The following is a 71,476-nucleotide window of genomic DNA, read 5'->3' as shown; positions in this document are numbered from 1 at the left end:
GGAAATGGCTTTTTGTTTGACGGATGGACTCATCTACGAACTCATTTGTCATACACCGTTACGAATGATGCCTGTAGCACTGTTCGCTGTGACCACCCATAGCCCCATAGTGACACCCAGTGGTGAATGTATACAAATGCAGTTATACTGCAATCTTGTACAGGAGAGCAATGTCAATATGAGTGTCTCTTGGGAGCAACAGGGTACAGAATGTACAGAATAGGTTGTTAGCGACTGTGGCGAGTCGTAATCTGCTGCTGAATGCAGTTTATTTAGACAGATGGTTCTTTTCCCCCTGTTTAGTTTGTACAGCAACTCATTTAAAAGCTGAGCCTTTCTGTCTGACTGCGTGCACAGACCAGGGAAGCCCAAATCCAGTCCTGGTGTGCTGGAGTCCTGCTTATTTCAATATCGCCCGACCACTGTGGTCTCTGATTGGCTGGAGCATCCACACATGTATTTCACAGTTAAAAATAAGAATCTAATTTGAGAAGAGAGCAAAGAAAAAGCAGTATGACCCTGGCTTATATCCATCTGGAAGATGTAGGTGTGATTGAAGTCACTTTATAGTTTTATGATGTTTTGCTTTGTTTGTTTGTATTTTTTTTGTCATTCCTAGCCGCACAGTTTTAGAGTCATTATATCTGATTATGGAAGAAAACATAGTATTAGATATTTAAAGATTCATCAAAACAAATCAAAACCATTATAATATAAATAGCTTAAGCATGTTTTTTATGTTTGCTGTTTTGCTTCAGTTATGCATAAATAATGAATGTTTTAAAAATGAATAATTCTCGTCCTTTGAATCGTATATGTTGGACTCTGGGAATTAAAGTTGGGAAATACAACACACCATGTCTTAGTGACGATTCAGATGACCTTCATTTTAGGTTTGAGAGAAGTGGAATTTTACTGTAGCTGCTGTGCTGAACAGAACGAATCATTTTTAGAGTATTCTTAAGTTTGCTGTATATGGAAATAATGGTTTGACTGGTAATTGAACAAGAGTTCAGTGGTTGATATTCTCAGAATACTGGTTTAACCTTAAGTGCCCTGCTGATTTAGGATTTTCGTTTTTGCCTCTAGATGGCAGTATAGATTTGTCTCCATCAGAATCAGAAACATTTCTTCACTGAATAACATCCTTATAAGGCAACTGCATATATATTGTAAATTACACAAAAGACTCTTTAACACCTGCTTAACTTGTAAATATCACTTGTTTTTAAAGGTACATAAAAATGTTACATTTACCACAACTCTGGATTTCTGCTTTGTTGTAACACTGATGTTTCAACAGCCAAATTTTATTTTATTGGATTATAATACAGTTTGATCAATCTCATTAAAAGAGAGATTGTCCAGGGTAGAGGTCATGGAATAGTTCCCCCCACTCAGGTGAACTGAGCTCACTAGCGTTCCACGATCAGTCAGAGACAATACAGGCTTTGAAATATGGACCATAATCTTGCTGAAGGTAAGCAGGTGATGGAGTGTAACCTTAAAGCTATGCCAGAATGGGCAAATTTCCCTACATTCCTGCATCCCCACTATCAGTCTGCGCTGATGATACCTGACAGGATCCAGCTAAATCCTGTAGGTGCCATTAGCATGAAGCAAGGGTGGTGTTTTTCCACCCATTAGATGTCTAGTGGTAATGGCCGTGTGCCCAGTGATGCTTCCCCTTGTTTTCAGCTTAACAGAACAGAACCTCATGTGGTCATCTGCTGCAATAGCCCATCTGTGAACAGGACCAATGAATTGGACATTCTGATGTTGTGCATGGCGCTGTTGTACTGGACCATTTTTGCCTGCTTGTGGTCTGCCCGTGAGCTTGGACAATTCGTGCCACTCTCTTTCAACCTCTCTCTGTAACAAGTTGTTTTCCCCCACAGGAGTGAGCTTTTGACACTACTGTAAAGCCCAGGGCTGTGGCCGGGTCCGAGTCACTGGAACGGACATGCCAGGTATCGATAACACCGGACAACGAAGATTTTGCTTCCTGAACACTTTTTGGTGTATTTTATGGATTTTGGGCTGCTGATCACAAAAATCACCTTAAAATTTTCCTATCACTTACCGCTTTGTAGATATAACCTATATATATATATATATATATATATATATATATATATATATATATATATATATATATATATATATTTTTTTTTTTTTTTTTTTTTTCCCATCATATTTTAAGTCTACTAGTATATTGCCCACAAAGCAATCTGTTTTGGTCAGCCCAAGCATGCCTGGGCATGCACTCAGTGTAGGTGCTATGCAAATGCTGTCTTAGGCATGGCTGGGCATGCTTTGTCAGGTTAGGTGGTGGCAGACAGGCAATAAAAGCTGCTCAAGATTTACAGATGCTGTTTGGATGCATGCGGATGCACATGTTCTTCAGGCAATAGCATAGTGAGTATACTTCACAATAGGATTTATTGTCTCCAGGAACATTAAATACAGCAGAAATTTCTCATCAATGTTGCAACAGCTGCAGTAAATTCTGTTAAGTCTGTGGCGAGTATACGCTTAATTCTCAAAGATGCACCATGACTGCACTTATTAAGAAAGCCTATGAGCTCTACTTCAGATGTAAAATTGGTGACCAAGACAAACCCTGGGCTCCTCACATTTGCTGTGCAACATTTGCGGTCAACCTGAGAGCTTGGCCCAGAGGTACCCAGAAGTCAATGCCATCTGCGGTCCCAGGGCTTCACGGCGGCTCAGTGGTTAGCGCTGTTGCCTCACCACAAGAAGGCCTTGGTTTTGAATCCTGGCGGTTCTGGGTCCTCTCTGTGTGGAGTTTGTATGTTCTCCCCGTGTTTGCGTGGGTTTCCTCTGGGTGCTCCGGTTTCCTCCCACCATCAAAGACATGTATGCTAGGATTAGTGCTCCTGTCAGTGACCTTGACCGTGGTACTGGCAAAAAGCCCTGTGGCTGCCCACTACTCCTAGTGTGTGTGTGTGCTGCTCTTTAGGATGGGTTAAATGCAGAGGCTGCGTTTCACTGCTCTAGTGTGTGTGACTAATAAAATGCTTCAGTGATATGGTGAGAACAGAAGGATGACGTGACGGACTATTACATCCATCTGACCAATGTATCTGGCTTCTCTACTAAAAATCTATTGCATCAGTCATGAGAGCAGTGCCACATGATGACAGTTTGCCAGTACTGAAGCCATCAGAGACATGGAGCCTAGATGAGGCAGATGAAGATGCCACAACGCATGAACCAGATGTGGAAAAACGACACTGATTCAGATGTTGAACCCTTTATGCCTGGCTATCCTCATCTGATAACACAGCTAGAATTAAATGGTCAGGGACTTAGATTTGTCAAAGGCTAAAGCATCATTATGCGATTAAACATGTTAAATTCAATAAAAGTTTTTTTTTATTTCATGTTTCTCCAAATTCCTACGTGATACAGCAGATCTGAAATTATTTTTGTGTTCAGCTTGACATTGTCTATTATAATCTAAATTTTTTTTTTTTTTTTTTCAGGAAGCAAAACTTTTGAAAAAAAATTTGTTGTCCAGCGTAATCAGACCGCGTCGGTTTAAAGTTATTTGGGTCACTTGCTTTGCCCTTCCTAATATTCATTCAAACAGTAACTGGATTCCTCGCTGCATGTCTGCCTGCCTTGTGTAGCAAGCCATAGCCATTTTATAGAAGTGATCCATTAAAATGGGTCATGTACCTATTAAATCGTCAGCCATACCACCTGTAGCAAATCTTGCCAGTTAGCTGATTCAGTGGTAATAGACAGCAATCTCAGGCTCCTCTTCGTGCAGTATTGAGTTCTCCTTCATGATTACCATGTTATTGGCTTTTGCTTTGCTGTGTATTGTGTTCCTGTGTATGATTCTGACCTGATTAACTGGTATTCTACTCACCCTAGTGTTTTTGAATAGCAGTTTCTGTGAACTCTTGCCTGCTTGTTGACTGTTTTGTGGGACTTGTTTGCTCTAATAAACTATGTTCTCTGCAAACTGATCCTCGACTCCATCATCACACTGGCTATAACAGTGCAGTTGTTAGAACACTGAACATTTCTTAGGCTTTTGCTCAAACAATTGGGATAAATTAATAATTTTTTCTATTTTGTACAAAAGTTAGAGTGCCTGTTTAAATCCGACAAAGAATTATAGCTTTTTATCACATAAGGGAACTACGGTTTGGGGATTTTCTGTGATTAAGTGTAAACATCTGATACAAAGACAGTTAATAAATGTGATTTGTGTGAATGTGAAAAGAGAAGCTGAGATCGTTGTATCCAAACACAAAACGGTTTCCGAGCCAGCGATACTGTTCGAATTCCAAGAATAATTGTATATCTAGCCAAATTTTTTTATTCCATTTCCCCCGAAACATGCAACACTTGGCGTCCTTCCTTCTCTTAAAAAAAAGAACGTTACCTAAAATCCTCCAAAGCACAAGGACAGACAGATGTTACCCGTGTGTTGTTATGAAGACAGATCGGGTCCTTGGAATAAGACGTCAGTAAGGGATTAACGGGGGAGTACGTGTAGGGGAGTGTCGTGATCAAAACCGAGATATTCCCAAAGTGTTTTGTTATAAAATGCTGTAATTAGGAAGACGTGTTTTGTACATTTAACATATGGCTGACGTTTACTTCAGGGCACAGCAACATCTGCTGACGGTGAGAAGACGCTGCCAGGTGAGGTGAATATTTGCGTAATTCCAAATGATGGAAGAAATCCTTTTCAGGATTTTCTTCTCCTTCTGTAATTCTGTTGTGATGCTTAACTTTTACAGATGTGGGGCCTTTTTTTAAGGCCCTGTAACTGAGACCTAACTCTTTAAATGCAGTAGTACGCACTGTTGAACAAGAACAGTCTCACCGGCTACAGAGACAGATTCTGCTGTTATTTAACAGGCAGCTAGCTTGGTGTGTGGGTTTGTTCTAAGCCTGTTCTTGTACTTCAAGCAGCATGTATGTTTGTGTGTGTGTGTGTGTGTGTGTGTGTATTTGTGTGTATGTGTATGTGTGTGAATGTCTGTAAATTTTAAGCAGGAGGATAAAGATGCTTCTGTCAGACTGATGGATTTCTCAGGTTCTCTCCCTCACCTCCCTCTCTCTCTCTCTCTCTCTCTCTCTCTCACTGCGTGTTTGTGTGTGTGTGTGGTGGGATTACCAGATAGCGGTATATGGTAATCATGAGGCACTCCTTCCCACTGGTAAACTCTGACAGACAGTTATTTTACACAGCCCTGTTTCTATGCACAGAATCATATGCACAGAATCATAATTCCCCTAGTGCATTATGCACAACGTATCAAAACAAATACTTCACAGAATGGTTTTACTGATTACAAATGTGAGCTCTTTCTCCTGAGAGTCTTGTGGAACATCCTGTAAAACCAAATGCATTCACCTCTGAACAAATAACATAACCAAACTGCAGGCTGTATTTTTTTTTTGGAGGGAATTAGAAGGCAGTACAGAACACTAGTGTAGAGTGCTCTTCATTTTAGATATTATTTCAAAAGAGTAATAAAAACGGTGCAATTCTTGGAGGTGTCTAACCACTGCTGCATTTCCTTGTGGTATGAGCTGGTTTAGGACAACATAGAGACAGACCTGGGATGAAGCAGATGCAGTATAGGAGATGTTAGTGCTTAAAGTTCATCCTATCATGAATTATTTAATGTGTGAATTTATGAGTTTAATAGCTTCCCACAAACCATGGAGGATCCCCTGAGAGGATTTTTGATGGACAGTTACACCTTATAAATGTGGTCTCCTATCTCATGGTTTTCTAACTTTGGTCAAAAATAGTTGTTGATGCACATTGCCAACTGGAGATGAAATGTCCAATGTTTTATATATAAAATATAAGGGGAGATGTGTCTAGAACTTTGGTGTCTGCCATCTCAGAAGTACACTTTTGGCGGTAGAACCCATATAAATCTAAGATCTTGTAGCAGTAGTTTTAATGCAGTAAAAAGTGGTAAAAAATTTTATTGTGAAGTCTTATTGAGCCTCATATTTTTGGTCAGGCACTCATACGTATGATGATCTCAATCCAAAAGCCAAAATATTAATGTAAAAAGCAGAGTGGACGTTTCCCATACAAACTGCCTTCATGGACTGCAGGTACTCTCTTCACGAATCTGCTGCTTTTCTCTTTCTTCGGATTGAAGTCCAGAGCGCTGCCAGTGAACGGGGTATAAGAGGGAGAAAAAAAAAAAAAATCCAGCCCTAAGTGAAATATCAGTTTCCCACTTTTCCACCTCGCCAAGCCTGATAATATTCGGCCAGTTTGAGAGGAAAAGAAACATGGAATGAGGCTGGCCTAGAAGGTTTCAGACGGTGATGTCATGTGTTTGTGAAAACAGTCAGGAAACAAAAGACTGATTGCAACACCCACATCTTGCTATGAGTTCAGTTGGAGATGGTTTCTTGTGACCGCAGTGTGTTTGCCTTCCTGTAGGCTTCTGTTTTATACCCTGTTTTATCTGTTTTATCTTCTCTTTCACACCACTGTATGAAATCCAAACCATCAGGACAGTGGAAGATCTGGCTTCCATCAGCACATGAGTCAATCCGCTGTTATTTTTCAATGGAACGATGGAAGTGAAGGTGTGAGTCATCGGAGCCATGTTGTGTTGCTTAACAGATTTCAGCTGTAGCACGAGTGTGTGACAATGAGAATGTGACTAAGAAAGACAGTGTTGTTAAGTCCATGTCTTTCGCTGTTGCTTGGTCATATTGTGGTTGCATGGTGTAAAGACCTCAGCGGCAGCAGCGGTTTGAAAAGGCAGGAATGGCAAAGGAAGAGTTTGGTCAGGTGGAGCCAAGAGAAATCGAATCAACCCTACCAAAGACAATGATTGGGACAGATCCCGCGTGGAGATTGAAATATAGCAATTTTTTCACACCCACCGTTATGTGATAAAATCCACATCGTACGACAGAGCCACTGAAACTGTTTTAAAGAGAATATTCGGACGAACTACCACAAAACCGTGACAACCTCAACCGACGACAACATATTTTGGATCAATTAAAAGTCTTAATATAGTCCTACTCAATTGTAACCATTTCAAGACATTAAAATATAATGCAAATACTGCAGTTACACTGTGAGGAAGTCATTAAAACCAAGGGCTGACCACTACACCGTTTCCTTTCAATAAACAAGAGTTATTCAAAGCTCCCTCCATGGCTTATGGTAGGATTGTTTACGTGTGGAATAGTCACCATTTCCTGAGCACTTCACAAACATAGCAACCTTAAAGCATCCACTTTACTGAAATAGAATGGACTGGACTGATATGGGATATGCTGCAATACTTGAGGGTCATAAAGCAACGCAAATGAACGTTGGAGAGATGAAGGGATGGAGGATGGATGTCACGTCACCATTCTGTTGACAGTCCTGTGATTACCCAGTATGGTGCTGTGTTGATTTTATGATATTAGCTTACGGCAAACGTCATTCCCATCTAACAGTCCTTATTATAAATTTATAACATTGGCAGACTCTTCACTGGAAATATTCACTACCCTTATGCTTTTTTTTTTTTTTGCTCCTTACATAGTTGTAGCAACTGAACCCAGTCTAAATACAGAGAGATGATTTGATTGTTTTTGTTGAATTTGAAAATGATTTGATATGCTTTTTCCTATCAGCCATTAAAAAAAAAACAATTTTCACAGGACATTTTGCTTGTTTGTATTCTATGTTCAGTACAAACTTTGGTGTTGTTTTCAAAGAAACACAGTTTTCTTTTCACTGACGTAGTAGAACCAAACACATCACATTCTGGCAGCGGGTAAACAACGAAATCTTTCCACCATCTTTTGAAGAAAGCCCTCTCTAAAAAAAACTTCCCTCTGAAAGTTTAATCTCGTCACGCTTCACTTACCACTAGCCTTTTGATTCAAAAGCCCAATTTCTTAAACTTTTTCGGCCTAAAAAAAACCTTGAACATTTCTTTTAGGTTTTGTGCAGAGATAGCAATTTTGTTAGCAATTGATCAGCGCGTTAGTAATGTATCGGTCATGTTAATGATGGCCAGTAACACAGGCATACAGATTCATCATCGGCTAATGATAGATATTGCAGACACCACCAATACATTAAGGTTGAAGTATAACGGGAACAGACAAAGAAATTTGATCAAGTGATTCATTGGCTAAGAGTTCATTCAGAGATGATGTAGAGATGTAAGTTGGTCATCTGAATTTTTGATTAATGAGCCAGAGATCCGGGGGAAACATCTCTGTCCCAGCTCTTGTTCCTCTGCTTTCTCGGAACAAATGTGCATAGAACAAAAAACTGGATTATCCACGCTCACATTTTGCCCTTTACGTGACTGAATCGGTAATGATCCATGAAAAACAATTGTCATATTTCAAGAGAAACACTATTTTCACCAAAAGGATGTCTATGGCCCAATTTCACGGGGATTTTGTTCTGGATGAGAACAATTCCTGTGCAGTACACAAGTCACAAACAAACATTTGCATTTATTCATTTACCAGATGGTGATATCCGGAGTAACTTATAAAAAAAAAGGAATATAGTATGGCTGGTGAATAAATCAGGAATATATACAGGTTCTTACAAATCTCCCAGGGATTGTGGATTTATTTGGATACCGAACTTTTAAGAGGTATTTGTTTACACATGAAAAAGTCTCTCTGGTTCTTCTCATTCCACCTTCCATGACCTTCAAATGGATGTGTCTGAGGCCCACATTGAGAGAGAGAGAGAGAGAGAGAGAGGGAGAGAGAGACAGACAGACAGGCAGAAAGAGAGAGAGGGAGAGGGAGAGAGAGAGAAGGTGAGAGTGAAAGATGGAAGGGATTGTCTTACTGTTGTGTCATTTGTCTTACAGGTCACCCACATGGTTTCAATCTGGCAGCCTGTACCGCATGTCTCCATGTTTTATGGCCCCTGGCCTGGCCAGGCTTGAACCACACAGGATGTGTTCTCCGCTAAGCCTGGGGTTAAACAAATGAGAATGCGTGTAAAAGCAGAACAAGGCATGTAAAGGGTATGCGTGAATGCAAGTAGAAACGAATCTACTCTTTGAACTATACCTGCAACGTGTCATTTTTTTTTCAGGCAACAGTCTTATCCACTTGTATGAATATATAGACAAAATGTCAAGTGCCTTTATGGAAACGAAAAACAAGGGCAGGTGTGTTAGATATTTGTCTTAAATGAACCCCCTGTTTCCTTTCCCGTCTCTCAGGCAAAGAACCTGATCACTCTTTCAGCTCCAACAGAGCTATTCACTTCTCAGAGTAATACTTCAGTGCAGTCTTCTTTCAGCAAGACCTCAAGCCATTGACACTGGACTCCTAAGTGTTTTCATGCTGGGAAGATTTGCATGATGAAGAAGGAGAATGGCGTTTCTTTTTAATATCCTGTATTTAATATTAAAAAAAAAACCCAAAAAAACGTTTTCCTGGTTTCTTGGTCTGTTTTTGACTTTGGTGTGCCTTTTTGAATGCTCTCTCTTCACATGGCATTGTAATTCACCAAATCTTGTAAAAAGTGCTGTGTGACCTCTTTTAACTTTAATTCATGTAACATTGCTTACACACATTTAGAACATTTCCTCACTTGAAAATACCGCACTATTCTGTGCCACAGAAATTTTGAATCACATCTTGGACAGATGTTAAAGAGCACTAGGGTTTAACCAAATGGTAGATGATGAGAGAGTGCCCTTTTGATCAACGTCTTCCCTCAGATGTCAAAAATGCATGGCTGCCTTCAGTAAACAGTGTCTCTCAACTCCATTGACTGCAACACTTTCCTTGTGAGTGACAATCTTACTTTGTTTGTAAGACTGTGTCAGCCTTAAGTAAAACATTGCTTTTACATTTAAAACTAAAAGAGAAACCATTGTAATGTGGCCAGCACATGTTAAAAAAAGGTTAGAGTAAATATCTCTAAATGACTACATGGTTTGTGTTTGGACTTAAGAATCACTGTAAATTCGTCAAAGTACAGACTTGAAGCAGCCTCAGTCTCTTTGCCCCTGGGATCCAACAATGGCTTTTCAATAATCATTTCCAGTAACCACAATGGAAACAACTCAGAACCCAATGAGAACACCAGCTCTATCTCGATGAAATATGATCAAAAGCTATTTCCAGTTAACGTGTTTGATATCAACCTATCGTGACCTATAGATAGAGAAATTCCTCATTGATCCTCTTGAAGGTAGAGTTAGATGTATTGCAAAAACCTTTTGCCAGTTCCAGGAATGTCAACATCTTCCTGGATGTTGCAGAGGGGGAAGGAGAGAAGAGAGGTCCTCTGTCCGTTTCCTGTGATGTTGGCCCCTAATGGCATTACCAGAAGTTTGCTCTGCATACTTTCACTGGTGGAGTCATTAATTCAAGGCTCCCCATGAGCTCCCAGTACATGAATACTAACCACCAGAGTCTCCTGTCTACTGCAACTTGCCACTCAAGCCTTCCAGGCTATAAGGACACTTTAACTGCTTGGAGTGGACTTTTAGAGAGTAAGACTTCAGTGGTGTTGAGTGTGAATTGACAAAAGCCATAGAGCTGTCTCATTTATTTTAATTTTCAAACTCACCGTGCCATCAGACACAACGTCTTTTGACAAATATGCAATCACAAATTGACCCCTGTGATCTGTTTTAGAGCAAAACCTAAATCAACATGGGGTATGATTTAATCAAAAAACAACCATAAATCCTTTTTGCTGTCTGAGATCCAGAGATGAGGTAGATATGTTCTGTGTCCTTAGCCCTGTCAGGTTGCTAGGAAACGGACAAACCCTGTGTGTTGTTTACTTGTATCTGTTTGCCAACCCCCCCCAACCCACCCCCCCAACCTTCCAGCTGCTTGTTTTGTGAGAAATAGCTGACTTTGAAGATCAACTCACTATCATAAAGTTGCCTCTTCCAAGTACGCCTGTAAAGTATACAGTTGGGAAAATAACACTTTTACAGAAAGTCCGACTGTTCAGACTAGAGTTGATATGAGGTACTCTGTGGTGTGTACTTGTAGTGTGTATAGAACAGGAGAACCATGTCTTCCTGAAAGTGTGAGGTGAATTCAGACAAGCCTCATCACAAAACACTCTATAGGATGTCCTGTTCCATGGTGCTGCAATTAAGACAACCTTCAAACTTATACTGTGTCTACACATCTGATACACCTAATATTGCAATCAAATCACTTTGTGATATAAATAACAAAATCATTTTGCCAAAATTTTTACAATTATTTTACATCTAAGCATAGCTGCTGTTTTGCACCTGTCTGATGTTTGCATGTCAAATTTTAAACAAATTTTCTGTATATAGATTCTCTAATTGACATAATCTTAGCCATTGCTTTGTACCTGAAAGCGCTAAATTAATAGTCTCTCACTATTTCCCTGTCATTATGGGCTACTGTTAAAAGAACCACTGAATGAGCAATGTTCTGTGTTGAAAGAGGTTTCTGGGCTCCAGGCTCTGAACACACTTAGCTACATCCTCATTTAACTTCATCTTAATGATCTCACACCAAACCAAATTACTGTGATGCAGGAAATTCTACAATCAGAGCTCTGGTACACACATGAGGTAAGATTTTATTTATGGTGTTGGCTTTTCCATTGGAGCAAACATTGCTTCAGGGTTCTGCCCTGGAAAACTTGGACGGTGGGAAACCAGCAAGGCAAAGATCTTTTATGTTGAGGATCATGGAATCACAGATTTATGGAACTAGGCCCAGTGTCACCTAACATTGACCTCAAGACTCTTCCCCTGTCCAGGTCTGAAAGTTGGTCACAGAAGGAAATTCTCTGTCTTGGGTCATGTCTTGTGGCTTGGTAGCCAGGCCCCACGGTTAAATCTCCTGCCAAGCCAGCCGAGTGGCGCTTTTCCCTGCCCTGCTGTCTTCCCTGTAATTTACACAGTGTAATGAGTTAATGAAGGTCATTTTGGAGAGATATCAGACACTCGGCACGGTCCAGGAATGTTTAGAGTCATGGTGACAAAGTGTATATTAAGCGGTCGCTAAAACATCTTGAAGCACTTGTTGTCAATCTTTATGTAACCATGGTGACTGAGCTGCCAATGACAATATGAAATTCTGAACGGCCTAAGATGACCCCTCCAGATGACCATAGATCTATTTAAAGCAGTACGTTCTGAGAGAATTGTGAGCTCATCATAAAGTGGTCTGACAAAATTCTAATATTGGAGAAGTCTGTTTCATCAGAAAGATGTGAAGAATGCTTAAAGTCAGACTGAGAATAGACTGATTTCTTATCAGAGGCTGTGATAATTATTGATCACTTGCATCTCTCCAGTGGGTTATACACTTCAAGTGAATTTGGATTATCAAGGACCTACAGAAATACTAGAGAAATACTGGAACCAGACTATGAGGCATGTGAAAACTGGACTTAGTATAAACATTGGGTTCATCAGTTCATTGTCAGAGACTGAGCTGTTGTTGGTTTGTATGCATTTGCCATAATTGTGTTTCATAAGATAAACAAGTGGGCCCATGTCTCTATAGTGGAATTTTTCCAGTCTAACACAAGGGTACAAGAGAGAGACTAGTTCTGACGGCATAACGCTAGGTGTTGCTTCCAGAAAAATTTCTTTCTTTGAATCTTTGGCAGCAGTTTGGCAGTCTTTGGCAGTAACTACTTACTGACCAGCCAAGCAACGCACTACATTTTCAGAAGGGATTAATATCTATCATTCGCTTTTCTCATAACTGGAGACTTTTATTATCATATTTACAATAAAGGCCAAATGGTTTCCGAACCATTTTGATCATAATGTCGTTTCAGTTATATCGCTTACATCACACACTGGCAAAGCTGTGCTTTTTGACAGCTGGTGGCTTACCTGAAAAAGGATTTCACATTGCAAGCTTTTAACAGTAACCTGAGAAAATACTTGTCGCCATAGAGCAGCTTTAATATCCAACACCATGTCAAACAGACTATCAAATCCACTGTAACTATGAACCATAACTATATCACCATCAACATTCCAGTCCTTTCAAGAGTGCAGGTGACAGGTTTGATTAATAAAACAGTTGTGCAGTAGTGCAAAGCACATTTCCTTTTAATGTTGAGAAGCAGTTTGTTACAACCAGAGAGAAAATGAACTGGAGATTTGCTGCTGCTTCAAGACCATTTGTAATACATTATACCCATGCATTATCTTCTGTTGAGAATGTAAGCTAAACACTTCAAACTTGTTGATGACCCTCAACTCACGTAAAATAATCTTAATGGCAACTTTACACTCACTTCAAACCTACAACTCTTAAGAAAAACACTGGAAAAGTAGTCTTTAAACAAACCTTTACCTGATTAAATAAATAATAAAAAAAAAAACATTCAGACTTCCAGTTGAATCATAGCTCAGAGTCTGCAGTAATGAAAGCAATTAATAATTGGCACCGAAGCCTTTGAGCCATATATATATATCTTGGATCTTTGTGCTGTGTTTGATACAACAGAGTACACAGCACAGACATCTTATTCAAGTTGATTTTGATGTTGCTCCAGATTGATTTTATACATGTATAACAGGGATAAAGGTTTTATTGGTTGAGGCAGCTTTGGATATTACATGTGAAACCCTCCAGGGGTCAATTCTAGGTCCACTTCTATTGTCAGTATGTCAGTGTATGTGCTCCCCAGTGGGTAAATTCACCTGAGCGTGGTGTCAGTTTTCATAGATATGCAGACCTCTCTGCCGTGTCTGATGATGCTGACAACTATAATACAAATCTTGAGTAACTGTTTGGACAGACATAATGGGTTGGATAAGCAGCCAACAGGATGAAGATGAGACTTCAGAGAGGAAAGAATGTTGAAGATCAATTAGCCATATTTCTAAAAGAATGTCTGTAGAAGAAACACAAGTATTGTTAAAGATCATTACTGAATCCCTAAATGCCCTGTAGGTGGTTTCAACTGCCAATTTGCACAAAGCAATATTGTAAATATAAGAGCTGACAGATCTTCACTCCTAATTGACCTGATTACTGTAACTGACTTTTCAAGGAGTGGTCTAAGGAAGCTGTTTTCATAATGTACATTATTCATAATGCTATAGTCAGAATTTTACAGAACACAGATGTTCTCACACTGCTTGTTTACCTTCTCTTTTTCTGAGACTGATTTTGAAATACCTAGTAAATTTTCGATCGCTTTTATGGTTTAACATACGAACACTTTTTTCCTGAGTGATTAGCCCTCTGCGTTCTATATCTGAGTGAACACTTAGCTTGCTCTGTTCCAGCTTACCCCCCGCCCCCTAGACGCAGACACACACACACACACACACACACACACACACACACACACACACACACACACACTGAAAATAGAGAGGAGTCTTGCTGTTTTTAAGCACCAAACATATGGACTTTCTCCTTGACACATCAATAGTGCAGCTCACGAAGAATTTTCCAGAGCACACAAAAAAGTCTGCATGCAAACCTTTGAAAACAACATAAATATGTTCATTATGTGTGTGTGAGTTTAATGAAGATGAAAGATTGTTATATAAATATTTGACTTATTGAATGCCCTCTTCGCCCCTTTCATTATATGCATGTTTGCACTGAAATATCTATGTGTCCTCTTTAAGAGAGCCAATAGTTTATTTTCCTCTTATGGTTTCAATTTTAATGTTTCCTTTCTTTTTTCCCAAAATTTACATGCTGTATTTTACCTTTGCCATATAGTTAAGAACTTCAAATACAGAAAATGCATGGAAAGTATGAACATAACAGTTGTTATTATTTTTAGTGTTGGCCTCTTTGTTGATATGAAAAGTGAAGGACTAGCTCAGAGATGAAAGAGAGCAGAGAAAAATGACTGCGAGAATGAAAGGGTGAAGAAAAACAAGAAGACCTAGTGGAATAGTAATGAGGTCACAAGAGTTGTAATCCTTTGGCCTAAAAGTTAGAGAAGCGGGCTTGGGTCCGAAAAGTTCCCTGTTCGATTCCCTGGTCTGGCAGGAAACATCCACTGCTGAAGTGCCCTTAAGCAAGGCACCTAACCCCCCAAATGCTTCATGGTCCAGGACAGTGATGCGTCTGAAGTGCAGTGGCCACTTACCACGATCCTGAGAACACCCAATTTGGTCCGTTTGAAGACAATAAAGAGAATTATTATTATTAAAAACATGCATGGTGTTGAGTAATTTAATGTTTTATGTATGTAGGTGATCCTTTTTTCCATCGTGTGCTAATGTCCCTAAAATAATCAAGATGTAATATGTTCCACAAAGGAGTTCACTTTTCCAGTGTAAATGGACTCAACATATGAAAGGAGAAAAATCATTTATTATGTATTCTGATGTTGTCTGTGGTTTCAGTTGATTAGTGACAGGTTTATGGGATCTGGAATGGGAATCAGGATATTGTGAATTTGTTGAAACTGTATCCAACTATGAGACGAATAATCACTGGACTCTATGACTCCTCTGTCTTCTCTCGGTCTCCTGAAACTTCATTGTTTCTCTGCTTCTCTCTTTCCCTAAATCTGGTTTATATGATGGAGAAATAAGATATCCAAATATGGTCCTTGTTTCAGGAGTATGCTCTTTGTTCCACCCCTCCAAAGATAAATGGTACAAGCTTTGCCATCTCATCTTTTCAGCTGTTCTGTAATTGACCTCTGTCCCGCCATACGAGAGTCTAAGTTGGTGTTACACAGCTGTCAATCATGTGTACATTTTTTTCATGTGTTTTTGATGGACTGGATGCATTGTCTGGACTGTAAGCCCATGATTGGACGATAGATCAAAGTTTAGCTTTCACTGCAGCCATTTACCAGTGTGTATTTCTTGGCTTTCTCTTGTGACCACTCAGTGTCACAGTGTTTATCAAAAGAGCCAATGGACAAGATTAATTAGCACTCATTGAAGTTTCCCTCTGTGTGCGTGTGTGTGTGTGTGCGTAATACACATTTGCTTGAGTCAGAGGGAGTTGGCTGCTCCCTCGGGGTTCGTTTTTAATAAATGACTGTTTTTTTGACCCCGGGTCTAAACTGTTAATGAGAGCAACTTCAGAGAATTTTTTTGTTGTTGTTGTTGATATTACGTTAAATGACATAACGCTTGAAACGCGTGGCTAGACACCAGTGTCAGAGGCTAGCATCTTACTGAGTATTTTTCAACTCAACTGTAATTCATTATCATAATGATTAAGAGGTGGGTATGACTACATCTGTGTACAACGCCTGTACACAATGCAACGTTTGTGTACGTTTCTCTGAATATCTCAGTGACATCATGTCTTTGTTCATACTCGACCAATCAATTTTAAAAGCACTCGTACCACAGTAATACTCTTCCAGATGATGAGTGTAGAAAAGTTACGTAATCCGTATAACTGACTGTGACTGGGGCAGTGGATGTGTAGCTGTGATTCTGACTACTGTTTTGAGAAGGGTTTGCGCACAAAATAGCTGACTCTTTGCTTGGTTCTCTTGGTCAGTCTTAAGTGGTCATAAAAATTGAATGGCAATTTATAGATTAAGTTCACACATGCTTGCATCATCTCTACGAGAAAGAATCGGAGCAATTTCTGCCATAAGCTCCACGTAAAAACTTTATTGTATTGTAACGTGAGTTTCAATAGTGGACCTAAATCTTTCCCAATTCAAAGTCCGTTGGAGACTCCTTTTTAATGAGATTAATTCTCTTATCAGCAAGCGGAGTTTCACAGTCCTGATTCTCTCTGAACAGGAGCAGGGGTGGAGAGTAGACTCATATTTGTGGTTTCCTCAGTCTATCATCTGGTTTCCTGTGAATGGCACTGCGCCGACCCCTGAGCTCAGAGCTGAGCTATATAAGAGGGAGAGCACGACCCAAGACAGACTCAGCATAGCTACTATACTCACAGCATAGGAGTATCAAAGCGGGGAAAGACTGGGGTTACAGCTCACAGAGCAAAGACGTTCATAAGTGTATGGGCATTCGTAAGGGTAAGGCTTGAGTGTTAGATTCTGTTTCATTCTCACATTACGCACTCTCTGACTTTGTGATATACTGATTTGGGGTTTTAATGCTTTATTAATATGAGTGTTCTGTCTTTCTGTCTTGATTCAGCGGAGGGGGGCATTGTTTTTGATATTGTGGGAAAAAAAAGTCAATTATTAACATTTTGATTTGAACACTTAAGGTATGTTTTACGTCATGCCTTGAATGTTTGTTACTTCCAGCTGACTGATCATATGAATTTGAAAACGTATATTTGGGGGCGTTATTGTGAATCTTTTGTTGGACAATAGCAAACTACAGTGCTCTAAATAGCAAGAGTTTGTAGTATTTGTTTCTTTGGCTCTATGTGTGATAATAATTATGGAATATATCACAGTCTATTCTAGTTCTGTAACTGTAAGAATGTGTGTGTGTGTGTTTGAGAACATATGGAATAAATGCATGTCTGTATTTTCTTGCTGGATGTAGGGATATTTTTATGTTCCCTTGACACACAATGATGGTTCTCACAGCTGTGGTTCTGTGTTATTCGAGAGCAGCTTGTGTGCATATCTAAAACACACCTTAGCTTTAGAAGCATGGCTCTTTCAGGCTCTTTAGACTCAGTGACCAGTCATTTGAGGGTCATTTTTCAGCCTGACCTGGTTAAATCAATTTATCACAGCAAGACTGAAAACACTGCTTTTGACATCCAACATGTAATCAGATTAATTCGCCACATGAAACTGATTTAAAATAAATTTAAGTCACGAATGTTTTTTAACTTTCCACAATGATTAAGATACTCTTGGAGAATCCCTCACATTTTACACTACAGGACAAATTGCCCTATGATGAATTGACTAACGCTGTAGGGGGCAAATGTACTTTAGTGAAGAGAGGTAAACCCAAACATAATCTATCATCTGACTTTGTGTTTAATTGTATGCATACTCTTCTACTCTTGGGATTTGTTGAAGTTTGCATGAAGGGAAGAAAAAGCACATTAGCAAAGCAAATACAGACTTGGCATGATTTTTCTATACAAAAACATTGTGGTATGTTTTTTTATCATATGTTGCATTTACTAATAGCTTTAACTTTCTCTCTGATCTGCAGGGGATTTGCTGTGAGACTATAATTAGTGTTCAGAATCTGAGGGTCATTATCGGAGGTCAAAGGTCAGAGGTGACATCAGAGAACAGAGATGCACCACCTGTCAACATGGGCTTTTCTTCTCCTTCTCCTGGGAGTCACCAACAGCTTGGCTCAAGGTTTGCCTCCTAACATTAGTGATTTGCTCGCTTCATAATTTTGAAATTGACTCCCAGCTGGCCTGTGGCCACCTGGCAGGGTGTAATCTGTCATTGAAATTCACACTCAGATTCTGTATCCTTTGGGATGTGGCCTATGCAATTCAAAATCAATCATCGATTGGATGGGAGTCCAAAATTGTGAATTTTATGAAATGGGCAAAATCTTCCTTGACAAGTTTTCAGCTGGCCAGTCCGTAACATTAACAACTTGACGAATATCACACAGCGATTATTTGTGGATTACGGAGTGATGAGCCAGAGGCCTATCATTCTCAGAACTCTAAAGACGTTCAAGTGAAATCAATCAATCATAGCCGAGATTCAGACTGATCTGTTTTGAATTTCGTTTTGGCAGATTTTAACAACTGAAATCACTGATTGTTACGCAGTCAAATATCTCTTTAAGCAACGGCAATAAATCCTTGGGGGTGGGGTGGGGATAGATAAATAGATAGATAGACAAATAGATAGATAGATAAACAGATAGATAGATAGATAGATAGATAGATAGATAGATAGATAGACAGATAGATAGATAGATAGATAGATAGATAGATAGATAGATAGATAGATAGATAGATAGATAGATAGATAGATGTATTTTGTTAGAATAAACATCATTAGTTCCATGGCAGGATGACTGATTAGGGTTTACTGTATGATTATATTATCATAACTATGTTCATAACTATGTTATCATAATACCTTATGATAATATGATTACCTTTGATTATTACCTTAAATTTTGGATTACGGTAAACATTGGATACTGTTACCTAGAGTGACTCCTTCAGAATCCCAAAATGGAGGTCTCTGTGGGATAGTAACAGCTGCTTGCTGGCCACATGACCACAGAGATTCTATCCCTCTTCCTTTTTAAAAGCATTCACAATGAAAGAGCTCTATTATTGTTCCCAAATGCATGGGGTTATAAGATGCACTGTCTAAGCCAGGGGCGACTCAGACACCTGTCAGCAATTGGCTATGCTTAAATTTGTGCCAGTAGCCTGCTCTTATTATCTCTCATGTGTTCTACTGTGAGTGTTAAGAACAGATGGGTAGTGGGGAGTGAAATGATCTTGGCGAAAATCCTAACTTTTACTTGTGTTGTGTTAAGCAAAAGTACTGTGTCAAAAGTCATAACGTGTTCAAAATGAAAAAATGAAAATTTGTCAAATACTGTGAGAAAGTATCAAGGGAGATATGATTTTTAACAGCTGTGAGAAACTCTTAACATCCTGTGTAACTTGGCAGTAGAATCAGGTCCTAATTGCTCCATTTTAAACTATTTAAGCTTATAATAACACGCAAACGCTTTACAGAATTTCTTTAACTCACGAAAGTAAAAGAACTTCGAGTTCCACTTTTGATTCTCTTACCGTGATGGTGCACTGAACGACTACATTACCATGCAGCCAGTTAAGAGACAGCATGATTGACTGTAATATTTGATGGAATAATTTTCTAACTCTTTCTAATTTGTAACAAAACAAAATTTACACAAGATTACATGATGATGAAAATGATTAATGTTAGAGCTGACAGCTTTTCCTCCAATCAATAAAATCTGTTTTTATGATGTTTGTTTCTTCTTCTTCCCAGGGGTGTGGAGAAGAGACAGTATGAAGGCCAGTCCTACTCTTCATTACTCTGAAGGTATTCCTGTTCACGTACATAGCTGAAACAATTCAATCTGTCTTCTTAACACACGGATAGATATCTCAGAGAATTTATTATTATTCAAGATAAATAAAACAGTCAGATACGCATAAATGTAATATGCATGTACCTGCATGGCGCTATGGCTATCTTTACATCCAGATGATTTTGAGTGGACCACCTGGTTCAATGTGGATCACCCTGGGGGAAAAGGAGACTACGAGCAGCTTGACGCAATCCGCTTCTACTACCGTGCCCGCATGTGCGAGACGCCAAGGGCCCTGGAGGCTCGTACCACAGACTGGATCCCTGCACACAGAACAGGGGAGAAGGTGCATATTGACCCTGCTCTGGGCTTCTGGTGTGTCAATGCTGAACAGCCTCCTGGACGCAACTGCTCCAACTACTCTGTACGCTTTCTCTGTCCAAGAGGTCAGTGCATGAAACATATGTATTTAAAGAGGGTCAGAGTGTTGTCACTGATTCATTTTCTAATTTATGTTGTAACTTACTGTTGTAACTCTGTAAATGAGGCGACTACATAGGTAATTGCTGTGTAACTTATACATGAACTGATATTGATCAGTACTGTGCCCTTGTACTCTTATATTTCATTTAATGATGAATTAACTATTACACATGTTATAATTACGTCACCAGTGGCAACAAAGTAGTGTATTAGTGGAGTTATCATGTAAGCACAGCTGTGATGAACACTGTGGTGGAACGTTGCAGTCTATTTCCATAATCAAGTTTATTCCAAAGATCAAAAGGATCTTACTGACACACACAATTGACATGGTCTGAGAATATGAAATGCCTCTTAAGCTTTTCTTTCCTGCCCTCCAACAGACGCAGGGTCAGACATTACAGCAGCTTGGGGTGCCTGGTCAGACTGGAGTCCTTGCTCTGCAGCATGTGGTCAAGTATCTACACAGGTGCGATCCAGAACCTGCAGGTCCCAGACTAGTCGTGGAGAACAGCAGTGTAAAGGACCGTCAGTTGAAGGCAGATCTTGCAAAGGACCAGAGTGTCCAGGTAGTACATGAGAACATACACAATTTACAATGATCTGATCCAAAGTCATAAACATGTTTCTTGAGTCTGATGGTTTTTCCATACGGCTATTGCAGAATGCAAGCTTCAGTGTGTCATGGGCAGAGTGAATGCTGAATGTGATGCTTGCATGTGCGAAGACCACACGGTCCTGGGCTCTGTCCGCAGTGCTGGCGGACTCCCTGCTCCTGGGGCTCCAGTACTCCGATATGGTCCCAACCCCAAACTTCTCACTCTCACTGATCACAATGGACACTTCAGTATCCCTGGCCTCTGTCCTGACGGGAACACCACCTTGATGATTAGGCTACAAAACCACGCTCCTCAGTTAGTCATCATTCCCCGGAGCACTGACCGCATCTCTGTTCTTCAAATCAAGCTGGAAAGAGCAAGTAATGACTCAACAAGAACAATATTTTTGTGAATGCACCACTCTTCTCTCACAGATTTTGCTGTTTTTTGCTACATAGGGCAATAATTGATGAAGCATTTTACATTTGTTCATTTAGCTGATGCTCTTAGGGTGATATAAGGTTTTTATAATGTCAGAAATGGCACATCTCTGTAGCAGGCTAGGGGTTCCTATGCTTTCCGCTCAATCAAGAACTCAATCAGGAAAGAAATCCTGACTGAGCCTTGTGATTATTGGACAGTGTCCCTCAACATTAGGCCACTGCCCTGAAGAGTTCCTCCTGAAAGAACAGAATACTATAAATAATCTGACTTTAATAAAACCATGCAATTTAAATCTGATGATCTCTTAATAGGTTAGAAAAGTTTATACATGTATCCAGATTAAGTTGTACAGCTAGCTACACTAGGCTATTTGCTGATTCTTAACTGTTTGTATTCTACAGAGAAACTGTTGGTAGAGAAGAACCCTGAGAACAAGGCCAGAAGAGTGGGTCAAACCACCGCTTTCTGCTGCAAAGTGGCTGGTACACCTGGACCAGAGCAATACGAGTGGTAAGCTTACTATGGAAAAAGGAACTTTTGAAGAGTGAGTCCCTCCACAGTGTCGCAACAACTGCAATACATAGAAACGTCCCCAATTTTTCTCTGTTATACTTTGAGACTTTCTCATGAGAATACTGTAAGATTATAGTGACATCTGAACAGACATGGTTCAGGATAAGAGAACTGTTTAGCCTGATGCCCTTATTACCATAGATACAAAGAAAGCTTCACACCTTTGGCGCCACGTTACTGTTGGAGCCAAGAGCAACTGATTAAGACAAAATACAACCGGTAATGGGCAAATGGCAGCCATCACAGACAAAAGTGGACTTTATTAACACGTAGATTCTGATTTGCATCAAGCAACATTGAACACCTGTTGTCTGTTTGCTTCATGGTATAAAAGGCTGATCACGGTAACAGTTCTCTGAGTTAAGCTTCGGCGCAAGCAGACGTGCTGCCGGATTCCACCACCACCAAATAAAGCTTTTCTCCAAGCGCGCTTTTGGTCCGGTTTGTTTATTTGTAAAATCACAAGAAAATCCAACAATACTCTGTTCGTCTTCTCCAAGAACTGATACAAAAAAACCCAAAAATCAATCATTCAGTGTATCATTTTTTGTTAATGGAACACGATCTAGAATTTTGAAAAATCTTTATTTATTTATTTGTCTATTTTTAACATTTTACCCTCTGTTGTTGGCCAGAGCTAAGCCAATCCAAATCCTCACAGTGCTTTTGCAGACCCCGCTGACATCGTCGTGAGAAAACAGTCTTCCGATGCACTCTTTAATCCTGGCACATTATTTGCAGGTTCCACAACGGCACCCTCCTGGACAGGAAACAATTTCAGTATGACGAGACATTGGTCCTCAGAAACCTGCGTATAGACCAAGCTGGAGAGTACTACTGCAGAGCCAGCAATGAAGCTGGTGCCATCAAGTCCAAACCAGCTACACTCACAATTATAGGTGCGTTATTCAAGAATTATAGCAATGTACCTGAAAACCCACACATCCAAGCACACTAAGATACATTTTGTGGTATCGCAAGTAGAAAATGATGTTGCTGTCACTAGACTGTACTGGAGCTGACACCCAATTTTGCATTTAACATTCTAATTTTTTCTGTTTAAAACAAAGGTCAAGACGAACCATCATGCAAGCCCACACCGGAGTCTCATTTGATTCGTCTGCCACATGATTGCTACCAAAACCAGACCAACACTTTCTATTACGATGTGGGAAGATGTCCTCTCGCAACATGTGCAGGCCAGCTGGACAACAGCATCAGGTGCAAAGACTCGGTGGCATATTGCTGTGGGGTAGCGAAAATGGAGGAAAGACACATAAACTGTCAGGGCTACCAGCTACCGACTATGGTGGTCACCCAGTGTGGCTGCAAGAAGTGTGTGGACACCAAAGCCATTGTACGTGGGCGAGCTGTAGCGGCAGACACAGGAGAGCCCATGAGATTCGGGCACGTCTTCATGAACGGCATGAGGGTAAGCCGCACAGGATATAAAGGTACTTTCTCCATCCAGGTGCCTACAGAAACTGAGAGGCTGGTACTCACCTTTGTGGACAACATGCAGAAGTTTGTGAACACCACCAAAGTACTTCAGTTCAATAAAAAGGGAGGTGCTGTGTACCATGAGATCAAGCTGTTGAGGAAGAAGCCACCTGTAACCCTAGAATCAGCAGAAACCAACACACTAATGCTGGGAGAAGTGACAGGCCAGGATCCCATTGCTGAGATCCAGATCCCACCTAATTCATTCTACAGAGACAATGGGGAGGTATTTGTGGGTAATGTGCAGGCCAGTGTTACATTCCTGGATCCCAGAGATGTGTCCACAGCTGCTGCTGCACAAAGTGATCTCAACTTTGTAGGTAGTGAGGGAGACACACTGCCCCTTAGAACCTATGGGATGTTTTCAGTGGATTTCAGGGATGAGGAAGGTGGCGAATCTCTTAATGCAGGTGAAGTTAAGGTACGTCTTGATGCCGCGCAAGTAAAGATGCCTGAACACCTGAAAAACATGAAGTTGTGGTCTCTCAACCCAGAGACAGGTCTGTGGGAAGAGGAAGGAGACTTCCATGTGGAGAAAAAACGGCGAGGTAAACGAGAGGAGAGGACCTTTCTCATTGGCAACATGGAAATCAGGGAAAGGAGGCTGTTTAATTTAGATGTCCCAGAAAACAGAAGGTGTTACGTCAAGGTGAGGGCCTTCCGCAGTGAACGTTTTATGCCAAGTGAGCAAGTTGAAGGAGTTGTGATGACCTTGATTAACATGGAGCCTACACCAGGATACTCAACTAACCCACGTGCCTGGGGTCGGTTTGACAGCGTTATCACAGGCCCCAATGGTGCATGCCTTCCTGCATTCTGTGATGACCAGAGAGCAGATGCCTATTCTGCTTATGTCATGGCCAATTTGGGAGGAGAGGAGTTGGAGGCAGTCGCATCTTCTCCAAAGTTAAATCCAAACACCATAGGGGTTCCTCAGCCTTACCTGAACAAGCTGAACTACAGGAGGTCTGACCATGACGATCCAAGAGTGAAGAAGACAGCGTTCAGTATCAATGTAGCCAAACCCAGCCCAAACACTGCTGAAGAAGCCAATGGACCAATTTATTCATTTGAGAATCTGAAGGAGTGTGAGGAAGCCCCTTTCAGTGCTGCACATTTCCGATTCTCAAGAGTGGAGGGAGACCGCTACGACTATAACACCGTACCCTTCAATGAGGATGATCCCATGAGTTGGACAGAGGACTATCTGAGCTGGTGGCCAAAGCCAATGGAATACAGGGCCTGCTACATCAAGGTCAAACTAAACGCTCCCCATGAGATAAACGTCCGCTCCCGAAACATGGGAGGCACCCATCCAAAGACTGTCGGTCAGCTTTATGGCATTCGTGACACCCGCAGCATCCGAGACTTGGACCAATCAACAGTCTCAGCCGTGTGTTTGGAATTCAAGTGCAGCGGCATGCTGTACGACCAGGATCGAGTGGACCGCACTCTGGTGAAAGTCATCCCTCAGGGAAGCTGCAAGAGAGACAGTGTCAACGCAATGTTACAAGAGTACCTGGTGAACCATCTACCACTGGCCGTCAACAATGATACTAATGAGTTCACAATGCTGGCACCTCTTGACCCTCTGGGTCACAACTATGGCATCTACACCGTCACAGACCAGGACCCACGCACAGCCAAAGAGATTGCTCTTGGACGCTGCTTCAATGGAACTTCAGATGGCACCTCTAGAGTCATGAAGAGTAACGAGGGAGTAGCTCTAACTTTCACCTGTGGGGACAGGGAGGTCACCCGGCAAAGTGTCTTTCAAACCACCCAAAGCTTTCCAGGTTCGACAAATGGTGGCCGGCAGGGAAGAGGCAACAGGAGGCAACGAGGTGGTTTAGGAGCCCTCCGCAGCAGTCGAAGGAGGAGCACACGTAATCCTTTCAGGCGCAACCAAACCAGAGCCTAAAGAGCCTCCCATGATGTCGACATCCCATATTAAAACAGACACTTGAATGGCATTCACAAAGTGCTGAAAATGATGGTGATTTTGGGAGTGTAACAATTCATTTCTGAATATTTCCAAACGAATCACATTTTTAATATTGTCCTGGGTTTTTGAGATCAGGAAACAGAACTTCCATATACCGTAACTAATAATTCAAGTGGTATTGCTGATTTTTCCATTTTTCTACTCATTTTTACTGTGATAAGTATTTACTACTTGAATTGTAAATAATGGGATATTTATTATGCCTAACATATAGGACACTATATAGCCGTTGAAAATCCCAAATCCTGTTAAGATATCGGTGTTTTTCATGACTGATTGACTTACTTGAATCTTAAATGCAAGGTTTTTTTTTTCATATCATGGAAAATATCATTTTGCAAAGTAATACTTTGACCACTGATTTTATTAAATTAGATTCTTAAAAAAACACTGCTTGGGTCTTTGTATCGTCATGTTGTCCAATTTTAACATTTTTGTAAAGCAAACCTTTTCAAAGGTTAGAAAGAGAAAGAAAACCTAAAACGTTCCAAATCGCTGACAGCAGCCTGGACACAGAGTTTGTTCTGCCAATAAGCCTGCTCCACATCTTACTTAATACAAGCCTGCAGAAGCTATGATAAAGAGACCAGCTGAGAGAGCTAGCCAGAGCCCCATACACCTGTATTAATAGTAATTAAAATGACTCACAAGTAGAAAGCAAATCATTAAGTGAACAAAAAGCGAATTTTCAAACATACTTTGACAGCGGCTTTTCTCGCCAAAGGAGGAGATTCTAAAGATTGCAAGGTGAGAATTAAAGTTGTATTTCATAAAAATGCTTTTAAGTTATGTCACTCCCATCCATCCCTTTATCTTTTTTTTTTTTTTTTAAGTTTCACCGTTGCTCAGCATTTAGTGTACTTCACATATACTGGCTTCAGAAGCAGCTCTCTGAAGTTGTATTATGTGCATCTGATTTACATTTGGCAACCAAAACAAAGTTATAGATACTATATACTATTCCGTGGAAAAATAATCCACAAGAAAAGTAAGATACCCAATATATCAATACAGACATTCTGAATAGAATCATTTGCATAGAACATCACATTTGTTTCTATGTAACTGCAACTGCAAAGAGGCAACACTATTCCAACATGCTGCCTTAATTTTCTGCACTTCAACAAAATGGACATGATTTGAAAATGCACGATTTCAACGTAATACCATATCAGGCATTGTTCACTCAATTTCACCAGGACACTTGTGCTGAGATGTCTTACTTCATAAAGTCTGTTTTGGAGGCAATGTGGAAATACAAGGCATTTCAATATTTTTCTTTGTCACCAGGAAATCAATGTGGTGATAGATAGCAGCTCCCCGAAGAGTCGTTTTGACCGTTGATGCAGAATAAAGGATTGACACACTGTTCAGATTATCCAGGGATGGAACTGGATGGCAGAGGGAGACACTGCTACACGTCAGCGGGGCATGGGCACAGGGGGGTATGATAAGATCAGCCATCGTCACATGAAATCCTCATAGTCTTGGTAACTACCGTCAAATTCTCCGTAATCTGCCAGGTCATCTTTCATTTTGGCTTTCAAGCCACCCGTTAGAGCAGCTTTCTTCTTTTTCTTTCCCTTGGTTTGCTGTGGAGTAGAATTGCAATGAGTTATGAACAAAAGTACCGCACTAGCACAATAAACTTCTCAGTGATATGCCTTTTGTGACTACATGTAACAAATACAAACTGGGAAGAGTGTGGAAATAAAACTCTACAGCAACTGACAAGGGTGAGTTAAGTCTTAGGTGAAATTTTTCCACACTGAGGGGAGGGCATGTTACTGCTAATAAAACAGTGAAAAGGCGCCCTCTACTGAGCAAAAAGGGAGCTAGCACGTCATGAGTCTTCATAGAGAAATGGGTTAAAAAGGCTCAAGGAAAAGACACTCACGGACTGTTACTAATCTATTTTCCTTGAAAAGAGCAACTTGTTTGCAACATAAAAACACATTTGTAAACATTTATACAAAAAATCACTACAAATGTATACAAGACAACATGATGCACAAGGAAGACACAATGCCCCTGACATACAGCATATATGTTCTTGGGAATAAAGGGATAACAGAAATCCAAGTCCTCTAATTCCAAATGCATCACTGCACTATACTGAAATTTACGGACAAAAATGATGAAAACAACAGCCACAAACTCGTCATCTTGTTTTCCTTCTGTTTTCAGAACTTTCAACAAAGAGGGAATTAAGCATTGTTTTAAAAAAAAAAAAAAAGGCAGTTGGAAGAACAAACATGACAACTCACCTTTTCCTGCTTCTGTTTTTCAGAAAGTAGTACTGACAGAGATGTACTGATTTTCTTTAGATCATCTACTTCCACTGAATGAGAGACATGAATATTCATTAAGATTACGGTACACACAGCACACCATCTGATCTCATTTGTTTACATCAAAAGAATATTAACAAGAATCTGTGTGTGACTTTGTGGCTCTTTATGTCAGCTGAATTCAATTTAAAATGAATGATGTCCACAACGATGTCAACAAAAAAAAATGACGCAATATATCAACAAACACGGCACACAAAAACCCTTCAAAAAAACAAAAAACAAAAAGCATTCTCAATCATTAGAATATGATACTCACACGAAATACAAAGCTCACGGAATAAGGATTCCAAGAAGCTGGAGTAATGCACAGATTTGTCATACTGTGATATCTTGTCTTTCAGCATTTTCTCAAATACGATAAAGTCTTCTTTAGATGAGGGGCACATAGCATCAATTGTGGAGGCACTATTTGTAGTCGAACTTGCATTCTCAACTCCTACAGAAAATAAATAAATAAGAATTACTGGTGTGTGTGTGTGTGACATGAAGCATGCAAGCTTTAAGTATAAATGAATAGTTTGCCTACTTTATTACTTTCCAGTACTTGGTTTTTTTTTCTGTAAATATCATTATAGCCGTTGCAGGATTGAAGCTGTCCACCCATAAGCATCAAGTGATTTATCACATTCTCCTGCCAATTTCTTACTTTTCTATTTCACTATTTTGAATGTGCGTGAGAGCTGCTACTCCAAAATTAAGAGTTGTATATGCACAATTGTGCAGTCAGTCAATAACAAAGTATTATCTGTCATGCTACACCGACACTTCTGCATCAATGTCACAACTGTATGTGATAAACTGTTCTGCATTTTAACTGACATAATAACAATACTGCGCAGTTCCAGCGATGTTTGTTTAGAGCTCAAATTTCTGAAACTGGAAGATAACTCGTCAGGAGTCGTCTTCTAAGGGACAAATTTCCAAATGCTGCTTAGCCTTCAAAATTCCGTTTCATTAATTTGACTGCAAATCAAAATGACAGGCTGCTTTTTTCCCCCCATTTTCCTGTATAGGCACTGACAAAATAACACGACAAATATCTGACATGTGATTGACGATGCAATAATTACCGAACGCTTCTCTGGCCAGCTCTAAATCTGACTCTTCCTGAAGCTTCTTCAGCCTCAATTTTTCTGCAGCCTGTTCCTCTGCTGTTAGCTCTTTGGTGACCTCTGATTCCTGTACCTATTAGTGGATTTAGAAAGAAAAGACAGCAGTAAACATACACTTTAGGAACCCTTTTAAATTAATTATTATTTCACTTATCACTTGCAAACTTGAACATCCAAAGAAAACTACATATATGACTTGGACCACACACTATTATGATACCGTAAGAGTTATGTGTCTAACAAAAGGACATGTCAACAGAAAGCTGTAACTAGCCACATTTTAACACAAGGTCATTTTTTTTTCCACGATTGAGACTTGAAGCAATGACCTCAGCACCACTCTCAACCTATAATCACCTGTAATTTGTCACTTGATGCCTACAACAACATGCATGTTAATGACCTGAAGATTAGGGTATGTTGCCTTTAAATAATGAATAGCAAGTAGGCACGATTCAAATCGACAAAGCGTGTGATGACAATAGACTGCAGGGTAAGACAGATGGGTTATCTATACACACTCTGAATGAAAAAAGAGCTTACCTTCTTTCTCAGCTCCTCCTGTTTTTTCTTCTGTTGATTTTCTTTTTCTCTGATTTTATCACTTAGTTTTTTCTTTTCTGGGACTTTCACCTCTGAAAGAGGTAAGAAAAAACAAATGGTCACAACCTTGGAGACAGAGTGCTCCTTAAAAGGTAAAACTCAAACTCACTGTTTTTCAGGCTCACTCTTAGCAATGCGGAAATTATGAGCAATTCATGCATAAAAAAAAAATCTACACAGACTTCGACATAATCTAATTCTAGTGATCAGTATTGACCATATCTTCCTGCGAGATGCTTCTATGGGGACATGGGAACATGACTTAGGCAGGTAGACAGAAAATGAGAGCCTGTTGAGAGTGTTTCATTGCAAGTACCTACAGCCTTTATGAAGTTATTCCTCTTAAAAGTTAAAAAACTTCATCTTGGGTAAGATCTGCGATCAGGTCTCATGCAGGCGGTAACAGCAATAATCTTATATGCTCTTAGGCAGAATGCCACAACACAAACGCATAACAAACCAAGACAAAAGTATCTAAACTGCTGAACCGTGAATTCTCTCCAAATATTCTATCAGCAAATTTCAGCACCTGTTGTCTTCTCCTCAACCTTCTTTTCCTCTTCCTCGTCCTCATCGTCCCAGTTGTCCTGCACATGGAGGTAGAGACCAGGAACAGACGGAAAAGGTCAACACTTTCAGAAGCACGGAGGCAAGATCCGTTTCATTTCAAAGCCATGCACTCAATGTCCAAGAGGCTATTTGCTTGACCTTTTTCCAACAGCAGAACTATTTAATGATCTTCATTTGGCCAAAACACTTCTTGCTTCAACTCATGTGTTTCCATGTGAAGTTGTTAAAATCACAATTCAAGCAACATCCCAACAGTAATTCGTTTTCATCAGTAGAGCAGAGGATAGAGAGAAATAACAATTACTGTTAGTCATCAAACACAGCCCTTCTTATATGTGTTAAGTAAAACTGTAGATATTTAATGACATCATTTTTCAGATTTTCATTAGACCTTATGGCACGCTTAATAAGGCCTGACATGGTATGTACTTAAAAGAAGGCCACTGACTTCGCGCACACATTGATATGCTGGGAAAGATTATATAATAAGCCCGCTGCTGTGCCACTATCAATGTTAAAGCTCACTGTGTTCATAAGAATCCCGTCCCTGAAAGTTATAGAACACACAGGGTGGAAACTGTAGAACACGTCCATATGGTAGTAGCCATGCTGGGACAAGCAAAAGGCACTGGCTGACGTTAGTCTTTTCTAGAGCTGAGCTTAAACAAAGTTACACACTGAGAAGCTTCTAATCGGTAAAGCAACAGAGGCTTCTAGATCACAGGCTTTTTTTTACACAAGGTATGTGTAAAAGTTGTAAGATACAGTATGACTCAACCCAGTCATTCGACACCGGCTCTTACGGAGCTTTCCCAAAATGACCTGGAGTTTAGGATAAATTCCAATATCTGTATTATTTACACAAGGAGTCTGGTTTCAGTGTAAAACTTTCGCACAACGTTTTCTAATAAAGTATTGAACATTATATACAAGTAAGCATGACACATCCTTCCATTAAAAATAATCTACGTTCTATTTAACTAAAATAACGTTACGTGGAAAGACATCCAATTCGAAAAACTCTTTAGACGTCTAAACAGCATTCAAATACACACATTCCTTCTGCCCACATGGCCTGCCAGAGTGACATTTTGTCTATCAGCAGTTCGTATAGTAGCAGAAAATATATACCTACGGTCCATTAGCTACCTATGCTAACTCTATTCGGAATCATGACAACGTGGTAGGAGATGGGTAGGGCTGGATACAAGTGAACTGTCAGTGAGGAACACTCGATTATTACTATCAGACACCAAAAGTATAGAGAAAACAGACAAACAGCATGCGCCTAAACCGATTCTGTCCTGCCGAACAGATTGGTGAGATGACGAAATTGCTAACTGACGCTAGCTTAGCTTAGTTTAGTTTAGTAATCCGGCTGTCTCTGTAGAGTTAGCTTAGCAGGTAGCAAAACTACGAACATTCACATTATGAGGGAGTAAATACAACTGCCAACGTTTCCATCTACACGACTCAATCATTAAAATGATAAAGTGCTGAGAAGATCTGAGATGAGAAGGGAGATATGAAGTTAACGAACAGTTAGTTTGCTTGATAAACGTTAGTCAGCTACCTTCACGTCTTCATCTTCGTCTTCGCCTTCCCACTTATCCGACTTTTTGACGGGCTCAGTTGGCTCGAAGTTGTCAGCGTCTACAAAGAAACGTATAACACACTTAAGTGAGAAAACTCACTAAAAACGTGGGCCGACATGTTCAGTTACCGCTTAAAATATAACATCTTTAGTCAGCTTTTGATCCTCACCCCAAGAGTCGGCTTCCGCCATCTTGACTGTGTGTGTGAGTTTGCCAAAGTGTGTGTGTGAACTGTTCAGAAACGCATGTGGGAGAGACGGTAAAATCTTTGCGTGGCTGGAAGCAGCAGGAAGTGGCAGGTTTTGTGGCAGCCGGATGCTGCCAGTAAAACCGCCAGGGTTTTCTTTCGGTTCAGAATCAGTTCATTCCATTTATGAAATATTAATTGGTAATATGTCTCAGAGTTTTTAAAATCTTAACTGAAAGATCGTAATTCTAACAGTGTAGTTATTTCAGCATCACGTTTTGTTTGACTGAATGCATGGGTCACTATACCTAATAAGTACCAGCGCTGCAGGTACACATGTGCGCTGTTAGAGGGCATTTCAGGTATACACTGGTGTCTAAAACTCTCCAGTGTGGAGAACACTGGTCTTAGCTTGACAGACATATCCCAGCTCTGGACATATTAATGAACACAAGGCATGAGCTAACATAAGTGTATAAAGTAACCTGGATGTGGGCCTGAAACATCAGACTTGGATATTGTTTTCTCTCTCAAACAATAAAACATTCTAGAAGATGCAACACTGATGCCAAGATTATAAAAAAATGATTTAAGTCAGCAAGTGACTGCTATTAAAACACCACTGCCCATTAAGATGCACGATCAATTAACGAGCAGTTTGAGAATTTATAACTCCAAAGTTTAGAGAGCACAACATGGACAACAACTGCAGCATAAGAGAGATCTAATGGGCCACTGCTATAACAGCCTTCTCTTATGAAGGACTACAAACAAAATTTCTCTTTAAATGAATACAAAACCTCCAGTCTTTTAAGTTTTTGTTTCTTAGAAAATTGACATCAGACTGACTTGAGCTGCCATCATAATACAAAGACCAATAGGTATATTCAAGAATATGAATAGTCCAGATTTAGGGTGACTTAATATTTGTGTTTGCTTCAGCAGACCATTCAGTTTGCACTGACCTTTATTTCTGCTACAGATAATTTTGTATGCAGAATCCAAAACTTCAGTTAGTTCAGAGCAGCTTCACTCCAGTGCAATCAGTATATATATATATGTGTGTGTGTATGTGTGTGTGTGTGTGTGTGTGTGTTTATTTATATAAATGAATGTGCCTAAATATTATTTAAAATTTTTTTAAAAGGTTGGTATTCACGCTTTAATGTTTCATTTATCCAATGACATTGATATTATTTCTGGTATAATGGGAACCCGATCCTCAAGACCCCAACCTCATGTGAAATTTGGCTGATACAAGCTAATTCCAGCTTTCCTGCCTGGATCCCTGTAGCCCTGCCTGGTTCTAGTATTGATCCTTCAAAACTTTTCTATTTTTTTTTTTTTTTTTAATACAGATGATTCCGTAACGTTGCAAAAGTATAAAAGATCAAAGAGCTGAGTTTCGTGTCCTCAGGAGGATTCTTTTTTGGCAGCAAAGATAAGGGGCCGTAATGACCAATGACTGTGTGTCACTCTGCCAGGCTCTTCAAGCTGTGTTTCCACACACATGCCTCACTCTGGGTTTGTTCCATTTGCTTTAAGCAATGTAGAGATGATTGTGGAGTTTACATAATGGTAGAGAAAAAAACAACACAGAACAGCTTATTATTTCTTTCAGAGACTTGTGTATGCCAATAAATAAATAAATAAATAAACAGCAAAATACAAAGAACTGTTGGTTTTGTAGCCGAGCAACATCCAAAATTCATAACCTATTCTTGGAGGGACCTTTCAGAGATGGGAGAAAGAAAAGAAATGGATTGTGACTGCAGTTTATTTTAGAATCATTCCTTTTTGCATTTCTGCATGTTAAAAATTAACTGCTTCTCTTATATAGACACAGCGGGTGCACGTGAACACTGTAGAGATTGAAATCTCCACAGTAGCAATCATTTGTAAGTCTACAGGGAAAGAAATAACTTAAGCGTAATTACATGCATGACAATACAAAGACCTAAATGCCCGACAGAAGTATTTGACATAAAAATTGACTTTGATTCAAGAACTTTTGAAGTTATCACTGCTCTAATATCAGCTGCAAAATTTGAGGCCCAACTACACCAAGTTCAAAGGATCGAATTCTGACCCAAGCCATTTTCATTGCAAACTGATGGTATGTCTCTCTCTTGTTTATGTTCCTGTTCTTATGTCTAACAAGCATTGGACAGAAGTCTTAGCGTTGGCGTAGCATACACATTTCCATGGAATAACCATTAATTTAACAGGAGACAGTTCCCTAGAGGCTGAGGTCTGATTTCTCAGAGTTTCAAGAATGTTGGATTTTCTCACCAACAATTCCATGAGCGTAAGGTCACATTACTATAATTACATGACTGATAAGTCCAATTGTTCTTTTTCGAGTTAAGTATGAAATAAATTCATAAATATACATTTATGCATGAAATTTTTTTATCACAAAATACCACATTTACAGTAATGCAGCCACCCTGTTGATTGTGATCAAATGATCAGATCACTATCTGTATAATATGCTAATAGAATTATTACACCTGTATTGATAGATCACAGAGTACTGTGTAGCAAGTCAACAAGTCCCTCTGTATTGTCAAAGTCTATAAAATGCTACTTCACAATTAGAAACAGAATAGCACTGCAGTTGCCAACTTACAAAACTAAAGTCAAATGAATACATATTAAGGGTCCCTAGTGGTCAATGTTTAATTTCACAGTTTTCCAGTTCCATGCGCATAACGCCACATTATGGCAATTATGATATTTTGTTTAGTCCTATTTGTTCCCCCAAAAAAGAAGTTATTATAAGTTAATATAGTACATTTTCTCCGTCAAATATAATCTTCAAATATAGATCGTGTGTAAACAAAAATGCCATATTTACATAGTGACCTGCCCACCCTGTTGATTCGATGAACAGTCTCTAAACAGCCTTCGATAGTGATGAGAGGTCACATGACATCCTTTGATATATGTGGCTGGGTGAGTGGCACCTGCCTGTTGCCTTTCAGATCAAATGGCAACTACTGTCAGACATGGAAGGGGGACTGGCAGCTCCTTCTCATCACGGTGGGTCCAGTGGCAGCTACCTTCCTTCAGCCTTCCTTGGCGGAGTGATGGCTCCCTCCTCATGAATAATGGCTCTCAGGAGGTGAGTGGCAGCTTTTGGCTGCCACTGGGTCTGCCACTTGCTGCCAGAGAATTTATGGCCTATGAGAAAGTGCTTTTGTATAGACAGATACAGAATCCACAGATCCATAGATCCAGATGCAGTTCTGGATTTAATTATGAAACTAAAGCATTTAGTTAGTCATCTTAAATATGAACCTGTCAGAATAGATTGTTTGAGCTACATGGTTAGAAATGGTGTCTCTGTCTCTGCGTGACTCCACTGGACAAAAGTTGTCATATCAGACCGCCACATTCAGCAGTTTAGATGGGGTTTTTTGTGCCTCTGAGGTTTCTTTTCTTTACTTTAATGAAGATGGCCTTTGGTATGATGACAGTCTATTTTAGTCTCTTTTAGTTTACTTAATGATGATGGAGAAAGCAAAACTTAACCATAATTTAAAAATGGTCAGTGTAGCAGCAGAACAAAGATGTGAAGAAAGAGCTGAGATGAGTAAACTCTACTTTTAATTTTGTAACATTGATCACACTCACATCTTTATCACAAAGCCTTGACAACAAAACCTCATTTCCCACAGAGATGCATATGTAGCATTTTATGTAAAAAAAAAAAAAAAAAAAAAAAGAGGTTTCTGGTACAGGACAAGCAAACTGTACTTAGAAAAAAAGTTGGCCTGTTAGTTATAACCTGCAAAAGACATTTAAAGTTCCTTTTGATTTTCCTAATATACACTAAAACATTTCAATATGAAAAGGTATGGCCTAAATCAGTACCTCTGTGATAAAATAATGACACACTACATTTCTTTGAATGGAATTATTACGAATGAAACGTATATTTCTCGTGCAGTTAAAAAGAAAATGGCAGTTACACTATTTTGCCACAAGATGTCAACATCTTAAAGCTTTTGACAGAGATTCAAAATTTTTTTGATGGTGTGTGCGTTTTTCTAATGAATATTGTTGCAGCAGCAGATTCTTGGTAAATCCAGCTGGAATGGAGATGGCTTCAGAAGCAAATACCACAGCTCACGAATTAAGATGTTTTACAACATTTGTATATGGGTTGTCAAGTAGAAAGTTCATCTGGAGACCAAGGAGTTTTCGGTCTGGAAAAGCAGCTATGGAAAAGACCAAGACCATCATTCCTCCATTCAACAATTCTAAACAAGATAGAAAATACTCACTTCTTTCAATACCTCCAATTTAAGTGCTTCCAGTATTGTTAATAGCATCCACTTTCAGAGGCTTAGCCATGATAACCTTCATTAGCCATAGTGGCTCCACTGGCTGCTGCTGTTAGTGGTAGCAGGTTGAGTGGCCACTGTCTTCACCTGTGGTGGGTAGAGAGGTGGTTCCCTCTAGCTGTGGTGAGATGAATTGCAGATTTTGTTTCCTTTTGTTTGTTATTCCAGAGATAATAGCTTTATTGCTGCAATTATTGAGTTGCATTGTGTATACCATCTAAGAAGTTTTGGTCATCAGTTACTACACATACTAACATAAATTCAAATACGATAACTTGCCTGTCACTTTTGGCAATCTGCCTTAAAGACACGGAGGTGCTGGCAAGGATCTGTTAGGTGCTTTCAGTCGGCAAAATACACATTTTATTATGTCTGAGTCATCCGTCCGGGATATGGAGAAAGGCTTTCCACATTCCTCACACTGAAAGTGAAAATATTCTTAAATATTACATCATTACTCAACTATATAAATATTTATTATTCAAGCTTACTGTTTGGTTGTAAGATGGTCTTTTAATATAGTTTTTTTTTTTCGTATTTTTTGCATTTTTCAGAAGTGTCACAAACTGTACCTTGAGGATTTGAAACCCCATTCTTTGTGCCCTTCTGGTCTCAATCACTGCAGGAATCTGCTCTGAATTTTCTACGTTCCACAGTCGAACTGTTGAATCCTGAAACGGTTTCGATTGATGCAAATAGAAAAGGAAAGTTTAACTAATCATGCCTACTCTTCAACTGATTGTGTTCACAAAACACAACATCAAACTGGATCTGGTGTCGATAAGAATATAAGCAGTGAGAACTCATGTTACACAGCTCTGGACCTGATTGATGGTGCACATTTTGACGGTCTTGCTATGTGCTCAGATATTGCAAAAGTACAATATACCTTTGAAGATGAGGCTACCCAGTTCTTGTCAGCACTCACATCCACATCTGTTACCCAGTCCAGATGTCCCTGAGATTGGAACATATGAGAGAAGAGGACACACGACTTTCATGAACCTATAAATATTTGCGAATATACTCGAGAGATTTTTACCTTAAGGACCAAAGTTCTGCATTGGCTTTTCATGTCCCACACGGCTACGGTCTTGTCATAAGCCCCGGATACAAGAAAAGAGTCTAAAACAAAGGAGTACACTGCTATAAGGAAAACTAGAAAAGCACAAAGGACTGATTGTTATGTTTCTTTTACCTTACAAAAAAAAAGCTACCATGTAATGCAGTCTTGATTTTTTGGAAAGCCTGTGCTAACAGAATGTTAGCGCTGTCAATTTATTTACAGTATTTGTGTGCTCTGTTTGAAAGCCTGTGATTCACTACAGTGATTATGGTCATATCTCCAAAACATAATTAGCATTTCTCCCCAAAAAAAATCACCTTATTTAACATGGTCTTACCATCGTTTGAGAATGCACAGGAACTGACACTGCCAGTGTGGCCTTTGCTGATCTCCATTCCAACGCGCAAGCAAAGTCTCCCTTCCTTAATGTCCCACAGCTGGAGAGTTCTATCCCAAGATGCCGTGCATATGTGCCGACCATTGCTGGTGAAGCAGCAGTTGGAGATGACATTTGTGTGGGTGCTACAAAGTAATCAACAAAGTACCATTTAAACTAAAGTTATTTTAGGAGCAGAATTATACTTGTGTGCAGACAGGAAACTGAGAGTGATATTTTTAGTTCAAATTATTCTGACCCGAATTTATCAATAAACCTGTACACACACACACACACACACACACACAAACACACACAGACCTGTTGATTGTAAGCGTAGTTCTGTGAGAGCAGAGGTCCCACAGTTTAATGGTCTTGTCAGCAGACACACTGGCTACATGCTCACTCTGAGGGTCGAAACGGCAACTGGTCACTGTGGATTTGTGATGATCTGATACGAAAAACACACGTAAATGGAAACACAAAAGGCATAGGTTTTAACTAGCTAGTTACAAAACCCTGATCATATTCTGTATATAACTGGTATAATAAACATTAAGCTTTGAAGTTAACTATGACAGCATGATCTGAATGTATTCGAGTTGTAATTATATGAAATTTGGTGATAACCCTGTTATTAACATAAGCTCCTTGGCTCTGCGTTCTTGACTCCTTCTTCTTTCTGCATACATACATACATACATACATACATACATACATACATACATATACATACATGCATAAATATAACTGAGGCCCTGGAGTTTGCTAAACAAAGGTTAACAGCACTGACAGCCAGACTGCAGAGACACAGGCAAGAAACAGAGGCCAAAATCATACATGCCCTCTTCTCTAAAGAACTGTCCATAGTATGCCCTCACTTGCAGTGCAATAGGACACCAACCGTAGACCCGCTGAGAGATGTAACTGAATAGTACTGAAAGAACATAAGGTAAAAAGAGCCAACCAAATGGATGCTTGAATGCCCAGCACTATACAAGGACGATAAGACACTAAGGACCTTCAACAAGAACTCAATGGACCTATGGAGGACACTCAAAGTCAGCTCAAAGACAGTTACCCAGGTGGCCATCAAGTGTGGTATATACCAAAGGAGATGCAGACGGTCCGCATAGGCCTGAATCCTCCTTGGACAGATCATCACTTAGAGTGGCTACAGACACTGGTTCAAGAGAGGAGCTATCATCAGCCACCTTTGGTACAATGACAGCAAGACTGAAAGAGACACTGACTCAGCGGTCCACCTAACCAGAATCTAGAGCAAGGACATTGGGGTGTTTTTCAGATTAGAGATACGGGGTCAAAAGCCAGTAAAAAGAGGGAAAATGATCAGGGGAGAGGGAACAGACATACAAGACAGCTATCTGGGCAAATACCTGGGGATCCTCCATCACAGCCATGAGGCGGAAATTAGAAAGACAGCAACATTTGAGACAATCCAGCGCCCAGCACCAGGCTGCAAGATGCAGGCAAGAACAGCATGAGGTGAGAGGCGCAACTAGGCGGCAGGGATTGTATACTGGAACATCTGCAAAGAATGTGATTTGAACACTCCCCCGGAACCAAATGGGAGGCATAGCAGAGGCTGGTGGGAAACGACAGGGCTAAGGTCCTGCGGGATGTCCAGATCCGGACAGATAAACAAGTAATGGATAACCAACCAGGCACGGTGATAATAGATACGGAGCAGAAAATAGCAGTGATGATAGATTTGGCAATCCCAAGTGATGATAACAACAAAAAGAAGGAATACAGGAAGCTGGAGAAATAGCAGGGATTGAGGGAGGAACTAGAGATAATGCAGAGGGTGAAATCCAAGGTAACCCTACTGGTGATAGGAACTCCCGGAGTTGTGAATAATGGCTCCAACAAATTCCAGGAATGACAACAACAATCTTAGTCCAAAAGGAACGTAATCCTCGGACCTGCAAAGATACTTCATCACACCCTCAAACACTCCCAGACCTCTGGCAGGAAGCCTGAGTTTTGAGGAAGATACAGGGCTCATAACTGATAGACTAGAGATTGTTGGATTTGGATGGATTTTGTTGGAATTTTGTTGGCAAATTTAAATATGTGTACAGTAAGCTACTCAGGCTAGCTTATTTTTCAGAGCTGTCATGTGAGAAAATAATACGACAGTTTAATTTTAAAGTTGTTGTTTTGGGCATCGGTTATGTTTTCCCTCATTTTTAGCAGAATGCTGAAAATGAATTGTGTTGACAGAATGTTAGTAGAATAGGAAAACTAACAATGGAGTTAACTTAACAGTTGTTCTCCGTATTCTGCAGTGCAATATCTAGGGAAAAATACTGTTTTTCCTTTTTGAGAAATTCATGGAGAAGGGAGGACACGCATGCCAAACACTTGTACTTCTGATGTCACAAAATGAACTTGACAACTATAAACTCCAATTCTAATTCTCTGTATCTACAATGATGCAAGGGAGGTTACAACCTCTGATAATATTTGCTGTGCATTCATAGAGAGATAATCAGCAACCTTGGAACCCAAAGTGACAAATGAAAAATAAGCATTTAACAAAGCTGTGGTGTAATCTATAGCAACTCACACAATTAGTCACATACTATAATATGGTAAATAATAGCAACTGCTCACTAAAACTAAGTAAACATTTCAAACACTCTACCTTTCATGTAGAACAGTCTCTCTCCTGTGTCAGCACAGCTGACGTACAGAGCATTCTCTGAATCTGAGGATGACGCCACAAATTTCCCATCTGCCGAGACACTGCAAGAGGTGAGGAGACCACCCAGAGCAGATGTCCACTGTTAACAAACACATGTACATGGGATCATTTACAAAGGCTGGGTCACTGTTATTGAGAAGAGGGACTTGGTAGTACATATAAATTTGGATTTATAGAATAGTGGAAAGATGCTAATTTTAAAAAATCTTTTAGAGAAAGGCATCCGTCTTGAATCCGGCAGAAGTGGAAAGTTGAACAAAAAGCGCAAAGAGGTTCAGGTTAAGCCACTCTAATGTCTCAATATTTGTATCACCATAATGATCAGCCTTTACAGGAAATAGTTGTTGGTAGTCATTTTAACTGTGAGCTCTAAGAGCACAAAAAGACAATATCTGTAGCGCATTCAAATCCCAGTAACTTTTGCATACACAGCTGCTGTTGAAAAAGAACATAGTAATGGTAAACTGCATCTTGATGATGCTTGAGGAATCTGAACCACGTAAATAATGCACCTTGGCACAAATATCAAAAATGATTGATATGTTAGAATTAAATCAACCAGTGTTTCAGCGCATTACTAACCTAATGAATAATATGCCCCCATCCCACTTCAAGTCATTCATGGCCTTGCTGTTTCAGTAATTTCTCCAGAGGCCAGGATATCATCACACACTCAAAACTAAAAGTGATGCAGTGAAAGAGAATTTTCCCAACCTACTAGTATTTTTCCAGTCTCAACGTCCCAGGCATTCAAGGTCTTGTCCCAAGATGCGGTAATGACTCTAAAAGAAATCGCAAAACCAGGAGAAACATTTAACATCTCTCTTAAAATGCTGATTGTCTTTGGCTGAGGGGAATGTTTCAATGTCTCAATATTACAGTCTTGCTGTTGGATCTAAATGCCTCATACCAGTGATCTTTTCATCTGTGCATGCAGAGACACATTTAGTGCCTTGACAAAGGTACTGAAAATTGATTGAGGTATGTGAGACATGAGGCATTTGACAGGGTAACTCAAGGATGTACACAGACAGCAAAGACCGTATCTCCTTCTAAAGACATCTAATCCAACAGCACCTGTTCTTCTCAGGAATGAAAGAGCATCCTGTAATGGCTGATTTGTGTCCGCCCTCAAATAGCTGAACCTGGGCCCCCTTTTCTGCATCCTTCAGACAGACAAAGACAGAGAAGCAAAGTGTCTAAAATTTCAGAATTTGACGGTGTACAGACTACATTTTACTGAATTAATGTAATAGAAATGTTAGGGCATCTGTGCCAAATCACCCAGTCTAACAATTTAATCTTTGTACCCAGAATATCACTGTCTTGTCATGGGAGCTTGTGAGGATTCTTGTATCGCCGTAACAGAAGTGACAGCTGCTGACAACATCAGTGTGTCCTCTTAACACCTTTATAGGAATCTGTAAAAGAATTATCATTGTAATTCAATGACTTGCTATACATTTTTGCATCATAGCTGAAGCACTGGCAAAACTATTATCTTGCTGTGTTATATTGTATACATCGGCCAGTTTAACACATATTCGATTTGGACCTCATTAGACACTGCAGTCTTACACATAAAACTTACTGACTTATAGCTTTCACCAAATCGCTGAAAAGGTATGAGAGGTGGCCAGAAAGAATAAAATATTTGCGTTATTGAAGGACATAGTCAATTGAAAGCTGGCGTTTTCAGTTTTGAGCGAACTGAACTGATAACATCGCTTTATATACTCTGTAAGGCGGAAGCTGAGAAAGCCTGACTGGTTATAATTAATAACTGAGAAAAAGACTCTATATTTGAGCAGAGCAGTGATTGCAATGGCTTGTTTAGGTGGGTTACACAAGTAAACAAGGCTAAACTTGCTAATGTTTTCTCCTGGATGTTTCTGAGGTGATGTAAATTTTGGACTGTGGGGAAAACACACATACAAAAGTGCCCCCCTGATGATGAGGGGAACAATTCTAACGTTCTATGAGTTGAACAAACAGTGAGTGGCAAGACATTTCGGAACTGCGATTTCCTCATTTCGCAGACATTTCTGAAAAACATTCGTCGTCATTCATGTCTCACTGAAGGGCCATTGTAGATATTTACATTTTATTGTAAGAATACTTCACTAATTGTTCTAGAACTCGAAAGAGTACTTACTGCGTAGCAACAATACTAAAGGGTTTTGTTAAATAATCATCCATTCACTGGGACAAGATGAGTTTTTGTTACTTGTCTGTGTTTGTCATGCCACCCGTAATTGTAGCAACCTGCCTGTTTACTGTATACAGCTGCTAACATAACGCAGTTGAAAAGCTGTTCCTGGGTGCACCTCTTTTCAGCTTACTCAATACCCCCATCACGTATGTTTCTGTCTCATCAGTAAATCCCATTAAATTTGGTGTAAATACATGTGATGAGACAAGCCAGGGTGCGTTTTGACTCTCTTGTAGTTTGCGCGCTTCGCGAACTAAACTGAAACACAGACTAAACAACTATAATGGAGGGGTTACATCTCTCTCTCCGATCAGGACAGTTCGCCCGTATGAACGTGATATGTACTTAGCTGTCCCGTCGCACCCGCTCTTATCGGATGTCTTGTATGGGACTCAGTTTCAGATGTTAAATCTTAATACTGCAATCATGCATAACATATAACTCATTAACACCTATAGAAATGCAAATGTGTCTTGTGGGCCTACAGAACAGTTAAAGTTGTCTTTTCAGAAGGATCCTTATCCACCCCACACCTGGGCGTACCTGAGAGAGTGCCTCATGTTCCCACACTGAAGCCGTCTGGACGGTCTCGATTTCTTTGTCATCGTCCAACGCCAAAGGATCAATATTTTCTCGGGATAAATCCATTCTCAGGGAGCTATGTAGTTACTTTAAATTCCGTTTCCTTTCAGTTTGTGACAGAGTATAACAGCTTCTACAAACTTGTGGCACAACAGCCCTCGTTTCCATAGCAACGAGCAGCTTGCCCACCACAAACATGACAGTCTGTGGAACTGCTGAGGTTTATCGGTGCTGATTCAGAATACCGGCAAAATTTTCGGAATAAGTGAGACTGGTACACATGCAAACTGTGATCCTAATTTCACTGACGATTGATTCGCTAACCACAGACGAGCTTCTTTACTATTTGGATCTGTACTGATCCCCTTCAATGGTATAGTTATGATCTTATACAAAAAGGAAAATGACCCGAATCAAATTGCTTCAAACAGAAACATTTTATTAGTGAACAGAGAACATAAGGAATGAAAAATGCAAATAAATGGGATAAAAATCAGTGTCTGTAATTCTCATTAACTCTATTCATTTATTTTGGGCTATGCCACTGATTTCTCCCTTAAGGAGGGCTACTGTATGCCTTGAATGTCCTCACAGAGGGCACAATCACAGATTCTCCCAAGACATCATTACAACTGCTTCCCACGAAGACTTTTTAACCTGTTAAACAGAGAGAGCATGAGAGAGTACGAGAGCAAGCAAGCAAGAGAGTGAGAGAGAGACAGAGAGAGAGAGAGAGAGAGAGAGAAATGGATGTAAATTATGAGACATGAGCAACTACATGAACAGAAGGAGGATCATCTAACAATCCCATTTTTTGTTGTGCTTTTACTGGTTGTCCAAAGCTTCCATACAGTCACAAAGCTCTTCTAAAAAAGTCATAAATTATTTCTCATTGGGAGATCTAAATTGATTATGCTAGAATAAGCAAGGGTAATTTAATATTATGGTCTGGCTATTAATACGGTAAATATCAATGTGATTATGATAGATTGTGATATAACTGGAATGGATTATAATCGACTGTAATATAACCAGACAGCAAGATGAACAGCCTTGGTTTGTAAAGTAGCGCTGGCTGCCAAAAAAAGAGCACTTCTTTCCACGAGTTGCAATTACATTGGTGGAAGGACTCAGAGCCTGCAACTCACTTGCCTAAGAAAATAGCTTGATCAAGAGATCTGTAAGCTCAACAGACAGTAGCCATTCACTGGTGAAGTTGAAAGAGCAGTCATGTAGAATGACCTTCTGACCTTTTGAGCAGCTCTTCTGTTGAGACCGTTCCTGACTCCGCCACGTCACTGCTGTCATCGTCACTGTCGTCAGAGCTGCTACCTGACTCTTCCTCCTGCCGCTCTTCCTCTCTCTTTTTCTTCTTTTGCTTTCCTTTGTGTTTGTGTTTTCGATGTTTCTTCTTATGCTGACAAATGCGAAGCGGCAGAAAATTCAAACAAAAATTGAGTAGAACGGGACAGAGAGAGGCATACGAAAGGCAAACAAAAATATTTCGACTGATAAGTAAAAGTTGTCAGGGCAGCCCCCCCCCGTCTCTGTCTTACCTTTTTGTCTTTCTTGTGCTTGTGTTCTTTCTTGGCTTTGTGCTTCTCTTTGCTCTTCTTCTTGTGTTTTTCCTCTGCTGATGGTGTAAACAAGGATAGTGTTTGACCTTATCAGGAAAACAAGGCGCAGGAGAGAGAGAGAGAGAGAGAGAGAGAGAGAATGACTTTAAGTTTAAACACTTTTCTTAAAACGACTTGTTAATACATTTTGTATTAATAGAAAACTCAACAACTGAAGTAAGAACAAATGGAGGTTACTGGGTAAAGGAGGAGGAGGTAGTCTGGGTCCAAACTCCTCAGCTTGCGGATCTTCAGCTGTCACAGCCATTTCAGCATTTGATCCACTCTGCTCTGAGATGTGCGTCTTTTCTGAACAGGAGGAAGCACATTAAATCCAGTTAAAACAATGGGTTAACAGGTTTGTGAATAAATGAAACACTGGAGAATTTTTCCTCTTTTCTCTCAGAGACAAAAATGAAGGAGAGGGCAATTATTTTAATGTTCTTAAAATATATTCCTAGACTTGGTAATAAGTGTATTAGTAACTTCCTCCAGAATACTTCTGAAGTTTTCCCCTTAATGACTATAGTCCAGGCGATAAACCAAAGCCCTCAGCACGTGGCTGTGGCATGTGAAAGAATTACCTGTTGTGTTTCCAGAGAGCTGAGTGGGTGTGGTCAGAGCTGGGAGGGGCGGGTCCAAGGGCTTAGTGCTGATATTTATTGGCTCTTTAGTCTGAGACCCCCACTGACCCTGAGGAACTCCTTGCTCTGGGTCTGGGCCTGGCTCGTCCTCTTCCTCGCTGTCATCCTCAGAAGAGGAAGACTTCTCGTCTGACGAGCTGGCGAATATGGCCTTGAATAAATCCATCGGAGGTCTGCTTTCCTCTTCTTCAGCTTCGTTGTCTTCATTCTTCTGCTCCTTCTCAGGTTCCTGTGTTGGCTAGAAGACAACTTGTCAGTTTGTGCTACAGGCCTTGATCTTTGGGAATCTTCATCTCATTTATAATGTGCATGGCAAAAAAACATTGGCAACTCAGACATAGAGTAGTACCTCAGCGGTAGTGTTTGTGTTCTCGGTTTTTGCCGCTGAAACAGGCTGATCCTGCAGTGAGGCAGATGCTTCTTTTCGGGCCACAGTGAGGAACTCACTGAGTGGATCTTTAGCCTCGGTGGTCCTGCCAGGCATGTCCCATCTGGACTTTTTATTGGAATCTGCTGGCTTTGGTGTGGCTGGTGAGACGGAGGGAAAAGAAACATAAATCAGTGAACTCTCTGTTTTGGGTCCTCATGAAAAACTTTTGGTGGCTTATTTCTTTTAAACTAGTTTATAGAGCTTTTAAATTTCTTTTCCACAAGAATCGGCCGTAATTCTTCACAGACTCACTGAAATGACTTTATACAAAACAAAAACAGGCAAATTAGTGGCAAAAATATTTCCGTTTATACGCATGACATTAAACGGTCAAACTCATTTACGGAGGGCTGAAAAATAAACGCAGAGGTCAGTGAACGATAGGTCAGAGGGCGCTGCTTGAGCATCTCTCATCCTGTGGAGACGGACACATACTTTGACTGGGAGCGGCAGTCGTCTCCTTGGAAATCGGAGTGCCATCTGTCATGGTGAGAAAGTTGAACACTGAGAATTTATCTCTCTTCACTTTGGGCATTCCAACTATCCCTGAACTGCGGAACAGAAAACAATGAACGGGAAAGGTCAGTCGGCAGTGACGTCATGAGTATGGAACATCATGTAAAGACAGTTTAGAAAAGTACTACTGAATGCCGTTACAGGATATTCAGTAATGAAAAACTATAAAAGTGTTGAGTTTGGTCATTTTTGGAGATGTCAGTTGAGTTTGTGCATGTCTTACCCTGGGTACGGATCAGGGACGTTAAACCTTTTACAGAGCAGTTTATCAGGGTGCCACTCAAACGTGTCTCTGGTCAGCTTTCCAAACATCTTCATCTTCACTGCGGCCTGCTTGTCATCAACATCATTCTGAGCCACAAAAACACAGAACACACTAAATACTATTTACTCAAAACCATAATAGAGATCTCAGAATAATAGAGACAACTAAAAGTTAATGACCAGTTTTGGTCCAAAGATAGCCAAATAAAAAAAATTGTATAATGCAAAGCCCGATGACTTGGCTTATTGTCTTCAGTTAAACTGATCATAACTTTAGCTCAACTGAATTACAACCATTTAATACCACTTTTCTGTGATGGAGATAAATATAAGAATGACCCAAATGAGCAGGTCTTCTACTAAGAGAAGAAATTCTGAACTGTGCACAGCTGTAAACGGTGAAACTCTCTAGATGATGGTAACAGAATAAGACCAGTCAAAGACAGTGTTGTGTGTGAATGCGTGACAGACTGTGCACTGACTGCTGAGGTCTTAATGAGGAAATGGTTTCCAGTTAATGGGCAGAAGGGTTTACCTCCTGGTCTCGAGTGACCTCTACAGCGTCTGTGTCGTCTTCTTGTTTGGCGCGTGTGAAGCGGCTGGACAGAAACGATGTGCTGGGTTTGTAGAGGAGAGCGGCGCGCACAAACTCGTCTCTTTCCCGGCCGCGTTCCCACTCAGTCATCGTCGGGTCCAGACTTAGCTCCAGTGCATCTAAAACATAAACACACGACGCGTATGACGCACACAGAAACAGAGGTTACTTGATTGTGTGCTATAAATTCGAGAACAAATTTCAAAACCCAGTTAAGCAAACCATATGCTTGAACAATTTCCATTTCCTGGACAAAAATGAGCTTGGAATCTCAAAGGAGGGACAACACAAAACATAACCGTTAAAATGCAAAACGTATTAAATATTGCATAACTATTTCTTACTGATATAAATATACCAATAAGCAATCTAAAGGCAGTCAGACGAACAACACCCCCCCCCCCCCCTCCCCCATTAGCAGATGTCCATATGCTTTGTATCATACCTTTGTCTCCCTGTTTGAGCTTGCTGATGTACAGGTCATACCTAGCCTGTTTTTGCGGGTTTTTCTCAAAGGGCCTGAAAGTTTTATTAGGATCTGTAGTGGTGCCACTCCAGGCGTTGAGAGCCAGCTGGGTGTTTGCAGCCTGGGGTTGGGCTTGATGCGGCGCCTGGGGGCTGGAGCTCTGGAAGCGGCTGGACAAAGCCTGGAGGGCGGAGGCCTTGGCTGCGGTCACCACAGCAGCACGACCCTCCTCTGATGACATGTCTGGTGTCGAGCTCTTCTCTTCTGCTTTCTTACTGATGGCTGCCAGTTTTTCCCTGTCTTTACTGCTGAGCAACTCAAATACAGAGCTGGGACCTACACAGCACACACAGACAGAAACAAGAATCAGCACAAGGCCGTTGTGTCTGATGTCTAATCCACCCATTCTAACCCTACACTACACATTAGTTCCAGTAACATCACAAAATGCATCCAATTTATCTGTATTCACCTCAGAAAATAAGACGAACCAACTCACAACCGAGTAGCTCAGTCAGGTATGCTGTCGCTTAGTAAGTCTGGATTGCTGTGCAGATGAATTTGAACAGGAGCTGTCTACATTAAGTTCAGTTAAGCATGGCACAGTCTTGGTCCAACCACCCGCTACCAGGCAGCTGTGCTGACTATACCACTGTACCTTCTAGTGATGTTTCTCCCAGAAGCTCCCTCCTCTGAGACGAGTCTAGTTGGTGTCGCCCTTGCTGCTGAGCATGCTGGGAAAGGTGTCCTCTGGAATTCTGCAGTGCTTGAGCTACCAAAGGACTCACAGTGGACAGGTCAACCACTGGTCGAAAGTGGTGGACGGGACGATAGTCACGAGGAAGAACAGGGGGAGGGAAGACCTGCGGTGAGGGGGGTGGGAGACATTTGAGGAAAGATGGAACTTTTTACAATTTTTTTTTAGAATTTATTCAAAATGCAAGACCAAATGCTCTGCATCTACTTAGGAGACAAACAGTGGATGACGGAAAAACTTCAGGACACATACTGTTGTAATTTCTGCTGGATTTGAAGCCAAGGTAAACCCTTCTAGAATTTTCCCCAAATAAGATGCATCCTTTTTTGAGTCTTAAAAAAAAAAAGAAGAAAGAAACAGGGATTACACTCATTAATTGCTCTTCTCATTTACAAATACATTTATAAGCAAAATAACCAATTGGTTTGGCAATACTACAACGTACTACAGCAGTCAGGCTGCATTTACTACTGAGTTGCAACTGAAGTCTCTCTGTGGTGTAATTTTATAAATGAGTGTAAATATAATATATAATTCTCACCTTTTTTCCTCTTGCGGTACTCCTGAGGGGCAGTCCAGCCATACAGGCCATCTCCTGGCTCTTCTCCACCCAGGACCGTGTCATAGTTTGACATGGCATCTCTGTGATAGATGTCAGCATCATCTTCCTCCAGTGCACCCACACCAAAAGCCTGTGGGACAAAAACAAGACCATCAACATAGCTCAGGAACCCTTTCAGTTGGATTAGAGAGTATCGCATCCCTCAGTGGGACAATAACATGTATCCATTCATTAATTCCCTCACTTCGTAGGGAGCACAGGAGTGTCTAATGAACACACTCTCTAAAAACACTTTGGAACAATGAACAAAACAAACCTACAGACACAAACATCAAATGATTTTTTTTTTTTACCATGTACTGAATATTCAAACATGTAAAGAAGTGGAAAAGAGAACATGCACACTGCGTGAAAAATAGAATAATACACACTCCAGCAATGTAGATTTCTCCACAATTCTTATAATTTTAATCAACTAACTTGCCAGATGCATAACCTAAACACAATGTTCTACATCAAACAGGAAAGCAGTTTGACCAACCTGTCCCGAAACCCCACCCTGCCGTTGATGCCTTTGGTCTCCAAATAAGTTGCTCATCCTGTCAGACTCCAGAGTGAAGAGGTTTATGTGGCCGGCCCCTGAGCCGCCCATCAGGGCCTGGTGAGGGTTGATTCCCCGATAGCCCAGTCCATGCAGGTCATCTTTAGGCGTGAAGTCGATGGGGGTCACATCTTTTGGTGCAAAGGTCACATTCTCTGGGGCAAATTCATCATCATCATCCTCCTGTTGAATTACGGAAGTTTTTGAGACTATTGATAAGCGGATTGCGTTATAGTTGTGAGGACCACTGTAGCATGATGTCCCATAACTGAGAGCATAAATGGGCTGAAGCTAGTGTTATCCATATCTAAACACTGACAAAAGTTGTCAAATACCTCAGACTCCTCCGATCCACTGGGTGGTAGCGCACAGCCATAAACCTTTATGCCACGGTCTGTAGGAATAGAGATTTGTTTTTTTTAAAGTCTAGTTAACTGCTGAAACTAGAGGTAAAATGTCCTTATGTGTTTCAAAACATTTCAGGAAAGTTCTGTGCTAATATGTATTCATGTCTAAAACAGCAATTTCATAGTATTTCTGAAAACACAAATGCTTTTGTAATTGTGTGAAGGTGCTGTATGTTCTAATAGTTTTAAAAGAAGTAATATGTAATAAAAGGACAGAAAAACAAACTGAATTCTAACCCGAATTCTAAACTCAACAACAAATGGAAAAACAAATGGCCATGTCACATAGAGAGATCAGTACTGATTTAAATGTCCTCATTTGAGAATTTTACAATGTAGGTTAAAGTACTGTTTGCACACTCTCTGTGAAACATTTCAGGAGACATGAACTGAACAGGATTACAAGTTTGCAACTCGAAAAAAAAAAAGACAAAAACCTCAGTGTTTGGATGAATTTCAATTCAAACACTGATGACAGACCTGTCTTTTGCTTGCGTTGTCTTCTCTTCACTCTAGGACCAATTCCCTGTCCATCCTTCCAGCCCATTTTCCTCAAGAGCTCCACACCAATGGATGACCTGCCACCAGAGGAGGATACAACCAATCAAATCTTCACTTCACAATGTGGACATCCTTTCATCCTGTATGTGCCTTACAGGATTCCAAACATAATATATCAACTTCCAGCTTTATCAAAATGTACACATTGCTATACATCACTTCGAGTTGATGGAAAAGATTAAATAAAATGGTGTGAAAGTTGTAACTGTAAATGAGCATTCTTTGGAGACGTGCAGTTGTAGTTTTTCATTGAGGTGAGTAGTACTTTGCTGGGGCGATGAGGTCCTCTAAGAGTGTGTCTCCAGGTATGGGGGCAGTGAGAGAGGTGATGGCCCTGGCTTTGTCTTTGATTTGGTCTTTTCTTCCTGAGGCAAAATCATCAGTAGTGATAATCTCTCGAGGTGCAATCCCATGTTCGCTCAAATCCTTGAAGGGCATTAAACAAACACTGGGTTATCATTACAACCTCCTAAACAGATAAGACAGGAGCTGGCATTTAATCATGCAAAAACAAAGAATATTCACCATGATTTTGCCAATATTTTACAGCACCGCAGGACTGTCGTCTAACTGACAAGCCTACGAGTTGCAAAAATACCAACCTGCTTTTAGCATCTGGGACACCTTGCGTATGTTTAACATTACCCTACCTCTTCATCCATAAAGTCCTCAGGTCGAGCATTTTGCCTCTCTGCTTTCTGCTGACGCGATGACACGAATGAAGATGGTGTCCAGCCTAAAGCCAAGAGCGCTTGTTAGTCATGCAGTTTAACAGGGCCTAAATGCAAGGGTAAATTTTCTGTTTAGAAAGGACGTTACTGACCTTCTTTGGATCCCACAGTGTTGAAATACCCTGCTGAAAAGCCCCCAGTGAAGGCTCCATGAAATCTCTTGTAACGTCCCTTCTCATCTCTCACAGTCTGGTCCTGAACAGGGATTGGCTTCTTCAAGGGCTCGTCTTTAAGGGAAATCACAAGTACGCATACAAATTAACTACATAAAACGACATACTGTTGACGAGCCAGAAACCATCTTAGAGAACAAATGAAAGCCCACTTAACACCGAACTTGTCACTGGCTTGTCACAGACACCTATCTTTGCGTCCTTAAGATTCTGCCACCATAAATGGAGCAGTTTACTGTAAAGCATGGCAACTTAAGAACGCAGCACAGGTAACTACGGTTGGATGGAAATAAAGTCAGAGCGCTGTAACAGTAACAATATTTCATGTGCAAAATGGCCACATTATCTGAACGTTGGCCCTCTGCGTTTACTGCATACAGTACGTTGGGTATTTGAAGCGTAAACTCCGAAAGAATCAGATCATTTTACACGTTGTTACGTGAACAGTCATCTGTTATTATGCTTTCAAATTTACCTTCTTCGAGAGGTTCTAAAGGAGTTCCATAAGTTACGAAGTCTTCATCACTCTCTCCGTCGGACGCCATGTTTAAAAGCACAACGGATGCCGAAAAGGCACAATATGTGCTGCGAGTGAATTCTTCCTACGCGAACCAAAGGTGCTCCGATACATGAACATCAAGAAAGAGCAACCCTGGTGACAAGCTCAAATGCTATACACGAATCGACCCCCCCACCCTCCTCGACCAAGCACCAGCCTCTATGCCTTATGTGATTAGATGCAGTCAATTTTTAAATTCGTTTTCCACCTTGAGTTTGAAAAGTGCAGTCTTGTCCTTTGTGGGTGGAGAAAAATACCCTAGGAACATCGTGTTCTTGAAAAGAATGAGAAGGTATTGAATGATGAGACAGGCATATAATCTGTTAGGGTAGAATCTCTTTTCATGACCTTGTTATCTTATACCTCTCCAGACTCATAAAAAAACACCAGAGATCATGATGTTTTTTTTTTCTACTGGCAGCAGCTCGCTTTGTGAAAGCGATCAAAAGAGAGGAAAGTGTACTTGAGTCTCCAAGTTCTCTGAGTGGAGGACATGAGTGAATCCTCCCACAGAGATTGGCTTCTCTTCTGAACTCTCTGGAGTGTTGTATTAACGCAACTGATCCTCACTGGCACAGTGATGTAGTAAAAATAGCCAATTTATCTTTTGTGTAGTCACTTTCTCAGTTGATGAAAAACACAGTAAAGATAGGTGAGGAACAAATGATGGCACTCAGATCAGTATATATAAAACACCTGCAAGATACTTTGATATGCAAGATATTGTAGACAATGGTTTTAATTTTTAAGCATTGGTGAGTGGAGTCGATGGAGGGAGAGTAATTGTGCAGCACTGGATTGGCACCATTATAAGAGGCATTAGCTCAGTGTTTGGTTTGGCGGTCTACTGGTTCTGAGACTTTGGATCAAGAATAGATTTCAAGATCTTGTGCAGGTTTTACTTGATATTTGTATTCTGGAGCAAGAGGCTGCTTATTAAACCGTAAGAGGTGAAAGTTAAAAAAAAAAAAAAAAAAAAAGCTAAAGTTGATTAATTGATTCATAACTGGTTTCCTTTCAGCTGAATGAAAGAAACTTTTTCTTTCACTTTTTTTTTTTTTTTTTCCTAATGGGGAGTCCTGGCTTCTTTCAATGTTTGACCTCCTATGACCGGCCTGCAATCCAGGGAGGCTTGAACCCTCAGTTGTCTAATCCGCCCCTGGACGCTGCACAGCGTGTGCCAGTAAGGCTGATGACTGTCATGGGAGTAAACTGAACACCAGTACAGAGGCTGACCCTGCAGCAAATCAACCTATTTCAAAACCAAACGCATACTGCCGAGAACATTAAGGGAATTCTGGAAGTGGTGTGAAATGAACTTTGTAAGATTAATCCAGATCTGGGGAATATTTCAACATTAGATGCTGACGCACATGCACTTGTGAACACACACACAGACACACAGGCACACACACACACACACACACACACACACACACACGCACGCACACACGCACAAACACACACACACACAAGAAATATAACAACCCCCCATGCAGGACTGTCTACCCCCCAGTTGAAAAGGGTAGGCACGTGCTCACAGTTTGGCACGTTAAGTGATACACAGACCAAGATAGTCATAAAGCATTTTGTGGTCCATTTCAATATATAATATATTTCTGTGGCTTCAAAAGTTTGAGAAAATATCTTAAGTGAAATCCTCCTCATTAAGGAGTATTAATGTAAAAAAAAAAAAAAAAAGAAAGACAGAGAAAAGAGAAATAAAAATACCACTATCAGAGAGTCAGCAAACAGAAAAATATTTTATCGATGTATTGATTAAGTTTATTCTTTTTGACGTCGTTGCACTGAGCAACTGATTTACTCTTAATTCGTCACTAGATGGCAGACGGTTCTCATGATATGAATATTAGAATTTCCTTGCGGACCTGCCTTTCACTGCTTCCCTTCAAAGCGGAGTAGAGCTCGGCAGTGATGATGAAACACACCCGGCTGAGTCAAATATTCATCAATACTCCCACACGTAGAGGATTCCAGCTCACGTATGACCATAGTCACATGGTTTTCCGGTTCAAAACCCATCTTTACTTAAGCTCCCGTGAATCATTTTCAGGTAAATGATGTCTGCATGTATGTGCAGAGAATGTTTTGCTGTGAAGTCAAAATTTTCTTAAAACGCCAAACCTCGCAGATTGGTTAATTAAGTTATTTCACTTGTTCTAAAGACTTTAGCAGTACCATGTGGTTAGCATTATAATGCACGGACTCGTTCATCTCTGACCGTTTTTTACCCAATACACAGTGCGTGTTAAAAACATTTGTGATAACTTTATATATCACTGTTTTCGGCTAAAGACAGTGAGGCAGTTGACTGGTTTAAATCAAAGTCAACATATCTCAAAACATCTCTGCCTTTTGCAAAGACTCTTTTGACACACTTGTCAGAGGCAGGCATTCAGCTGTCTCTTTGAAGTTTTCGACCTGGAGGTTAGTGGGTCTTTTCAGGGCCTAATTGCTTGCTTGTGAGCCTCGAAACATAATGTGTTCCTCTGAATCCTTTCCTAATCCTGTCCATGCATTGCAGAAGTCCATTTTCACTTGTCTCACACTCTTAAAAAGAGTTCCAAGTTGTTACGCCCACACAGCTGCCCCCCCCCCCCCCCCCCCCCCTCTCTCTCTCTCTCTCTCTCTCTCTCTCTCTCTCTCTCTCTCTCTCTCTCTCTCTCTCTCTCTCCCCCCCTCTCTCTCCGCTTGGAAACGCTTTCCATACTCTGGCAGAGTGCAGCACCAAGGGGAATGAGCTGTTTTGTGTTTCACCTGATCTCTTTTTTATGTATTACCAAATTAATTTTATTCACTCTTAACATTTATGTAATTTACAGTTATTCTGATGCTATCTTCACCAGGAGTAAACTGCTACACTGAAGGGTAAATGGCTTTTAGAAGAGAGAGAGAGAGATTGTTATAGCATCCATAAACTCAGTGGGAGTTTTCCTCAGGGATACGGACTCATGGCATGAGTGTACATCTCTGGCTCCAGATTCCCAGTGCTGGAAACGGCTGTGTTACTACCTCACTGCAGGCCAAGCACCAGTAATGCCGGGAGTTTTATGAACTGAAACAAGATGGTGACCCCACATGTTAGGAGCGCTGCCATATCACTGTCTTGCCCGCACAAGTATAAAAACAGATTTGTGATTCCTGTGAAGACACAGTCAAAGGATTACAATGCAGGGAAATCATCCAAAAAGATTAAAAAAAAAAATCCATTTCTAGCATCAACTGTTTTTCGGTAAATGGTATTATATAACGATTCAAAAGTGCATCTCTTAGTTCAAATAGATACCAAATGTTTGTCCATGATGTCAAACAATGATCACTGGATGACAGTTAAATTAAAGGGATTTGAATCTTTTGAACCGTGAGGGATCCCTGTTTTTTGTGAGCAAAGGTAAACGTGAGTTGAAGACCATTTCATTTCAGTAATTGGTGTTTCCTCAAAACAGACTCATGTTTGGGGCATTGTGGCATGCTGGACATGAGCAAGTCTTTTCCACAACAGTTTTCCTTCTGCTTTTTAAATACAGGATGATGAACAAATCAGGTAAACCAAAGGTGTTGCTCAAAAAAAAAAAAAAAAAGAAAGAAAGAAAGACAAAAAGCAAGTAAAGGCAGACCAGTGTGTCTGGTTGCGGAACAATAGATATCTGAGAGAAAAAGAGAGAAAGCCACATGCTCAGGGAGGGATAATTGTTTTAAATTTTTTCTCCAATATTAAATCGTCATCTTTAAATCCTGGAGGGTTACTGTTTGTCTCGAAAATAAACCAGGCACTCTTCACTCCTTATACACACACAGCTGCAGAAACACTAGAAAAACTGCAACTCACACTACCAAGCTGGACAGGCTTCACAGAAGCAGATACTTTTCACTATTTTATCCGTGACTAAAAGGAATTCCAGTAAATTTATACATTTTAAATAGCGTATAATTCAGTCCTAAGAGAATAAAATTAGTGATGAACCAGTGATAGCTATACAAAACTTTTTTTTTTCCCCCCAAGGTTTTCCAGTTGAAGGTTCGGTTCCAAGATTAGCCGCTCTGCTAGGATCATAAATTTCACCAAAATGAAGAGAGGATGTGAAATTGATCAGTCTTTGGAATTTTTTTTTTAAAGAGTCTTCAGTCATTATTTGGCCCTTGTTTGTAAGCTTCCATTTTATTTGCCTTGGCTCTCAGTTCACTGATTATTTCCTTCAAGATGTTCAGATGTCTTCACGTTCGGCAATCACGCCGCTTGTATTTAGGTCAGAGTATCAGAAGCTGTGCATTGGGAGTCTAAAGTCTAACCTTAAAAAAGATTCCCTGCATTTTCATTCACAGATCAATTCACCAGTCTGCTGACCAGCGGTTAACCTTTGCATGATAGTTTTGGGTCAACGGCTTTAAAAGCAAGACCAGATTATAGCTAATAATCAGTCCTGCTCAGGGAGTGTTGTATTTAAAAGGAGAGAAGTGGATATTTCACTTGGTAACTGCATGACTGAGACCATTTTATTTTCCTCCAGCTTTAAGGCCACATGATACCAGCATCATAATTCAGATTAGAATTAGCAGCGTTTTTCGTGGAAACCGGATTATGTTTGCGGGCCATGGTTATGCTGAATTGTTAGCCTATGACTGCGATGTATATGTTTGCATGTATATGCAAGTCATTTAACGCCCTTCCAAGGTTAAGCTCTTAAGGAATGGCATTACCGACACCGTAGTAAGTGGCTAAGTGGAGAGATCGTGCTCTCGTGTTTTAACCCTGTGAACTTTGTGTGCTCCTGACCCACTCAGGAGTCAGGCATACTTCTGAGGTTTAACATCCTTCTGACTTATATAACCCCCCCCACACTCTCTCTCTCTCTCTCTCTCTCTCTCTCTCTCTCTTTTTCTTTCTCTTTCTCTCTCTGACTGTGTGTACATGTGTGTATCATTGTCTGCCGGGATGGGACAGTGTTTTGAGACGCTGGAAAATGTATGGATACCTGACTGGTTTAATTTGGTGTCTGATTGAGTGCACCCATATGATTTGATTTGGTTCTTTGTAAGTTACAGTGGAAGAACATGCCTCCCTTGCTGCTGCCCCCGCCTCTGTTAAACACTTGAAAACACTTCCATCAGCGGAACGATTAAAAAGAGGTTAGAATCCTCCTTTCGGTTTTCCATTTGGTATGTCAGTGAATGTCCACATTGTGGACAAGCATTCTGTGCACCTTAAACACAAGATATATTATTATTGTCATTGCTGTAATTAAAAATGTGAAAATAAGTTTGTACTTTCATTAAGGAATGACTAATAGCCCTGCTGAGCGGTATATGTATGAATGGGAGGTGTCTTTCTGTATGATGCACTTAAACTGTACAAAAACTTCACCCACAGACCTCATTAAGGCAGAACTTCCAACGCCCACAATGGCTGTGAGTCACGGAAACAGGGCACCTGATTGGCTGTGGTTGGCACGAGAGATCATTATCATTGGCTGAGTGTTGCCTGGTGCAGGTCAATCTGGGCTTTGATTGGCTGTGAGGGCTGAGTAATGCTGGTGTGGGCGAGCTGGAAAGGGGAGGTTAAGGAAAATACCCCCACATCTACAATAGCGTGGGAAAAACAGGGTATTTACCAGATGTCGTATTGACATCGCGTTATGCTATCAGCGGGGTGCTGCTGATTGTCATGGTCACATGTGACAGGTTCAGTGAGCGTGAGATATGGAACAGTGGTAGCGTTCAGGCAAGAATTCAGTGAGCCAGGAATAAGAGCATCTATCATACATTAATACCTGTGCTTGAGTCTATTGCAATTGTCTTACTGGCCAGACATCCCTGTATGCTTTTGGTCAAAAAACAATGCTGCTACTGCTACTGCTACTGCTACTACTACTACTACTACTACTACTTAGGGCTGCTGTGGCCTAAATGTTAGAGAAATGGGTTTGTGACTGAAAGTTCCCTGGTTTGATACCCTGGACTGGCAGGAAAAATGGGGGGGGGTGAATGAACAGCGCTCTCCCCTCCCTCAATGCTCCCTCAACATCTGTGGCTGAAGTGCTGTTGAGCAATGCACTTAACCCCCAGTGGCTCCCCGGGCATGGCACTGCAGCTGCCCACTGCTCCTGCTCCTAGTGTGTGTGGGCTCACTGTTACTAATGTGTGTGTGAGCGCACTGCTCCTAGTGTGTGTGTATAAGATGGGTTAAATGCAGAGGTTGAATTTCACTGCTCCATGTGTGAGAGTGATCAATAAAGCACTTAAAAAAAACTAAAACCTACTACTACTGCTATTACTACTACAAATAATAGTATTATTATTACACTAATATTAATACACTTAATAAATGGTAGGCTTTGTAGATGCTGATTATTGGTCAGTACTGTTGACAGAACTACTGTCAGCCAAGCGCTGACAGTAGTTTGTGCTGAGTCAGGACAATCCTCGTGGTTGGCAGGTCTGTAGGAACACTCTGGGTCCTGCCCAGACTGGCTGCCATGATATCAGTTCCCTGTGACTGCCCCCAAAGTCTTATCAGCTGTCCAGGTGCCAATGTGACAGAAGCAGTCGTGCTCTCTTTAACCTGCTGAGCGGAGGACCTGTCAGCTGAGATGTTAACCCTCATGACTCCTTCGGTAGTATGATAGAGTGACGGACAGTTTTACAGTGAGATGGAAAAAGAGCTGTCACTCATTTCTGTCATGCTGTGTCAGTTCTGCCATACTGTCATTACTGTATCAATTCTGTCATACTGTCTTACTGTGTTAGTTCTGTCGTACTGTATCAGTTCTGTCATACTGTCATACTGTGTTAGTTCTGTCATACTGCGTCAATTCTGTCATACTGTCACACTGTGTCAATTCTGTCATACTGTTATTACTGTGTCAGGGTAAGGTGTAAGCAAAGTATATGCAGGGGCGTAGCACCAAATTTTGGGCCCTGGGCACTGAAGTGTGCCCCCCCCCCCCCCCCGCCCTATTTCTGAGGCTTTTGGAGGGCCCCCCATCCAGACAGGGCCCTGGTTATTCAGATCCACCATTATCCCTGGTCTGGTGCCCCTGAGCACATGAATGACTGTGCCCTGTGTCAACACTTTCATGAGTCTCTGTTACCCTGTATCTTTTTCTTCTACTGTTAAAAGCTAAAAGTCTAACAGGACTGGATGTGTTAAAGAAAATACTCAACAAGAATCACATGAATTTGTCACGGAGACTTTCTTATAGTTTCACTAACTCAGTGAATTAAAATTAGGGCCAAGACCACAAGAAAGTGGGGTGCTGAGGAGTCTTGGGTCAGGTCCAGTCATTCAACCACAACAGCTTCATATAATCCCAGGTTCTCTCTAGATGTCTGTAAAATAAATGGCTTACTTATATAGTCTCATTCATAAATGAAACTAATGTGATCTTTCAAGAGCCAAAGAATAACTATAAATTCTCCCAAACATGGCAACGTCATCTTTACTTGTCCTCCTGCCTCTTTGTAAGTTTTGTCTCTCTCTCACTCTCTCTCAGTTGAATATGGTTTTTTACTTCATTCCTGTAACAAATTAATTCCCATAGTGCCTCTCAACTTTTTCCTCCTCTAGTCATAGGAGGGGATTAATAATGGACTGCACATATCCACAGCTCCCTGGTCACACCAATGCGACCTCCAATCACAATAACCTATGATGACCCCCTCTGGAAGGTTCCATGAGGCCAGGGGGTGTGAGGGGTGGGCGGTATTAGTGTCCCACATGACTTTTGATTGGCTGGCAAGCACTCTCTCAGCAGACCAATGGTGTGAGGACTCTGGGCACACTTCCAGTGAGAAGGAGTTACAGAGACAATGACGTTCTCTGGCAAAGGCCCAGCTGGAGTTTAGACCCTGCACTGGGACAGTGGACACTCTCCAAATACTGAGCTGACAGCCTAGGCCTCCCAGTGTGCCTGACACAACATGGATATCGCCTGTCTCCGCCCAGGTTCTTTGCTCTATGTGCTGCACCTGCAACCAGGACTCTATCTGTCTTTTAAATGTGCACAAGCGCAGTCACCCTCTGAGTTTTCTCAGTGTCGCTACCCATAGAGAAAAAGGCAGTGTTTCTGCAGTTGCACACAATTTACTCCAATACACTTATTATGAGTTAGCCAAACATTAAGAGTTATCTCCAAATCTACAAAAAGGCACAACAGTACTATTGTCAAGCCTGTGGTGTAAAACAATATGCTTTTTTAAAAGAAAGTGTCTGTATCTGGATTGAACTAAATCAAATGAGGTAGTGAGAGTTAGCATCCAGCTCCTCTGGCTGAATTGGTGACTGGTGGGTTGATGATTATACATTTTTGCATGGGTCTAACAGAGCTTTAACAATATGAACTTTGTTTTTTGGCCAAGAACAGGTTAGAAGACATTCCTGTGTAACAGCCGTTTCTTATGCAGAAGTCTTTTTCTCAGATGTGTTTTTTGGTTATAGACTAAAAAAACAAAACAAAACAAACAAAGCAAGCAAAAAAAAAAGAAAAACAAATATGTAATGAAGCAAATGAAATCCTCACAAAAACATAGGTGTTTTAATCTAGGTCTTAGGGTACACACTGCTCTTTACTTTTAAGGGCATCAAAATATTTTGAACCCCTTTTTTAGAAATAGGCAAGAAATGACTCAGCGTGCCTTTCGGTGCTTCAAAACAGTCTTCAGTGTTTATGCAGCAAATTTGTACTTGTTTCAGTATCAAAGCTGTGCTTTGTTTTAGCAATGCAGTTTTCCTTAAGAAGCTTATGCTGCTATTGTTTGGAGAAAGCAGGTATTCATACAGTTCCACGCAACTGTAGTCCAATAGGTCGAAATAGTTTTGCACTGTGCATTTAGTGAAGAGCCATGGGCCACAAAGCATTGCCTGTAACCTTACCATCAATCAGAACATCTCAAAAATGAATGCTTGTAAAGCTCTTCATACATACACATTATGGTTTCCATGATTTTTACTGGAATTACTGACCTGTGTTTTCTAATCCCTTGATAATCTATTCCCTCCTACCTAAACAAATAATAATTCAGAGTGAACCGTTTTTATTGGCACTTTTACCTTCTGCAAGGAGATCTGGGTTTTTACTGAGAGAAATAATCCAACAGCTGTTCTCTAAAATTAGCTGACATATGTTCATTTTCCCCCTTAAACCAATAGAAGCGTCCAAGTTTGTTGACCCCTGGTAGATTCACACACACACACACACACAAAAAAAAAACCTCGTTATCTTCAACACAGGAGAGGGAGAGAGAGAGACAGGGAGAGTTTACATCTTTACCTCAAACTTGAATGACTTAGTCCACATTAATAAATGATATTAGTTTTCAGTTAGTCTTTTTGAATTATTTTGAAATAATTCTGAAAACACTCAGATGTCTTAAGGACAAGCTTTCTTTTCGTTTCTTTTAAACGTTGAAACTCCTTCTTTTTGTCTTATGCACATGGAAATTGTTTTTAATCTGTCAGCAAAGAGCAATCGACTCAAGTACTTCAAAGTTCACAATCTGGATATAGAGAATTAATCACTTTAATAAGTGATTTCTTCTGCAGTGGTCTTCGAAAGAACTTCAAAGGATAACAATTAACAGGAACAAACAAAGCCAGCTGACCCAAACTGCACAGCCTGGCTGTTTTGACAGTGAGCTCAGGAGATAAAAGTGTAGTGATCAAAAGCTTTTATTGAAGTTGTTTCTCTCATGCACTGCAGAATCTTTAATTTTCTACTCTTTAAAATAGTTCCCTTCTATGCCTTTGAAAAAAAAGCTCAACACTCTTCAACATTCCCAATATTATTATTATTATTATTATTATTATTATTATTATTATTATTAAATGATATTATATCAGATATTATTCTTTACGACAAAAGTGTTTACTTTACAGTCGTTGTATGTGGAGAGGGAATATGTCAAACACATTTTGCACTTTCATGAAAATCCTGTTAAGAATGGAATGCCTTTAGAGTGATGCAGACGCGGGTCAAACGCTCTGATGGTTTTGGAATGATGAACCATCTTTGAAACCATCTTTCTCTTGCTCATGGCCTCCCTTTCTCACGGATTTCAACAAAAATGTTCTTTAATATTTTCTGTTTACTCAAGGCCATATAATCATACAGAATGAGTCAAAGCAACACCAAGAAAACTTCAACGGTGTACCACATAGTTTTTATTACTTTTCCAGTCCATTAAGTATGGAGGTCACAAGAAGAGGGACAAGAGGAGAGGAGGCATACAGAGGTATTAGGAAGTGATCATTTACTTAAATTGCTTCCTTCGGCTTTGAATTTGACCCAGGTTTAATCACTTAGGATCTACGATAATGTTTAGGCAGGGGGCAGTGAGTGCCCTCAATGTTTGTGACCAGCATTGACAGACTCGGAGGAAAACTCTCCTTGCCAAGAACGTAGTCTGGCTCTCACATGGTCTGGTTCACGAGTTCATCTCACTGCTCTAATAAAGTATCTCTTTGTGGGGATCATGTATTTCCAAATGGGTGCATATTGAACATCAGAGGTACTGTAGTCCCTGTCTGTCTCTTCTCCCAGCAGTCTCGTAACACAAGGACAGTGCTATTGTTGGATATGGATGGCAGGTTGCATCTACTCTTTCACGCTGTACCAGTGAGAGTCAGACTGATAACTGTCCATTTTGATTGCAGTTGATACAATTGTGGTTATTTAATGTCGGTAACCCAGACCAGAAACATAATAACTGAAGTTTAAGACAATCTGAATTTTGGAAGGAAACGCTGATTTTGGGGATGGAACATCCATTGGACCACATGGTCCTCTCCATTATTTTATGCAGTGGTAACTGGCATTGTAAGTTATGAAGATATCAGCTGAAAAATAGCTGGGCTTGAATTCCTCCTGTGAAACTTAAGTTCAGTGCTGTAACTTTTACGACATTTTTTTGTGGTCTGTCTGCAAGTCATCACGAAAGGAGTGCCAGTTGTGATAAAGTTCAAGTATTTGAATGCTAATTTCCATTATTTAAGCCAAATATCAAATCTCAACCATTTTTAAGCCCAAAAAAAAATGAATGCTCTCACATTTATTACTGTCTGAATTTTCTAAAACCTGAAAATTGGATAAATAAGTTGAATAAAGGCAACATTTACAAAATGTTGGAAAGTTTTTTTTTTGACATTTGATAATATTTATGTTTACATGTAGTCATTTGGCAGATGCTTTTGTCCAAAGTGACTAACAAAACAGCACAAAGTCTCAGTACACAAAACTAGTGCCAAAAACCACTCCAAGGACCTTGTACGGTTTTACTGCTTTATTGAGTCAATTTTTTTTTGTTTGTTCCTCCTTACAGCTAAAACACAGACATGTAAAGTTAGTGGATAAGAGGTTAGTTAGATGTGAGGGAGGTGAGTTTTGATAAATAAAATTTTTTTGTCGCTTTCGAGAAATGTACGATTTTTTTTTTTTCACAAAGTTTAGTGAATGCTGAAAATAATGTGTTTTTTTTTTCCCCTGTTCTGATTAGAACCTCATAAACATGACCAGCAATATGACTCACCTAAATAATGATATGTCAAAGATTACATAAACCCAGATAACCTCCACACATGTAAGACTAGCAGTCTGCAGCATTGAAGGTTTCTGTCTTATGGTGAGATGACCTTTCCATTGACAACCCAGTAAAAGAAAAAAGAACTTTTAGCGTCCTCGTAAGTTCTTCATGAACCCATAGACAATGAGATTTTGTTAAGGGAACAGTCTGATATTGGCAAGATGTTCAGCGTCTCTCAAAGAAATACAAAGAGAAACCTATTTTGATGGAAAACCTACTATTTTTTTTACAGGGATCGGTTATGTAAAAACGAACAAGGAAGGAAAAAACACACTACTTTTTTTTTTGTGCGTATAGATGAGTCATGTGACTGTTGCACAGAGAGAGTCAGCGTCTCCCATCAACTCTTGCCCTAGTGATCAGAACCTGAAGAGAAGCTGGAATGACTTGATATGACGTGGTTTGTATATTGACCAGTAAAAACCTGAACGCTTAACAGAGGTGGAGGCCCATTAATCTTCTAACTCTCCGGGCTCAGTGAAGGTTTTATATAACAGTGATTGTAATGAGTGGAACTCTACAAAACAAATGCAGTACAATGAGAGAGAGGCACATGGCCTGTAAGAGGATCTAACACAGGTTACAGAAGCACTGCCGGATACAGAGTGTTTGGAAACAGAAGAGTCTCTGTGTTGTTGTGTTGAGTTACGTTATGATTGACAGACTGTCCACAGAACCAAGAGGCTTCCACTCTTTAGTACGTACATGCAGCAAATCATGAGACTAGCTTTGTTCTCTCTCTCTCTCTCTTTCTCATCCCCTCTGCATCAGACACGAAAGAGGAACTTGTGACCACTTCCCTGCGTGAATGTCAGTATTTTGCTGATTCATTCCAGTGCAGAGCGCTGGCCATCTCAACTTTTCCGTCCAGAAATGTTGCTCGACTCACTAAAGTGAAGCTCGAAAGAGACAAAACCAAAAAACAAGAGAGCTGAGGCATCAAAACACACTTTGTCATAATTTTTGTTTGTAGTGACACGGTGATCGCTTATGTATCAGAGCAACAGCTGTCTGTCACAGACAGGTTTCTGAACCCTCAGCTATTTGAGACGAAATTTCATGAACGGATGAGGAAAGACTGGAAAGTATACTTATTTTTAATTCAAATTAGAAATGGTACCAACAACAATGCCATTAGAAGCGTGACGAGTCATTATACCATTACAAATCAAACTTTCACTCTTCAGTATGCAGAGTAACTGATGTGACTGCGGTTAATGGATGTTTTCCCATGTGCTCTGTGGAATGAATGTTTTTGCATGGAGCATTGGCATTCAGATAGCTCCTTTCACCAGCTTGGCTCTTGAGGACATCCAGTCAATCCAAGCAGTGAAACTCACTCATTGTTTTGAAAGTTTATAATCCCACCACAGGCTTCTGACAGTCATGGTTAGTGAGAATTATGGAGATTAGCCCGATCAAGGTTACAGTTAGATTTTCACACTTTTTCTTTCAGGTTGTACTGTACAAATCTGGCCAATATAAGGACATGAACGTAATTCAACTCTCTCTCTCTCTCTCTCTCTCTCTCTCTCTCTCTCTCTCTCTCTCTCTCTCTCTCACTTGTTCTCTCTCTGTTTTTAAGGGTATAAATGTCTCCTTGCTTGCTGCAGAATGAGGTTAGAACTGATCTTGAGGTATTAAGAGAACCTCAAAAGTAATTTATATACTGGTAATTAGAGCTGTTTAAAAAAAATGACTTTAAGCCACTGAAAGCCACCTCAGAAGCAGCAGAGGTTTGCGTTATGGCGTTAGGCGAAAACAAAGCTCATTATACTCATTTAACGGTTGTCAGTCACCGAAGCCTCTAACGTTTTCACCACTTGAGATTTTATCCCTTATTATTGACATGTTTTTGTAGATGGCACTACTTTACAGCTCACCAATTTTGTTGAATTACACTATCAAAAATCTGTGGTCTGTAATATTCTCTTGGTTTATATTGCCCGCATAACAAAAATACTTGGTCGAACCATAATTGAAGACCAGCTAAGTCTTTGGAAAACAAGTAAACACAGACGAATCATAGACCATAAAGCCTTAGAACCTCAGTCGACTGCTTTAATAGCCTCTGTCAGTCACATAATCAATATAAGAAGACTGCACACTATGTTCTACCACACTTATACAGAAACCAGCAACACATTGATGTCAATTGAACTGCTGAATCCTGTAATTACGTTGTCAAAACATGGTGATAGATAGCTGGCTAATCGTAATCCTTTGCTACTTTAATTAAAAGGCAAGTGCTGACAGGGTGAGAATTCCACTTACACGGAAGGGTCGTCCACGTCAGGATTCTGTGATGATGTCACTGTGGCCTGCTCATAGCAGGAAAAAAAAACAACAACAACAAAAAAAAAAAAAAACAGAAAAAGAAATAAATGTGCATTCTGGAATTCCGTAAATGAGTCACACATCCTGTACTGATGTGCATGCGTACATATTATGTTTTGGGTCGCTTTTAATCTGTGGGCACGTAGCACAATAAATTAGCAAGACAATAACCATTATTAAAACGAAAAAAAAAAAAAAAATTACTTTAAGTCAAAAGTAATTGCCGTGGGAGCCCCCAGGCAGTGCACCTGGTTAAGGTACTGTTTTACAGCGCAGAAGTACAACTCTCTGTCTGTTGAATTCCAGTTGTGCCAGATGTGCTGACTGTAGATAGGAGTTTCCTTTGAGCGCGGCTGGCTGCGCTCCACTGACCTGTGAGTCAGCTGGGATCCAACCTCCTGTCAGTGCTTGCCACTGGACACTGACGATCTTTCACAGATGTAGCTGTGATTATTGTCACAAGGCTAGTGTTCTCATCCAAGTGTTTCAAAAAATGTGAAAGATACAATGGTTGATTTCTCACCTATCAGGAGAAATATGTGCTTGCTTCACCTCCCCTCGGCTGGGTGGCTGCCGTGGGCAGAAACAAAATTCAAAGGGAAAATGGAGATAAAAAAAAAAAAAAAGCAAGAAATAGCTGAGTAATTGCAGTCTGTCAAACCAAATTCTGTCCGTTCAAGTTCACTGACAACATAATGTACTTGGTCTGGGCAACTGCTACGCCATGAAAAATGTCAAGAATGACTGATAATCCAGTGGTAATGCCATAATATTAACTTTATTTTTAGGTCTTTGTCATGGGATTCAACAAATTGTAATCCTGGGAGATGCGTGTTTGTTCACAAGAAACACTTATTTTGTATGTTTTTTTGATAATGATAACCTTGTAGTTTGATAGACATGATTCACTATTCCCAGTCCAGCTTTTAGTTTCTCTTGTGTTTGGATTAGTCTAACCTAAGCTCGCAAAAATCTTTCACTATATCTGCATAATTCATAACTCATAGAGACAACCTGCCAAAGTGACACCAGAAGAAACCATTTTTTTGCAACACTGACAAACTGTTGTCTAGTGTTTTGAAATCTTGTCATGTTGTCACTTTTTTGCACTCTGTGATTTTGAAACGTGCTGGGCTATAAACCGTCTCTGCGTTATTGATGTTTTGCGGTCAAGTAGTTCTGCAAAAGGTGGCTGGAATTTACGGGATGAGTTGGGGCTATTGACTCATAAACATGCATCAACAGGAAAGTAGTCAGGTCATTGGAACACACAAATCAGGTTGGTATTTCAGGATAGTGCCCCGCATAATACCTGGTAGACAAGTATCTCGACTTTGACTGTTAGAAAAAGTGTAACACTCCGCTGGTAGTGTGCTTTTTCTGACCAGTACTGTCACCTTCACGAGTTTTAGGCCAACGCTGGCTTGAGAGAAGACGTGCTTACACACCTGAGAGCATGTGAAAATCCTTGAATAGGAAGAAGCGTGTAGGAGCAAAGATACTTCGAAGACTGAGGCTTAATCTGAACAAGCACTTCTAAAACTTCCAGTTTTAGGCCCTCAGTACCTTTGTTCAACTACTCAGAAAAGTATCAGGTTACAATTTGGTTGCACAGCATAAGCAGTTTGCATATTGACACCACTCACTCCTATGAGTATATACTTGTCCCAGCGAGGTATGCAATTTGAAACATCGTTCCAATATATCTTTTTACTTGTAAAGCCAAACCTCGACTGTGTAAACTGTTGAGCGGTCTGAGAGAGTTGCAGTTGTGTGGGATGCTGTGAGAGCACAATGACGGTTGCTGCTACAGTTCTCCCACTCTTTTACTTTTGTGTGATTACCTGGCAGTGACAACACATTAGATACAGATTTCAGTGACACAGACCAAGAGTACAGCTAAGTATGTGCCCCCCCCCGACTGAATCACATTGTTTTAAATCTTTTTTTTTTTTTTTGGTCTGTCCTGATTATAAGACGACCTTGAAGAAATGGAGATGGTAGCTTCTCTACCACTAGAGGGCTTGCTTAATGGGGCTAATTTCACACGAGTGTGATTGATTAAGTACTACACTGAAACTGTGACAAACACCAGTTAGTCAGAATAAAACTCAAATGAAAACCCTCACGAAGCTCCTCTCCTTTTCAGAGCTCTACTGCTAGTTCATCATCTGTCTCTGTTTCATGGTGAGATGGGAAACAATTGTTCCACGTTCACTTAAAGTCAACAACCAGACTGCGCATGCCGAACAGTTATGTTACACTTGTATTACATTGTACCATGTTTCAAATCTTGAGCAAAGTATCCCCAAAACCTTAATGCTCTTAGCTGTGCCCACTGTGGGGCGATGCCAATCTTGACGTGCCTGTAGGGAAGAAATGCCTGGCACAGCTAGCGTTGTGGCATAAACGGGCAAGGGTACAGTACAGTCCTGCGATGAACTTTGTCCCCTGCCAAAATCCTCCCAAAATCTCATCTGATCCAAATCCAACTTTTTTTTTTCTTTTTTTTTATGTTTCTGCATCTAAATCCATCAAAAGTGGCCATAAATAAGAATGAAAACAATAGGACTCTTGAGGAGACGTATGACAGGCACACACCCACCCACACAGGCGCGTGTGAACACACACACGCAGGCACGCACACACACGCACACACGCACACACCCACCCGCCCGCATACTCCCACAAGAACCAAAGAACACAGCCTTGGTTCTGACAGGTCGGTACAATGAGTAGGCAAATGAGAAACTGGTACATTGCATTGGGCAAATTCTTTTTTGTTTGAATACCACAGGTATGAACAATGTGTGCACATGTGTGTGCTTGCAATAGTAGGTTGTTGATGCCATATTTGCATAACATCTTCGCACTGGAGAGGTGCGCTGAAGAATGTGTGTGTGTGTGTGTGTGTGTGTGTGTGTGTGTGTGTGTGTCTGTGTGTGTGATTTCCGGTCTTCGTCAGAACCATTACTCTTAACTAAGAGTTCTGCTAAGAGATGGTTTGACATCACATTCGCCTCAGGTCTTTTAACACCCTCAAATTCCAACAGGCAATATCCTGAACAATGGCATCTACAAATTGTTTTGAGTTTTTTCTGCACGTGACGTACACAAACACTGCTGCACTGCCGTATATCTTGTGGGTGATAACACAGCACGATATTGTCATTGACAAGTTCCTCCCTTGCTGGGGGGGGGTAATTACTCACCCTTTCCCCCTCCCAGCCCAGATTCTGAGATGACGAGGCCCCTTGAAGGGGAATGCAGTACCTTCTTCCCTTTCTCTCTCTCTCTCTCTCTCTCTCTCTCTCTCTCTCTCTCTCTCTCTCTCTCTCTCTCTCCCTCCCTCTCTCTCTCTGCAGGATCGGCGCCCTTGCATGTGTTTCCCATTCTGAAGTCGGACCCCTCTGCTCTGGCCAGCCCAGGACGCTCTGCAGAGAGCTGGACAGCTCATTTCCGCCGCGGTGCCTCTCCGGCCAATGTTACTGACCCTTAGCGACCTCTCTCACTCTGTCTCTCTGAGAGGTGGCTCAGTTATTGTAAACTTTAAAATACTGTAAGGTGAAGAAAGAATGTCAACAAGGGCCGTATTGGATCACCCCCATCTCTCTCTCTCTCTCTCTCTCTCTCTCTCTCTCTCTCTCTCTCTCTCTCTCTCTCTCTCTCTGTCTCTGTCTCTCTCTCTCTCTCTGTATCCTTTTTCTCAGTGTTTTGTTTATACAAGAGCCTGGTGACTTATGTGTTGTTGCTCTGTGTTTGTATGTTAAGCAGGGTTTCTCTGAGTGAGTTCTTGGGTTCGTCCCATTGATGAGAGGTCTGGGATGAGATGGGAAGTATGCTGCATTTAATGCTTTACAGAGCCAAGAAAAAAAACATTCTGGCAAGATTTCACAGAGCTGTCTTTCTTCCATGTCCTTCTCTGCATCACATCCTCTCTCTCTCTCTCTCTCTCTCTCTCTCTCTCTCTCTCTCTCTCAGTGTCTTTTTTCTTATCCTCACTCTGTTTTGTATCTCTGTCTTTCACTCCTTTGCTGCGCTTTATTCCCTCTCTTTCTCCCCTGCTTTCCTTGATTCTGTTTAAGGGGGAGAAAAAAAAGGAAAAAAAAGAAGCTGTCATAATGACTTGCAGTAGTTTGATATGTCTCCCTCTGGGAGAACAGTACAGAGAAGTAGATATGAGCATCCAAATATTCTCCAAAACTCCAAATCAGCTAATGCTTTTCAGGCAGAGTTAGTGGAGAAACAGAAAGAGAAAGAGAGAGAGAGAGAGAGAGAGAGAGAGAGGGGATTCATAAATTACAAATAAACACAGAGTTGGCGGTGAGGGAGGCTGTGCAGATCGGAGCAGCGAGAGGCCGGAGAGCAGCGTGAGTGGGAGGGGGGCGTGGGAGGGTGGGGGGCTGGGCGTTGGAGGGGGTAGTGGTAGGGGATTGGCTGGACAGAGGGCCACTGATATTTCTTTTTTTTTTCTTTTTTCTTTTTTTTTTTTTTTTTTTTTAGGGATAAGGGTTGAGAGAAGCAGGGGTGTAGTGGTCAGAGAGAAGGGTCTCCCCAGGGGACGCTGAACTCCTTGAGATGGTCGAGAGCGAGGACAACATGCGGGACGTGAGCCAGAGAGAGGCCCGCGGCCTGAGTCTGAAAAAAAAAACACACACACACAAGGATTACTGAGGAAGTTTACAGCGAAACCATTCAATATTTGAGATTTCCCAGTTAACAGGGTGGACAACTTCAGTCGACGACCTTAATGAAAAGGCAGGAATGTCCAGCGGAGCTGGAAAATTCATGACTTTCTCCTGTCTTTTCGGAGAATCTTTGCTTTTGTGACAGATTCGAATTCCCTAAGAACTCTTGAGTCACGATTTCTTTGCCCCCTCCCCCCTCCCTCCCTCCGTCCCTCCCTCCAGGGAACCTGATGGAACTGGTTATCTTACTCCGCGTTAGATTTACGTTAACAGACAATGTTTAAATTGTCTAACACTCTTCCAGCACACGGGGCGTCTCCTGCATTATAGTAGAGCAAAATTTGCATCAGATTCCGGCATCAGATCCCCCTCATCTTCTCCTCTTCTGGGTTGTGTTTTTGTTTTCTTTCTCTCTCTCTCTCTCTCTCTCTCTCTTTCACACACACACACACACATATACCCACACACATGCACATGCATACCCACAGACACACACAGATCATTCTGTTTTTGTCACCTCAGAAGCACTGGGTGTGGTCTAGTGGAGAGGAAAGGATGACAAGTGATGTCACAACTGTCAGGGGAGTAGTGTGTCATATTTTCATGAGTATATGTGTGTGTGTGTCTGTGTGTTTATGTGTGTGTGTGTGTTTGTGTTTATGTTTATGTGTGGGTGTGGTTGTGGGTGTG

At 40.6% G+C, this 71,476-nt stretch overlaps 4 protein-coding genes across 5 annotated transcripts; 1 reads left to right on the top strand and 3 right to left on the bottom strand.

The window, feature by feature from the left end:
- Nucleotides 1-18,143: 18,143 nt before the first annotated feature.
- On the top strand, nt 18,144-25,460 carry cilp (cartilage intermediate layer protein, nucleotide pyrophosphohydrolase). Its single transcript, XM_030794145.1, has 8 exons — nt 18,144-18,253; nt 19,898-19,951; nt 20,117-20,392; nt 20,807-20,995; nt 21,088-21,402; nt 21,868-21,976; nt 22,781-22,938; nt 23,110-25,460. The coding sequence occupies exons 1-8, from the start codon at nt 18,187-18,189 to the stop codon at nt 25,458-25,460; spliced, it is 3,519 nt and encodes a 1,172-aa protein (XP_030650005.1). The 5' UTR covers nt 18,144-18,186.
- A 430-nt stretch (nt 25,461-25,890) lies between these two features.
- On the bottom strand, nt 25,891-32,001 carry eif3jb (eukaryotic translation initiation factor 3, subunit Jb). 2 transcript variants are annotated; one of them, XM_030764699.1, is made up of 8 exons: nt 31,948-32,001; nt 31,757-31,836; nt 30,143-30,200; nt 29,554-29,645; nt 28,969-29,083; nt 28,155-28,334; nt 27,812-27,885; nt 25,891-27,136 (listed from the first exon to the last, which is right to left on the bottom strand). In XM_030764699.1, exons 1-8 carry the CDS (start codon nt 31,967-31,969, stop codon nt 27,011-27,013), a joined length of 747 nt encoding a protein of 248 aa, XP_030620559.1. In that variant the 5' UTR covers nt 31,970-32,001; the 3' UTR covers nt 25,891-27,010. The 2 variants fall into 2 exon arrangements, with proteins under 2 accessions (XP_030620559.1, XP_030620560.1); XM_030764700.1 differs by having other exon boundaries at nt 28,969-29,077.
- Nucleotides 32,002-36,618: 4,617 nt separating this feature from the next.
- On the bottom strand, nt 36,619-43,350 carry LOC115830099 (WD repeat-containing protein 88-like). The gene is made up of 11 exons (XM_030794144.1): nt 43,246-43,350; nt 41,801-41,911; nt 41,568-41,656; nt 41,209-41,272; nt 40,431-40,569; nt 38,081-38,210; nt 37,721-37,905; nt 37,360-37,442; nt 37,207-37,275; nt 36,890-36,988; nt 36,619-36,738 (listed from the first exon to the last, which is right to left on the bottom strand). Exons 1-11 carry the CDS (start codon nt 43,348-43,350, stop codon nt 36,619-36,621), a joined length of 1,194 nt encoding a protein of 397 aa, XP_030650004.1.
- A 434-nt stretch (nt 43,351-43,784) lies between these two features.
- On the bottom strand, nt 43,785-52,158 carry gpatch1 (G patch domain containing 1). Its single transcript, XM_030765668.1, has 20 exons — nt 52,083-52,158; nt 51,527-51,661; nt 51,354-51,439; nt 50,969-51,129; nt 50,612-50,720; nt 50,071-50,115; nt 49,676-49,915; nt 49,114-49,264; nt 48,825-48,904; nt 48,474-48,678; nt 47,795-48,151; nt 47,290-47,468; nt 46,714-46,841; nt 46,410-46,525; nt 45,882-46,072; nt 45,485-45,782; nt 45,099-45,209; nt 44,841-44,947; nt 44,535-44,701; nt 43,785-43,941 (listed from the first exon to the last, which is right to left on the bottom strand). The coding sequence occupies exons 1-20, from the start codon at nt 52,150-52,152 to the stop codon at nt 43,911-43,913; spliced, it is 2,967 nt and encodes a 988-aa protein (XP_030621528.1). The 5' UTR covers nt 52,153-52,158; the 3' UTR covers nt 43,785-43,910.
- Nucleotides 52,159-71,476: the final 19,318 nt, after the last annotated feature.

This window comes from Chanos chanos, chromosome 2, assembly GCF_902362185.1.
Source record: "Chanos chanos chromosome 2, fChaCha1.1, whole genome shotgun sequence".
Classification (NCBI taxonomy): domain Eukaryota; kingdom Metazoa; phylum Chordata; class Actinopteri; order Gonorynchiformes; family Chanidae; genus Chanos; species Chanos chanos.
This window is presented reverse-complemented; position numbering and strand designations above follow the sequence as displayed.

Coding starts and splice junctions, on each gene's coding strand:
- cilp (XM_030794145.1), top strand. CDS start 18,187: ATGCACCACCTGTCAACATGGGCTTTTCTTCTCCTTCTCCTGGGAGTC. Junction 19,952..20,116: donor TACTCTTCATTACTCTGAAG/GTATTCCTGTTC, acceptor CTTTACATCCAG/ATGATTTTGAGTGGACCACC. Junction 20,996..21,087: donor AGGACCAGAGTGTCCAGGTA/GTACATGAGAAC, acceptor CGGCTATTGCAG/AATGCAAGCTTCAGTGTGTC.
- eif3jb (XM_030764699.1), bottom strand. CDS start 31,969: ATGGCGGAAGCCGACTCTTGGG. Junction 28,335..28,968: donor GCTGGCCAGAGAAGCGTTCG/GTAATTATTGCA, acceptor TATTTTCTGTAG/GAGTTGAGAATGCAAGTTCG. Junction 27,886..28,154: donor CCGTGAGCTTTGTATTTCGT/GTGAGTATCATA, acceptor TCTCTCATTCAG/TGGAAGTAGATGATCTAAAG.
- LOC115830099 (XM_030794144.1), bottom strand. CDS start 43,350: ATGGATTTATCCCGAGAAAATATTGATCCTTTGGCGTTGGACGATGAC. Junction 41,657..41,800: donor ACAAGACAGTGATATTCTGG/GTACAAAGATTA, acceptor GTCTGTCTGAAG/GATGCAGAAAAGGGGGCCCA. Junction 36,989..37,206: donor GGGTAGCCTCATCTTCAAAG/GTATATTGTACT, acceptor AAACCGTTTCAG/GATTCAACAGTTCGACTGTG.
- gpatch1 (XM_030765668.1), bottom strand. CDS start 52,152: ATGGCGTCCGACGGAGAGAGTGATGAAGACTTCGTAACTTATGGAACT. Junction 51,662..52,082: donor TTTAGAACCTCTCGAAGAAG/GTAAATTTGAAA, acceptor TTTCCCTTAAAG/ACGAGCCCTTGAAGAAGCCA. Junction 46,526..46,713: donor GTCCCTGATCCGTACCCAGG/GTAAGACATGCA, acceptor TCTGTTCCGCAG/TTCAGGGATAGTTGGAATGC.